This window comes from Dermacentor albipictus, chromosome 4 (assembly GCF_038994185.2).
Source record: "Dermacentor albipictus isolate Rhodes 1998 colony chromosome 4, USDA_Dalb.pri_finalv2, whole genome shotgun sequence".
In the NCBI taxonomy this organism is placed as follows: domain Eukaryota; kingdom Metazoa; phylum Arthropoda; class Arachnida; order Ixodida; family Ixodidae; genus Dermacentor; species Dermacentor albipictus.
In genome coordinates, this window is record NC_091824.1 from 132,035,025 (window position 1) to 132,107,113 (window position 72,089).

General features: G+C 45.7%; 1 protein-coding gene and 1 pseudogene across 4 annotated transcripts; both read left to right on the forward strand.

Annotated features, from left to right (window-relative positions):
* Nucleotides 1–702: 702 nt before the first annotated feature.
* LOC135898413 (beta-1,3-galactosyltransferase 1-like) lies at nt 703–42,608 on the forward strand. Of its 4 annotated transcripts, none has more exons than XM_065427333.1 (2): nt 703–842; nt 41,487–42,608. In XM_065427333.1, the coding sequence occupies exon 2, from the start codon at nt 41,491–41,493 to the stop codon at nt 42,535–42,537; it is 1,047 nt and encodes a 348-aa protein (XP_065283405.1). In that variant the 5' UTR covers nt 703–842; nt 41,487–41,490; the 3' UTR covers nt 42,538–42,608. The 4 variants fall into 4 exon arrangements, with proteins under 4 accessions (XP_065283405.1, XP_070393697.1, XP_065283406.1 ...); XM_070537596.1 differs by having other exon boundaries at nt 738–835; XM_065427334.2 differs by lacking the exon at nt 703–842 and adding an exon at nt 8,392–9,080.
* Nucleotides 42,609–60,032: 17,424 nt separating this feature from the next.
* On the forward strand, nt 60,033–61,385 carry LOC135898346 (uncharacterized; annotated as a pseudogene).
* The last annotated feature ends 10,704 nt before the right edge of the window (nt 61,386–72,089 follow it).

The following is a 72,089-nucleotide window of genomic DNA, read 5'->3' on the forward strand; positions in this document are numbered from 1 at the left end:
ACTCATCGCTACTAACGGCACCGAGGAAAATAACCGTATTTTCACTTAGGAGAAACATAAATGGTCAGACGTTGATTGTGCTGATGAATTTAGGCGCTTTATTACGAGCTGCGGACGCATCGGTATGGGCCCTCGGCCTCGGATAGACGGCCGGCGAGCTAGGCCTACACCGTCTCCCAGCGATCGCAATCTCGCCTGGCATGCTCGTTCGCTTCCGTCGGCGCCAATGAAATAAAATGTGCTACAATTTAAGCGTGAGATAACTGTGTACATGTTGTGGCGCTTCGTTATACGAGCTGCAAGCGATCGTGTCACAAGCGCCACCGGTGTCGGATTCGATGGCCGAGCGAGCTATGCCTGCCGGCTCCTATAGCCACCGGCGGCTGTCAACGAAGCCGTTACTGCTAACGCGGCCTTGCGGAAACACGTCTACAGTGCTTCCATAGGCGTGTTTATATTGTCATCGTTTGTTTCAAACAAGAGAGCGGTGCAAATACGTTTGCTTTCACTTTCTGTCCGAAGTTATGCAGCATTCCGAACTTCCACGCAGGGGCGCCGGTTCTGGGCGGAGCTATACGCCGCTCGCTCATTCGTACCATGTGTCCCGAATCGCCGCATGCGGCAAGTCGCACACGACGCGCCGTACGACAGATCGCACGGAAAATCGCACCATGTGTCTCCCGCATAAGACCCAGAAGAAACGTAACGCTCGGGTTTCGCATGCACGCAGCGGCAATGAGAGCATGCATCGCGGGAAGGCTCCGCAGTTGCCGTATCGGACCGAAACTTCGCCGAAACGTTCACGGTACTAATATCTGGGCGTCGCTTCAGTGAGGTGACCGGTGAGCCCCGCAAAACCTTTGCGAGTGTGTTGTTGAAAGTGTTGCTGCGATTTCTCAGCTGGTTTGTTTGGACTTTCAATGTGTGGTGTGGTTCTGTTGCCCGTGTGTCTGCTTACAAATGGCAAGTTGCCTACCGAGTACTTTCTTTCACTCTTTTTAAGCTGCTCCCTCAGTGTAACGTAGTAAATCGGGGTTTTTTCTGGCCAAGTCGTCTTCCTTTCTTCCTTCATCTTTTTCTCATTCGGGCCTTGGCGTAATGGTTCAGGGTGGCCTTGTGTTACAGTGAAAGCTCGTTAATTCGAACTTCAATAATTCGAATTTATGGATAATTCGAACTGTACGATTTGGTCCGGCCAAGCTCCACAGAAGTCTATGTATAAAAAAGTCCGTTAATTCGAACGCGAGAAGGTTCCCTCACGGATAATTCGAACTACGCTCACCTGGCACACGGCCTACTGCCTACACACAAGGCTGTATTGCCTCCGAAACGGAGAGAACGGCGAGAGAAGGCAAAATCGGAAAAAAATCTAACCGACGCGGGGTCAGCCAGAAGGCAACGGCGGCTGCCGCCTCTCCGTTCTACGTAACCTCCGAGACTTCTTGCCCGTTGCGAATCTCGGAGGTTTTGAAAATCTTGTACAGCTGCTAATGTTGTGCGGAGATGGCACGGCAAGCGCCAAAACACAGTGAATCAAGTACGTCGCGGCTGCGTTTGCAATCGAGAACCAACGAATCAGGGCCTTCGCCACCTTCACATGTTCACCGTCTTTGTCTCGGCAGTCTTCATCGGTTGTGCACCTCTGCTTTCAGCTTAGGAGGTATCGGCCGTCGATGTCCACCGAAACGTTCGTTTCGGTGGACATCGACAAATAGTAATAGACATAGACATCGTAATAGACACATAACAGTAATAGACATCGACGGTTTCGGTGGACATCGGTGGTGTGGCACAGTCGGACCCAGAGTTTCGACTTGAAGATGGCGTGTGCCCGCGGCACACGCCATCACGTTCTGACATGCCCTACTGCTTCCAAATCGCAGTGTACTGTTGCTCTCCTTCACTTTCGTTAGTTCGAACTTTCGTTAATTCGAACTGAAGCGGCTTCCCCTTGCGGTTCGAATTAACGAGCTTTTACTGTATATGGAAAGCAGCGACTGACCGATACGGTTGTTGGGCTCATATTACCGCATGTAACAAGTCTGGTCACGCGGCTTTGAAGCGTTTGAGAGAGACGGTGAATCACTTCCTATATATGCAAACCGCAGGTTCCACTGAAGAGAAATGCGCTAAATCGGTCGAGATTGATAAACTATTCTTGAGGAACTATACTTTCGTTGATTTTGCAGTGATAGGTTGATTAGTAGAAGAGGAGGTCAAAGTTTCATGTTGGAATTCCATTCCGCAACTTCAGGGCTGGTGCGCCTGCGTGACGTCACGAATTGCAAAGTAATTATTTGAATTTCGACTGTCGTGGGTTCAGCAAAAATTCTTGAAACTTCGTAAGTTCAGCCTTCGGCTCTTTTAGAGTGCAGTGTAGTCGATTTCTACCAATAACATTTTAACTAGGGCCAGGCAGATGGCGTCAAAATTGGTGACGTCATCACGTGGTGGTGCGAGAATTTCATGGCGGCGTCGCCACCAGTCTTTCGTTTTTGCATCTTCTCGCGAGTAAGAGTGACCTTTCTTGGTTTGTGGAATGGAAATTTATTAACAGAGCTCAAATATTTGTTCTCTTTGTGTCCCTTTATGATAGCGCAAATGGGAAGCATGTGTGAACGAATGGGGTATGATTTATTTGTTTCTGTTCGGAACGAAAACAAATGAACAGCACTCTTTGTAATTGGTTAGTTTAGTCATATCGCTCTGAATACACCCCTGTCGATTTTCATTGGAAGTGGGCTGAATAGAACTCGGCAAAACAGAACGGGGTGGCCGTCGTTTACTAGCTACGGAGTATGGGAAGTTTGGCCACTACAGGGCCGGCTATCCAGGAACATTTAGTAAAGAAATACTAATGTTTAAAGGACCCAAAAGACAGACAGACAGACAGACAGACAGACAGACAGACAGACAGACAGACAGACAGACAGACAGACAGACAGACAGACAGACAGACAGACAGACAGACTCACGCACGCACGCACGCACAAAGCTTGGCTGCGTCGGCTGCGGGGGCGAAATGCAAATAAAATTCGGCGGCACCCGTCTCACGATGAATGTGCACAGCGATGCGTTTCACATTTAATGAAAGTAGCGACACGACGTGTTTTCACCGTCGAAACGAGTTATGATGAGTCATGGTTTGTGTACTGCGGCGGGATTCCTCTTTCGCGCTTCCCTAAGAACACTCGGCGCCATCTAGCGCCGCCGCCGCGAAGCCTGCGCGTGGCGTCCGACATGCATGCATCGGCGGTGGGTGCGAATGCTGAGAAACGCGTCATGCGACCAACCGGCCTTCTTTCTCTCGCCATTTTCTGGACATGCTACGCCACGTAGTGGCACTGCCGAGAAGTCCGCTCGTGGCCTCCGAGACGAGAAGCGTGGCGCGCCCGTGCCTGCGAATGTTGGGAATTGTTCCCTCGTCGCCGCACCACAGAACACCTAAACAAACTTAGAGAAGGGAAACTGTACCTTCCACAGTGCTACGGAAATAAGCGTAGTGGTGGCGTCGTGAACTAAAGTATGTGACCACAGGTGGCGCTGTACAACAGGAAACGGGAACGGGGTTTTGCACACGCTTTACCAGGTGTTCTGTGGCTTTACTGGATTTCTGGCCGCTGCGCCTCGATCGTGCTCCAGCCAGTTTGGTTGCTGTGTGGCAAACGTATATGTAGACGCTACGTTTGCCACACACCAACCAAACTGGCGGGAGCACGATCGAGGCGCAGCAGAATGCATGTAGCGCTGAGTCATATCGAGTTAAGGCACACTCTGAACTGACTTTTAAGGGCATCCCGAGCGGGTTTTCGTTTATTACGCCGCCGTTACCCCGAGTTGTGCCGCCGCGCTCCAGCTGTTGCATTTCGTGTAGGGCTACTGGCAGAGTGCGGTTTCCAGGCGGCACGATGGCCTCGACTGGAGTAAACGCACACGACACCAAAGATTGAGTAAGCCTGAAAATATTTTATTTGCATTTTACAAGTACAACAAGAAGCACACGTCTAGGCATCCACACAAACGCGGTTACATAGTCAAGAACATAGTCAAGAAATGGCTCATTAATAAGGGTAGCACACGCGCACAAGAAAGAAGACCTAAGCTACAAAACGTACGGTCGGCTGCTAAGTATAATAATTTCCCTGTCACCGCGTGTCACTTTTATACAGCGTCTTTACAGCACTACCAGGCCGGGTAGTTTGGCCGAAAGAACGCAACAGCTTACGGCCGTCAGCTGCCTCTTCCTTACGGGTGTCATAATTATCCTAATCTCCGCATCAACGTCGTGCAAGTCCGCATACAGGCATCTGTATCTGAACCATATGTGCCAGCTTAATACATCTGTAGTGAAATTATGATAACCACTGCGTCTTATCAAACGTATTGGTTTTGCAAATGCGCATTACAGCTGACGGAACGACATACTGTAAGTGAAGCACAAGAGAACACGGACAAAAGGAGGGTACAACACTTGAAGAAATGAAGAATTAGTAGGCGTACAGCAAACAAGCGATGACGGAGAACACACAATGATGCATCGGGTGTTCTGTGACATCGGTTTGCGTACTTACGGTGTTATGGTGATCAACGGCATAAAAACGTACCTTCAAGCGTACTCACTCAACCTCCGCCGCATTCATTATGATAATCAACGCCTAAACAAAATGAGGCACTATTTTTTGCCAAGAGTAGACCTCTTTACAGCAAGTCTATGTAATGACTCGCAGACGAAACCAGCATGCTTTCGAAAATGTTTTACCGGTTTTGCCGCCGTAGTATTCGAACGCCAACGGCCAGGAAACACATCGATACCAATAGGCTGTCGGCTGTCGGTGGTTAATCAAGTACAAAAACCTTGACGCTATGAGTAAACCACGCGGAACTTACTTACCACGCGTGTACTTACCACGCGGAAAAAAAAGAAAAAAGAAAAATAGAATGCCGTGCAAAAGATAGCATGTCGCAAACAATTCAAATTGATGTCTTAGAAGTCGTTCTAACACCTAATGTTGACATAATTGCCGGAGATATACTAAGTAGTTTTTAAAATATGAACCATTGCACATGAATTACGAAGAACACAAAAAAATACGAGATGCTTCTTCAGGTGGCTGCCAACTACATGCGGTTGATATATATATATATATATATATATATATATATATATATATATATATATATATATATATATATATATATATATATATATATATATATATATATATATATATATATATATGAGAGATAAAATTATGGGGTTTTACGCGCCAAAACCACTTTCTGATTATGAGGCACGCCGTAGTGAAGGACTCCGGAAATTTCGACCACCTGGGATTCTTTAACGTGCACCTACATCTAAGTACGCGGGTGTTTTCACATTTCGCCCCCGTCGAAATGCGGCCGCCGTGGCCGCGATTCGATCCCGCGACCTCGTGCTCAGCAGCCCAGCACCATAGCCTCTGAGCAACCACGGCGGGTAGAGAGAGAGAGAGAGAGAGAGAGAGAGAGAGAGAGAGAGAGAGAGAGAGAGAGACTAAATACACTTGTTCTTAGGCTTGAACGTGTTCAAGAGTTCGGACAAAAAATCAATTAAAGAAAACCAGGAAACAGCATAGATCGAGGCACATTACGACATGTGCACCACCCTTGAGGTTGGGCCAGTGATGCATGACCATGCGGTGCCTATTTAACCTTCGGTTTCACCGATGCGCTTGGGAGTGTGTCGCGTTTTGGCATGAGTGTCACTGATGGAAGCCCTTGGCAACTGCTCTCTTCTGACTCTCGATCCCATGCCGCACGCACGCACGCACGCGCGTACACGTAACATCGTGTATACTAGCAACGGAAGGGGCGAATAATTGGGCAAGTTGAAGCATAAAAACATCGCAGAAATGTTTTACACGTGATATGTTGTAAGTTCGTACGCTTTCTCGCCTTCGATGGTGTCTGCGCATACGTGACAGACACCACTAGAGCAGGTTTCTCCACATTAAAAGGCCATATGGGGAGAAGTCCACTTCTGTAATTCTCCTTACTTAGAAACTTGAGGTAACGTCGGTCCAGCATATCTTTTTCTGGAGCGTACAAAGGAGCGGCTGCCGCGGGACTGCCACCGCTCTCCGTTGCCTTTGACAATCTGCATTGCTGAGAAAGCTATCGCTAGGCTGCCGAAAACAAGTTTAAAAGGACGCCTGCTTGTGTTTACCCTTTCATTTACAGACAGCAGCCAGTACGTTGGAAGTAGTTGTGTGTGCCGGTTCCTTTAACAAGAAACGTCAATATTACAAGAGCGGGAGTTGTTGAAACAAACAAGCTAGGACATATCAGCCGGTTTCGAAACCCAGAAATTTTTAGATTACATTTGTCGCTCAACCGATCACACCGCTTCAAGACATCAGGGTGCGAATTCTGAAAGCCTTTCTTTAGTGAGAATAGCTTGTCACTGATCGGGCACCCTCTCTAATTGAGCAACATTTGTTCGCTTAGTGTACGAAATGCTTTGTGCATGAGGTCCCAGTAAGTAGTGAGGGAGTTGAATGCCTCATGACTCTGCACGTGGTGCATGCTCCCAACTCGGACCACTGATGGACACACAAGGAAAATGAGTAGCAAGAAGCCACTCCGCGATCTCGCATAGCATTAGCGGTTTTTAAAAGCAGGAAGAAAGGAAAAGCGAAGCCGTGTGTCATAGGGGAGACGTGAACACGAAAGAAAAAGACAAAGAAAACAAGAAAGTTTTAGCAGCAAGGACGACGGGGCAGCGGTTAGATTGCGACGCTAACACAGCTAAGTCTCGTAGCATCGTGGCAGCCGAAAGAGAGACGGAAGCACTTCATATGTCAGTGGCAACTTGAAGTTTAGCACGCGATTCAGTATCTCTCAGATAAAGTTTGGTGGCCTACTGGTGATCTAGGATGGAAATGGCTCGCGTCGCACGGAAAATGCTCGAGTGTCGTCGATTTAAAGCATCCGGTAAAGGCTCCTTGCATGCATCCACACTCAACTAAGCGTGGAAGGAGGATTTCCACCAACAAACCAATAATGTACATGTGTCATTATGGCGTTATCCGGCAAACCCATTTTAAATTCTCCACAGAAAATACTGCAGAACTAGTAGAAAGTCTCGGTACTTTCAGAATACGGCAAATGGGAGAAGAATTTCTTTTTATGCGCTAAGCTCGCCAAAGATCAACGAAAATCACCTGGGTCGCTTGAAGGAGGACCGTCATTGAAGAAACGAGCATTCGATGCACATCAGGTGACCTGCGCACATTTATGTGACATTCAGGTGTCGCAAACCGAGTCAAAGGAGGAAAGAAAGACGTGACCGATACTCAGTGGCAACATGTTCATGATGTGAGACAACTTAATACCTTTCCTATGGACTCTGGGACGTGCAGATAATACGCTATCGACCTGCTCAGGTCAGCGATATCCCGGTAGAAAGAATGCTGGATGTCCAATCGAAAATGCACCGGAATGAATTCGGCCATTGTCGGCTATTTCATTTGAATGCGAGCTCTCTTATTTACCCACGAGGAGATAACGTGTTATCAAAAGGCCTGTGTCAACGATAGCGGTACCTTCTCAAAAAGACCTATCCTGAAGGCAAATAGCCGCCCACTTTGTGCGAGCTACTTACGTATTACCTTATCGCAACATAGCACTCTGCATATCTCTGCATTAACTTGTAAAGTTACTTATGCCTATGACGATCCCGTCTCAATCTCTTCCCTACTTTTTCTAAAAGGCTAAACCTTTTCTTTCTTTTTTACATGTAACATTGCTGACAGCAGTACATCACTTCGCCAATGATCTCAGCGCGCATCGGTGCAACTGTGTGCTGTTTACTGTCTCGCGGTCTTAATTTACGTTAGCAACACGTGTGCGATCGGTGAGAGGTCAACATGTATTCGCATCGGGTTTAGGTTCCTTCATTAATTTTTCACACAAAAAAGAAGAAAAAAGACTGGTAGGAGAGTTCCTGCGAAGATGAGCTTAATTCGACGAAAAAAATAAAAATAAAAAATATAGCAATAACGAAGGAAAATACTTTGGAATGAAAGCGACGATGCGAGAGTGATGGGTGGTCTTGGGACGACAGGAAACAACCAGACGCTAGGCGAGAGCACATGAAAAAAATAAGAGATAAAGAAAAGAGAAAAAGAAAGAAGAAAACGAAGGTGAAGAAAGAGGGGAATTCCTCGTTTCCGAAACAGGAAACGGCGGAGGGGGTTTGACAGAGAGCGCCTCCGTGTTCTGCCCCCCGAGCGCGAAGAGGGGCAGTGCCAGACACTTACCTCCTTGCCGTGCCAAAAAACACTCACGCACGCTCTTACAACAAAAAAGAAGCAGCAACGAGACAAATGGCTGGTAATGAAAAACAGCAGCAGGAACACCTCGCAGCTGTGGCGCGGCACCAAAACTGGTCTGCTCTACGCTGCCCGTTCGCGGCATGAATGTGCCCGTAGTGTTTAAAGTGGCTGGATGCGAGGAGGAGAGGAAGCGATGGATGGACGTGGGGCAGATAGGGAGCAACAGTACTTTTCGCCTCGCCGCCGCCGCCTATATATCTCGCGCTCTCGCTCTCTTTTTTGCCGTCTACGACGGCTGGGGGTCGTTCTCTCCGCCTGAACTGCCGCGCCGTCGGCCCGCCGGTCTGGCTGTACCCTCCTTCTTCGCTCTTCTGGGCGAGGGAGCGGAGATCGCCGGCTACGCGCTCACTTTCGCCGTGAGACAGCCATCAGCGTTACCGGCGCAGTGGGCAGCTGAAGCGACAGGTCGCCGTCGACTTCCCTCTCGAGTGCCTTCTTTCCCTCGTATGTCAACGCGCGGAGAGCTGTGTGTCGTCGCGGTCCGGCCATCGTCTCCCGTATCGTCACCCTCGAGCTTACCGCGGGTCTGATGATCGGAGACGTGCGTATCAAATCCGGTTACCTGCGGCCGTCGTCGGTTGTGGCACGCATCGTCGGAATCTCGGTCTCCGTCGGCGGTAGACGCGACGGAGGGAACACCGTGCTTCACCGGGCGAGTCGGAAGGCCAGGTGATGTCCCGTGTCATCACGAGGCGGAGGCCCCAGGTAGGCGCTGGAACCCGTTGAATGATTCAATGCATGAATGTGTTTATACTACAGTGAGTTGGGGTGAGAGTGTGGGAAAGGATAAATAAGCGAGCGCGTTCGGGAAAGATAATGCGTGGTGGGTGAGGGGATTTTTTTGGGTATGGAAAGCGAGGTGCAGAGACTTCGGAAGAGCTTGGAAGCCTGGAAAAAGGGGTTCGTAAGTAACAAGTTACTTGGGTACGGTGGATGAGTGTAGAAAGTGCGTGTCTCTGTATACGAGCGAAATTAGAATTCTGCACCTATATCGGGGCTTCTTTTTCTCCGTTACTCAATTTGTATAAATGGTGCACAGCGAGTGGGAATAAATGACGGAGATCGTAACTTTACGTACTCTGTAGAAATGCAGCAACGCTTGGGCTTGCGCGCGAAACAAACAAACAAACAAACAAACAAACAAACAAACAAACAAACAAACAAGAAGAAAACCAACAGGCAAAGAAATAAACAAAGAAACAAAAATAAATAAAACGAACTAACAAACGAACGAAAGAGTGAACGAAAACCTTTAGGTCATAGAAATGAAAATTACATAAGGATCCTGTTTACAGCCAGTTATATAAGTAGGAAAATGTTCCCAAAATTATAACGGCGAGGTATACACGCGAGTGCATTATACTTTTCCCTTTTTCCCTACTAGAGCTACGCGTATACATACGTACATTTAGCCCGCCGTACTATATCTGGAAATCAGCGCCACCGATAAGATTGCTACGTTTGTTATTTATTAAGGCGAAAGCCTTAATAAAGAACTTGAATCCACGATCTTCGGTGGATGTCTAACCCTCGAGCTTATGTGGAAGTCGAACCCATGACCTTTGGTGCTAATTAAGGCGAAGGTAATTAGGGCGCTGGCAATTAATGGATCGTCAATTAAGGCATTCGAACCCATGACTTTTGATGGGAGAAAACAAGTGATAAGAAGTAACAACGCATTTGAAAGAGAATGTCAAGTAATTTAATCAATGTCTTGCGCGCAGACTTTCGCCTTCACCCTCTTTGGCGTATGCTTATGTGATTGTCAATTTTTTTATGTTTAGAATATAGCCCGGACTTCAGCGAGTCCAAGTGGGAAATGGGGAAAAAAAAACATATAGGAAGCTATAATGAGTACTAACAGATAACGGTATTGAAAATAAAAAAAAAGAATTATTACAAGACAAAAATTAACGCTGGCGTAGAAATCACAGCTACGAAATAAAAAAAAAAGAAAAACAGTATTAAAATTGTGCGACTAATGCGCAAGTAAAAGTATGGGAGTATATGCTAATATTGAAATAAAAATGCAGATCTAACGACATGTTGAATCTGCATATTCAATGCAGATCCGGTATATGCATTAGTCTGCTCGCATTAAACAGACAAACAAGCTGAATTGGTAAGGGCATCGCACGCGTAATACGAAGACGTGGGTTCGTATCCCACCTGCGGCCAGTTGTTTTTTCTTCATCCACATCAGACACGCACCCAGGATGTCTACTCAGTTTGCGTGAATTAGCAGCGATGACACTACCCCTGTTGTAGTTGTCGGTGATTTCAATGTGGATGTGTCGGTACCGAAAAGGGAGGCGTTTACGCGTTCTGTGTTGCAGACAAATCCCTTGCGATGCTTACCGATCCGGCCCAACCGACCACCCAGTGGCGTACGTGCATCGATTTGACATCATCAAAGAATGTGATTGCAGTTGCGGGTGAAATAATGACCACCGATCAAGACAATAAATGAGTGTGCGTACCTTTCGTCACGATCAAGGCAATGAATGGGTTCGTACCTCTGTTCAAAATTATGTGTCCCTTCTTCTTGACTGGTTAACATCCCTGCCTTCCTTATATTCCTCTCTCCCTCTCTATGTGTCACCTCCGTGTCGTGTGCTAAACAGCTTCGCTGGTCAACCATCTTCACAGAGTGGAATGGCTCATGATTTTTAGGTTACATTTGACTGGAAACGGGAACCTGAAGTCAAATCACATAAGGGACGCGTCTTCGGGCCCTTATTTTTCAGATACTTTGAAGCCAGTTCCGGCATTTTATTACTATGCACGTCACTCCAGTTTGTATTAACAGTCAAGAAATTGTGCATTGAAGTCGAAATTACAACAAAACTTTGCGACGTTCTCTCAAATGCAAAAAAAAAAGTTTTCTTCCTAACGCAAAAATAAATTGTTTCGATAACATTCTGTAGATATACTTAATGTTATTCTTCATGGTGGCCGATATTTTCTGAATTTTTATAAGGATTGTACAGTGCTTTAATGGTGCACAAGCGTACTGCAAGATGCAGTGTTTTCCAACTTCTGCGTGCGTTTGTGGGGTTTATGCGCAAGATTGAGGAACAACTCAAATTTTGACAGAATCTTGTCTCATTGATCCCTAGTGACAGCTGTAGCTGTCACGAGGGAACAATGAGACAATGTCATGGAACAATGAGACAAAATTCTGTATAGTGCTTCGAGACGCTGTCATTGAGACGCTGCTGCGCCTCTGGTCGAAGACGATGCACGGGGTTCCCGACTGGTCCTTGAGGAAGTGACGTTCGAAGTACCCGTTGGCTTCCGCGTACGGGTGAGGCGCGGTGGTAAGGGCATTTCCAACCATACCACACATTGCGACATATAATGGCACATATAACCACCTACAAAAGCATGATAAACGCATTCTTGGATAGCAACCAGGGTTGGTTAATATCTTCTTTTTTTAAATTTAGGCATATCTTGTGAGCCGTGTAGGGTATAAACATAAAAATTACATTAAGTTGTCACTTTTATGGTAGACAAGCGTAAACACTGCATGCAAAGGATGAAATTAAACACAATGGTACGCATCACCGCTACTTGCGGAGCATTTAATTAGCCGCTTCGCTTCACATACATTCCATCATTTGTGTTGGATCTGCATATTTTTTTTGTGTTGTTATCCGCCTTCTTTTACGGTCTTTTCTCTCCTTCACTCATTATGTCTGCTCCTTCTTAATCTATCTCCTGTTCTTCGCTCACTATCATTTTTCTATGTACCTTTTCTCTTCTAGAGCCAGCCGGTGTTGTGCCCTTATTGGCAGCAGTTGTCATCTAGCTCTGTTTGCTATTTGTGATCGTTTTTATTTATACAACAACAACGACGACGACAACGACAACGACAACAACAACAACAGCCACAACAGTAATAATACTAAATATCCGGCTCTTCGATAGGCTTCTTTCCCCGGCCTTTTGCCGCTTAATAAACAACATCAACACTTCGGTGCATGGTTCACCGCACAGCGTCGGTGCCGCATGTCTCGCCGGTGCAGCGTGGCGGATCGCATTGCGGCCCCACTCGGGCACCGACCGGCGCTTGAGGGGAGGCGGGTGAAGGGCCTGGGCATCGATATGCGTGGGACGAGCAACGTCGACTCCGCCGAAGCCAGACTCCCAGGTTTTCCTTTCTTCGTTTCTTCCTTCGCCTATCGACCCCAACGCGATGAGAGAACGCGTCCTCTTCCACTCCATGCCTGTACTCGCCGTTTCACAATAATCCGCCAGTTGAGTGGAAGAGCGTCTAGATGAGATGTCTGGACGCTCAAAACTGCTGAGCATACGATGTGGTGTGACTTGACGCGGCGGGACATGGGACACAGGTGCGAACGAATTCGCGTGGATGCACTCCTGCCTGGCTTATTTTAAGCTGCAGTAGATGGATAATGATGTACTTAAATAACGGCACTGTGTCTATTTGTGGGAGCGAGTAAGGGTAAACGAGTAAGTGTGGTTCACTATGGATGCTTCACACTCGAGGCTACACAGTGTCTTTTTGACGTCAGCCCGTGGTCGGTCCCAGTCCTCAAACGAGGTCACCTTCTTAGGACGGTGCGTTTATCGGAATGCCTCGAGTCCTTCGCATTCCTACACGAGGTGAGGAACGCTTGGAATTACTTACCTTACGCATGCGCATAATTTCACTTGCGGAAGTGATTGCGGGCAGTCAGGGTCATTGCGTTGCCGTCTCCACCGCTATAAGGCGATGATGTCGCCTGTCGTGGTGCACCCTGCTTTTGCTTTGGTTATAAGGACTTGTGCCCTTCGAGCGGTGCATGATAGAGTTGATGATCGTCCACTCTCAGTGCTGACATTATTTAGCAGCGCAAGGTACAGCGCGCTTTTGTGAGATGGCACGAACCTGTATATGCCAGCATTGTTTATTCATAATTAAGATAACTTGTTCTCCGGTTGTTTGGTTGATATTTTGTGAAGGCATTACACCATAACTGAAGCGAACACCGATAACACAGGACCGGAGACCACGGGGGCTACGCACACAAATAATTTATTAGTTCCTTAGAAGACCCGAAGAAAACGTACAGTAGATATGGGCATTCACACAGCTTGATCCCGTCAAAGAAAAAGAGGTAAAAGAACCCACATTTCCGTACCATGAACCTTCGCGCATGCTAATTATTATTGTACGTTTTTTTCACATCTTCTAAGGCACTAATATATCAGTGGTGAGAGTAGTGCCCATTGTGTCCTGTCTTGTGTTCGTTTTATTTGCGCTATTGCAGCTTCACAATGTAAACATAATTATTTTACTATATTATGTAATTTTTATGACATTTTTCACAAAGAAGCGCTTTCTTGGAAGCATAAGTTTATAGTTCTCCTCAAATTGCGATTATATATATGCGATTATTTCCTGCATATCAAGTATGCACTAGTTCAAAATGCTGAACTAGCTGTTTGTTGTGAGCGATATGTGTTGCTACCTTGGAATCAAAGTGTATTACCGTGTTTAGTACCTGCAGTTTGTATTATCACCTAGGTTGAGCCCAGCGATGGCGCATGCACACAGGAAAAACCTTGACCCTTCAATTAATCCATCGTTGCGCTTGAGAACTGGAGGAAAAAAAAAGAAAGAAAGAAAGAAAGAAAGAAAGAAAGAAAGAAAGAAAGAAAGAAAGAAAGAAGAAAGCACAGTAGGAAGGAAGGACGGGAAACAATCGTAAGAGTTCATTGTCTTTGAATCGGTTTCACGGGGGGCCAGAATGAATCGACGCAATCACCATTAAGCGTTTCTCACGCATTTGTCCGAGAGGCAATCCATCAAACTTTGATTTGTCAGCCAGACATCCTTAGTCGGGGAGAACACTCTTACTCCGTGTCATTGAATCATTCTGTCTTACCCTTCGGCATTGATATGGAGTTGTATGACAGGCTATATTCTGCCAGAAGCTGGCTTTATCTCTCTCTTAATTTCTTTCTTTCTTTCCTTCTTTTCTGTGTAGGCTCAGATAGGTGGGCACTGATTGCAATAAAAGTAAACGGTCTTGTCATTGTTTGGCAAGCAGCAGGTGCGTCTTTCTTTGATTCTCGAGGTACGCTCTCGAATATGTGCTCGCGACAATGAAATAATTAGCCAGAGAGATAAAAAAATGCAGGGTCGATTGACTATTGTGAAGTTGACTATAGTGATCCAACATTTTTGTCATCGTCGCGTGTTACTTGTGGCCGAGCACGGCTCAGACAGATAAAATAAATAAACAAAGATGGGCCGACGCGAAAGTTGTGTTTTCGTTGGCAGTGCTTTTCCTGTAAAGCAACAATAACAAACAAAGGACAACTTTTGTTGCATATGCTGGTTGAAGGCCTATTGCTTTCCACCAGTTTATTAAACAAAATAAAGCCAATAAATACAGTAAAGTCACTTGGAATAAAAGCAAACTATTTTTCTTGAAACATTCTTACGCAACATTAGAAAACAGCAAATTACGCCTATGTTTGTTCAAAACCAGCTTTTCCTTGGCTCTGACAGCGTCGAAAGAAGGAAGGAGGGAGATTATAAATGAAAAGTTGAGAGGTCGGCCAGAACTATGATGTCCTAGCCAGTTACTAAACGTTGAGGTAAGAGGGAAGGGAAACACGGACAAGAAGGAAGTGACGACGACGACGATGGTGATGATGATGATGATGATGATGATGATATGTTCGCAGTAATAAAAATAACAAACGCAGACTAGAAGCCGTTATTACAATCGCATATCCTCTCCAGTTCACTTTCGTTCAAAAAAAACTACATTAGCCTTGATTGCGTGACGCGCAGATTATTTTTCATTCCCTGGAGCCACAAGAAGACTTTCAGAAAGGGGCCGGTTTTCGATTCGTGCCTATAAGAAGCAGTCGTCGGTTGCCTCTCTCGCAAGCACAGCGACGAGTTGCGCACAAAGCCCTTCCCGACAAGATCTCAAATTCTAGGCCATACTGGCAATCTACGGGGTGCGGTGCAATCGCGATGAACTCGGTCTCGGCGTGTTGCGGAGGAGATACGGAGTTGGCTCCTTCACCTAACGATGATGCTCCGATATCGGGGCTCTCACGCAGGCATGTTCAACTACCTTTATCGGTCTCCTCTTTAGATTGCGGCTTTTGGGAGCTTCGCATCGCGCTTGTCTAAGCGATTCATATTCTAAGTGACTATCACTCAACATTGCCGAGAGCGCCAGACTATAGCCCTACGCGAGCAATCGGACTAGGCAAGCACATATAACACCGCTGTAGATTCGTGGAAACATATGCCTTAAAGGCTACCAAGAAACATTGAGCGGTTATTCCCGCTGTACGTGTGCGTGAAGACACATATGAACAAAGCTGTGCCGACAATGTGATGACGGTTGGCACTTATTTGACGTTTGTCAGGCGACATTTATATGGCAGTGAGACAACACATAACCATCGAACACATCTTTTCTTCTCTTTTTGAAATGAAAATGAAAGAGATTTAGGCTGGTACAATGTAACAATTCTACTCCAAAGTAATTAATTCCTTTTCCTTGTTCGTCAGTGGACCGAGTGCGCTCCGCCGCCGTTATCGCCGGTACCTGACCATTATAAATGGCGGGAGATAAGAAATAGATTCAATTCTTACATTACATAGGCCTTAGACATTTATGCAGTGGTGACGGATATTCCTTTTCACGTAATAGTAATAATAATAAGAAAATATATTGCTAGGAGAAGCGCTACAGTTTCAGAGAACTTAGAGTAGAGTTAGATGAGAAAGCGAATGAAGTCCACATATAGTTCTACTCAAACTGTGACATACACAGACAAAAATCGAAGACAAATTGCACTACGCACTATACATGTAGTATCGGTGTATGCGAGACACGTACATCAGGCACAGCAAGTGCTGAATGTGATATTAGCACTTGCCGAGTTACACCCCACCGGGGTCCTAGCTTTACAGTCAAGGCCGGCTATCGCTCCGTATGCATTCGTGTCTTACAAGGTTATTAAGCTATGTTATCACGTGCCTGAAAGTCTGCAGTCACAAACAGATACAAGGGGAAAGCACGAGGTCATGTATTTTAATTGCGTAGGATGTCCCAGGTAATGTTAGCCAAGCTGTTGAACGAAAAAATGAAAAGCTTATAAAAACATGGTGTAAGATACAATTGTAAGACGTACGATTTTCTGTCTTCAGACCTCTGATCACCTAACACCGTAGGGCTTTATGAGTTGATCGCGCAACAAGTTTCCTCAACCTTTTTTTTTCTCGTTAAACAGCTGGGCTAACGTTAGCGGGGACACACGGTAAATTGCCAGAGCAAGCATACAGGCAAGCGACGCCCTCCCCCCTCCCCCCAACCCCCCTTCAAGCTTTGGGAAGATATAAAAGGAAACCACATTGCTATGAACACGCGGGGAAAGTATAGTGTTGTCGATTTTAACCACGGTGATTGAACTAGAAATGATTTTAACTGAGGCAAACATGCATAAACGTGTACACAACATTTCCTCGATCCTCAGAGGCCAATAAATCCTGCGAGCTACGCGCGTTACTCTTTTCTTCAGCGCGAAGAACTTGCTTTTACAAACGTAATAAATTCTTTTAAGTAGTTTCTTATGGCGATTAGCGACAATACTATCCAATAGCGCCTTCCAAAAGCGAAGCACCTCAAACAATGGAGCTTGTATAAATGTAGCCTAATACGAGCGCAATACTGTATCGAAAGAATTCCTGGAGAAATGCAGCTCAACTTCTCTGAATAAGCGCTTTACACATTATAAGTTATGCATAATATATGAATGCATAGGCATTCAAATGTGACTTAAATCATAAGAAAAATAAGCAAACAATGCAAAATGCTATGAAAAAGCTAAGCGGAACCTCCACGAACTGGAACTGGCCCAAGATATACATGAGTAGTATAATATGGCGGTCGGCGTGGTGCGAAATGTGTTATGCGTGGTAATGATGTGTGTGGGGGTTATTCGGACGTAGCGTGCGTTGTTTATATTTGTATGCGTGAAGAGTACGGGCAGAGAGACGCGCATATTTACATTGTTGAACACATACGTTACGCCCTACGCCGACCGCCATATAATGCGACGCATATCTTCGACGGTTCCATTTAGGGATGTTTCGCTTCATTTGGTCGCGCGATGCCCTGCGCAGCATAACCAATGCGTTAATGCTGCCATAGGCAGCGGAAGTGCTGTGTGTGCATGCATAATTAACACACGAGTGGAGCATTCTCTCTCCTCTCATTTTCGTTCCTCTTTACTAACCGCCCATCCTCACTGGTCGGGTGTTTACCAGGGCGTCCAACACTACCTAGCTATCCCCCTTTTAGTAAAGGCTTAGGCCTATGTCAACAAGCCTTTTAACGCCTCCTTTCTAAGTATGGCGTATGGGGAATGGAGAAAGCGGAGGAGAATGTTTTGTGCCTCGCGCGCCTGTTGTTGTGGCTGAGAATGGGTAGTTTGTCACTGTACTCGGGATGGTAGCTATGAAGTGCGCAAACGATGAGCTTAACTGCGTATTCTCGCTCTGTATTGGCAAAGGGGTTTTATGGCTTCACATCGAATGTTTCGAATGGCTAACCATATAATGCTGCACATTAAATAAATTAGGGGTGCGCGAATACTTGAAATTTCGACTACAAGTGCACCAATTCGTTGCAGTACTGCAGTACGATGCAGTACCCGCACCAAACAAGGCCGCACGCATTTGTTTGATTACTTTTTTTATTTTTTATACATATTTCTTGCGACAAGTCCCCAAACTAATAATAATAATAATAATAATAATAATAATAATAATAATAATAATAATAATAATAATAATAATAATAATAATAATAATAATAATAATAATAATAATAATAATAATAATAATCCGTGATATTTTATTCATATTCGACTCAAGAATTCCCTACTCGAAGTTGTCGAATATTTGTTTCTTCCAAATACATAAGAGTGAATTACGGATGTGAGGACTGTTCCAAATGATGTTGCTGCAGGAAAGCTGTGGCTGCTGCGCACCAGTTCCTGAGCGAATTCATGGGGCAGGTAACTTCTGCTCAATAATTTCCAGTCGTGCAATAAAAGTCGCTAGCGTTTAGGCAGCACACACACACACACACACACACACACACACACACACACACACACACACACACACACACACACACACACACACACACACACACACACACACACACACACACACACACACACACACACACATATATATATATATATATATATATATATATATATATATATATATATATATATATATATATATATATATATATATATATATACGAATTCGTTCGTATTTATTATTTGACCTATCTCATCTTGTTTGCATGCCTTTAAAACAATGCGCGTTGGTGTGGTATCATACTTCTCTCCGCCGGCGAACACAATACTGTACGTGCATCTGCTAACGTGCAATATTTCAGTGCTGTCATTGTAGTGATGCCCCTGATAACTCAAAACAACTGTTTATCATTTACAAACTCATCAGTTAATCGGTCGTCTAATTATAAACAGCATCAGATAAATGTATTGATGTATGTAAGCCTGATTTCTTCTTTTATCAACCGGACTTCCCGCAAGCTTCGTATTTAATGTCGCTTCAGAAATAAGAAAATATTCAATATTCATTTCGATATTCGAGCGTCGTTTTTATCGAATATTCGTATCTGAATCGATACAGAAATTTTACTATTCAGAAGCCTCTAAAAAGAAGGAAAAGTAAGGATGCGAGAACAGACTGATTTAGCTATTACGAGAGACTTGGCGGTAACAACAAAATCAAATCCTACTGTAATGCGCAGAGCTGATCACCCTTACTTTCAGGTTCACACTTACCGCGCAAATCTAATTAGCGCAACGTGACAGCTACTATTCACGCAACGGCAAACCCGTCGTCGCCAGATACTTTGCCTCATGGGACGTGCGACCCCAGCGAAACGATCCGTATACAGCCAACTCAGACAGTGAGCGATGTTGATTTCGTTCGCAGTACAACAGCAATCGCTTTTCCAGCGCGCGATAGCGCGTATCGCCTGGCCATTCGTGCCAGCGAAGGCTGTCACTGTAGTCTGCGCCCATCTTCGAGAACACCGCCGCCAACACCAAGAAAAAAAAAAAAGAAAGCTAATTTTGCTCTGACTATTAGGAGATTGATGGGTGGGAGAACCTCTCGACTCTGAGCCGCTGAACTGCTCTGTGGTCTCGACGAGGCCGGACCTGCGAGAAAGATCACGAATGGGGCATCAGCAGCCCGTCGGGGGAAACTCTAGCGAACGTCTGCGCCATCAGTTCGCGAGCGCCTATTTGCCCCCATCCCCAGCATGACGCCGCGATGCAATTACACCGGCATGCGGGCTCGCCTTTTCACTTCTGCGCACTTTCATTTAGCTTTCCCTCGCAAATGTTTGCCCCCCGCGAACGATTATTATTGGGACTGGAAGGTTCTTTCGCTCCATCTGGGCAGCCGTCTATAGTACGTGACGACTCGGCGCGCTGTCTTTCCCCTGGAATGCGGCGACTCCGTGAGAACGCTCGCTTCCAGATGGTGCTACGACGCGTGATGAACTATACGACGGCCTCAATGCCTGCGCCACTGCGCCCAGGCCGGAGGCATCGAGGCAACCAACGTTAATGTGACTGGTCCTTAGGCGAGTTGGCCCATGGAACGCGATGAAATTGGAGACAAGCGGGGAAATTTTTGAACCGGATAGTATGGAAATTACAGGATACCTGTTTCACAAGAACGAATTCTCTAGTCGAATAAAAATGGCTTGGCGCGCGTGTTGATATTCACTCTCAAGTCTTGAACGATGGCTTGCCATTATCCTATAAGGAGGAACTCTATTACAGCGAAGTTGTAGCCGTGTGTCCATTTTTCGTGCATTTTTCCTGCGCGAGTCCGTCAGCAAAAATGTGGACCGATCCCGGTGGCACTGCAGGGCCAGGAGCAGTGGCTCGTAGCCGCGTAAGGCAGAGGCTTCAAGCAGTCATCAAAGTGAAGCGAACAGTGCATACATTCTTTGGAATCAAGCATATAGGTGGCGCAGTCTGCGAGTGATTATCTATGGGGACAATTCCTTAAGAATCACAGTTAAACGCTGTACAACGCGCGATGTAACAGAAAAATGACAGAGGCAACGGTAATGGATAAGATTAAGGCAGCGTGCGATGAGAGAGCACTTGAGTAGCTCACCTTCTAGTTGAGGTTAAGCGGAAGTAGTGGAACTGGGCTACGAAGAATAACCGGTGGTCTGGTAAAGCAACAGAGTGGGGTGCCGAAAAATGAGGAATCGGCTCGGATGTGACAGATATTTTGACGGAGTGAAATGTTATAGCATTCACAAGATTTGGGTGGATTTGAGGTGAGTAAGCTGCACAAGGAAATCGCAGACTGCCTCTGTTTCGTAGTAGTTATGAGAGCGGCAATAATTTTGAGTGTGGTAGCACAACTGCAACTCCGGGAAAACTTGTGATAAAACGAATAAAGTTACACGTTGGACTTGTTGGTGCTTCATAATAAATGCGATTGGCATAGTGCATATAAGACGAGACGAAGAGGCACAGAACTTGTGGGAAGTTGTAAAGTTTACTACGTATCTTAAGAATCGGTAGCAAACCCACGTGCGTTGAGCGGACACACGTAAATTAATATTATTTCCTACATGTTGAGTGCATACTCCACCAAAGTGAACGAGTAGAGATAGAAAAAGAAAGGAGAAAGATAAAAAGTAAGAGTAAATATGTTGCACACGCGGTTTGAGTTTCTTCATTTAGACCAAATTAAAGAAAATGGTCCCTTGGTTCTGACTTCATGCTTTTAGACATTTAGGTTCTGGGAAGCTTTATAAAATTTTGTTCATACTGTTGCCTTCTTTAGAATTGATGGTTTAATATGTCACGCACGCACGCACACACACACACACACGCACACACACACACACACACACACACACACACACACACACACACACACACACACACACAAACACACACACACACACACACACACATCACTAACATACATCATTAACAGTTTTGAGAGTGAGAGAGAGAGCTAATTGTTCTTTCTCTCTCTCTTGCTGGACTCTTGGTGCATATCGAATGGTCCGGCAAGCATGATGTTACACAAGGGTGCTCCTGTTTCCTTTCTGTAGTCGTTTTGTAGAGCTATGCTGTGTGAACCATGCCTGTAGGCGTTGCTTCGTAGTGAGAGAGGGGGGCAGCATCGCCTTTCAGCGGCGAGTCCTCGTTTCGAATTCGTGCCGTCAGCACCAAAACCATCACGCCAATGGCCCCGAGCAGCGCGTCCTACCACTTAGCAGTGTCGTCCTCAGCGCCGGGCACTTGTACTCGACCAAAAGATAGAAAAAAAGAAAGAAGGAAAAAAGCTTGCTAGTCAGCCAGTCGCACGCTGGGATGGCAACTGAGGGATGCCGTGTAGCCCCGGGGTCAGCTCTTGACGCGCTTCGTCGCCGGCAAAGTCGTGCACACAGCACGCGCCTTTCTTTCGGGCCGTCGTTGGTTAAACTCAATGAGCGGAGGAGACTTCGTCGGCGGAGTCGTCCAATGCTCCTTCTTCTGGATATCGCTCGCGCTGTCGCGTCCGGTTGCCCCCCGGGCGCAGCTCGCCCGCATTGGGCATGCACGCAGCAGCTTGATTCGCTTACGCTCGGCCGCTCTAGCAGCGCCGGCGGCGAAGACTGACGAGAGCTGCGTTCTGTTTCTCTAGAAGAGCCGTGCAACGGGGGTGCAGACTGTCGTTCTCGCGTCAGCCAATCGGGCGTTGAGTTCACGATGCCGGTTGCAGGCAAAGGAGGCTCGCGATTGGACGACACCTTGGCTTTTATGACAGCAGGGGCCAGCTCACGCTGGCCCGTCGATTATGCGAAAAGCTTTCACATCCAGACAACTCCGGGAATTCGGCTGCCGATTGGCTAACGCTCGCAACAGCTTACACTCCACTGCACGGTTTTAGCGACGCGTTGTTTATATTTTCAGATGAAGGGTCCGTCTTCCATCGCTCCGGCTGTTCGTGATGAAAGTAGGCTGGATAACTGCGAAGTCGCTGCGCCTAAAGAGCCCGCATGATCTGTCTCTCGCTCCCTTCACTGCGCTCTCTGCATCTTTAACACGGCGGAGTAGTAGTGCGCAACCAAGGGAAAGCTGCAACATTAAACCGGCATCGCCGTCTTAGTTTAACATTGTATCGCTGCGCCCCAGGCGTCGTTATCCGTTTTCTCCGCGAGTTGCCTGCATGATGTCTGCTGTTACGAGCGGTGCTTTCGAGCAACGTCGCATCAGCTTTCACGCGGTCGTATTAACATTCGACAAAAAAAGAAGAAAGCATGCATAAACACCTTAGTCCGTGCCGACGCCATCAGGAACCGCTCTGCTTCTATGTAGTGCTGCACGAATTTAGGGATACATCACCGTCTCGTGCCGGTTCTCTCTGGGCGCGAACTCAACACGAATGTGCAGCGCAACACCCCTTGCACGCTACTCCCCCCATCTCCCAAAGCACATACACAGACGCATGCACGCACGCACATTTTATGGCCGGACGTCACTTGCCAGCTTTGCCCCTTCCGCTCTCGCTGCGCAGACGGCGCGAGGTGTAGAATACGCAAGTGTCTGCCCCGTCACGTGACTGACCGCGAGACGCACCCCTTGCTGTGCAATGTAATTTTTTTTTCTCGAGGAAGAAAAAAGGACGGAAGCGTACGCGGTGCTGGGAGTGCGAGGTTCGCTCGGCGGCGTCCGTAGCCATAATCTGCCAGCACGCGGAGCGTGAAAGTGCTCGTTCATGCGGCTAAGTGGCGAGCGCACTCTTAGCCAAAAAAAGTGGGTGAGAGGGAAAAAAAATAGGGAAGACAGCGCGACTTTGCACGTTCGTGCAAACCGAGGGGGGGGGGGGGGGTTCTGTCCTGTTGTTGCTTTGCTGTCCTTATACCCGAGGGAAGCGAAGCGTTAATGCGCCTGCTTTTTGCGGCTTTGTGCCCCGTGGATTAGGTCGACCGCGTGGTGAGAGCCGCTGGCAGGACGTCCCCCGTGGCTCTCTTCCTGTCTTGCGAACCGTGCATCGATTTACGTCCTCGCCGGGAACGTAATGACATGTAATATGAAAGAGAATAAGCGAGACTCCAGACCGCGGCCATGACACGTGTCGGAGTCGCCATGTTGCCGACTTGGTTCGGCTGCGAATTTCGCATCCTGGCGGTATAACCTGAATTAAAGGCGGAAATTTTCACGACTTCGTGCACGTAGAAAGTGGACATTGCGAACAGCAGGCGTAAAAAGTTTGACTAGGCAAACGTTGATACCGATAGATTCAAGCCACTGCAATGTAGCTTGCTTCCACAGTTGCCGCACAACTGTGCAAAAATGTGCGACTTCGTAAATAATTGAGGTATGCGCGCAGGCTTCGTAGTGAATGCACAGGCAGTGGTGATGCACCTAATTTTTTAAATGACTGGAGCTCGTCCGCAACTGTGCCCTGAAGCACCCACACGACATTCCTCTTCGTCGTATCGGAGTATCTGTTGACATGTACCGTGCCTTTCTAAAGCATAAGTAGGTAGTTCGTCGTAACAGATGCGGATCTTGTCAGAAAACGTAAAACCCTCTCGCTTTACACTTAAATACAAAGAATGGTGAAAAGAAAAAGCCCCGGAGATTACCGGTTTCGCCTTCTGCGAGAACCCGCGTACATTGGCGGTCAAGAAAAGGAACGGCAGGACACAGCAGCCGGTCATTAAGGTTCTGCTTTTCTGCACGGATAATCGCGGTTTCATGAAATGATTTTCCCATTAATCACCGAAGAAATAGTCCATACACGAGGTGCAGACATAATGCAGTTTTGAGATTTTGAAGGCATAAATAATAACGCACTCATTATAATTGAGTGCAGGAATGAAAATGGACTTCGTTTAACAAAATTGACTGTATTGAAACCTGGGTCCGAATTTACCAAGATTTACGTTCCTTAGTAATTTTTGCTATTGGCCGGCCGCTTTCGTTAATGTATGCACGTCCAGCATCAGCGATTAGGTGGAATTTGCTCTTGGAAGCGATTCCAGCGTAATAGGGTTTTTCTGAATGCGGGCACGAATATTTTTCTTCACAAGAACTGTGCGTGATTAGTCGGGCGCCTTTGTTAATAGTATGCTCGCGGTTGCGACTGGCTGGTACTTGTTCTCCCAATTCTCTAGTGTGTGAGCGTCTTTATTTATTTCTTTTCTTTTTCGTTTTGGAAGTCTGGCGTATGAAGTGCTTTGTGAATACAGACCCTGGGCTCATGTTCACAAAAGAATAATTACACCAGAACTGTTCGTAAGAGCAAATGTCAGGCAATCGTGATAGCGTATTGTAAGCGAAGGCGGCCGATCAATAGCAAACAACACTTACGGACGAAAACCATTGCAAATTTTGTCCCGAGCTATCCTGCAGACATGGCCGCCGCCTCACCATGGACAAAAATATCGTTCGTCGATAAAGGATCGTTCTCAGGGTCCACAGGTCCTTGGATCGATTCCCAGCTCGATCAGCTTTGTAGAGTTTTAATCAGTATTGTTTTTTTTTTTCGCCTAACATGACTAACCAATAAAGTCGTATCCACAAAATGATCTTACGCTATAACTTTTTATAAGAGCTGGGGTCGAATTCACGAAGATTTGCAATGCGTTCGTATGGGCTCTTTGCCATTGACCGGCCATCTTCGCTAATATTATCCAGCATCAGATTGGCTGGAATTAACTCTCACGAACAATTATCGTAGTAGCTTCTTGTGAATACGAGTTGAAGAGCTTTGTGAATTCGGCGCCAACTTCTCACGAGATTACGCGGCTGCCTATAATAGGACCCGTGAGGCATTGCGATAACCTTGCTAAGCTTGAATATTGCCTTCTGTAAAATTGAGTGGTTAGGAAAATGTGGGATGTAGATTTAATGTACGCGGAAACTTTTGTCTGTTTACAGCATACTATACAGTGTTCATCATGCGGAACACTATGCCTACGAATAGTCTTATACGAACAATAACAAATTAATAAACGAGAAAAACACTGCCAAAACAAGGTTCCCAGTGTTATAAAGGATGTGTCTTCCACTTAAAGGGACACTAAAGAAAAATATTAATTCGAGCTATATCGAGAGAAAATTCGTCTAAAAGTCTATCGCCGTTTTCTGTATGTCAATATGACAACTTTTGGCCTAGGAAGTTGCTGTCGGAGGGCCTGCTGCTGCTTCTCAATTTCAGTCGCCCGCGCCACAGCGGAGGACCTGACGTAATCTCCACGTGACCGCCCTCTATGCCGTTGTTGTGCATTTTGTAGACTTTTTACTTAACCCTATATACTGAGCGTACTGCTTGGCGGGTGTAGGCGTTCAGCTTGCGTGAGTCGCCATGTGGCCCTGCTTGGGTTCAGGTTACCAGTTATGGTCACTTGAGCCTCCCCTGCCGGAGCCGGCAGTGCTGCCTCGGCCGTTGTAAACAGAGAAAGGCGATGTCGTTCGCAGTGGTGGGTAGGGGTGGCTCCTGGTGAATCAGAGGTGCTACGCATAAGAGATACCATAGTCGACAATAGATGGCGCCACCCCAATTTTCTATTTTTGCCATTTCCTGGCTTACAAAGGCTCCGTTTTCATTACTAATGAAGGATTCGTTATTACACAAGCCTAATCTTTCAATATAGCCCGACTTAATATTTGCCTTTGGTGTTCCTTCAACTTCAAGGGTTACAGAGAAAAGGGAAACGGGGGAAAGAACACAGATATATTTTTTTTCACTTCGGATTCCGATGTGTCTTGGTCAGGGGTTCGTGATTTCAAATGGATGGATTAAGCATGCCCTGCGGAGTCGACTGTCGGGCGAAATTTTTCCCCCCTCTTCGTAATCTCCCGCTGTGTCTTTCAAGGCGAGCCCAATCGATCTGGTAGCGAATCTAATCCATTTGCTCCCAACGTGCCAGAGGCGAAAATAATAATACAAGAAAAAAAGCGAGAGAGAAAGAGAGAGGATCGCGGAAGTCGCGGCGCCAGAGATGAGGAAAGAAATGCATGTATACCATGACGAGGAAAGTGATTACTTGAACGTGAAGGACGCACCGGGCACAAACTACCAGGCTTGAGCAGATAGGTCTTACGGCGCACCGTAGTACTGCAACGCAGAAGGTGGGCGCGAACTGACACAACCGCCGCGGGTAACGCCATGCGTCGCGACTCGAGAACCCGAGGAGGCCTTGGTGACCGTCTCGGTAGAGAGGAGCCAGCGAACGAAAATAAAGAATGGCGAGAAGAAAGGAGGAAGCGGAAAGACAGAGGGAGGAAGGAGGTACGCAGGAGAAAGGAGGTTGCAATTCAGCGACTCTCCGTAGGAAGATGCACGACGCAGAAATCAGCGTCGGCACTCGAAAGCGGCTGCCGCTGCTCTGAATGCCGGCCGCGCTTGCCCCAGCGAGCGAGTGGGTTTCCTCGGCGGTGCAGTACTTGCCGTGGCCTATTGTGGCAGACGCTCTCGTGAGACGTGTTGTTGGGAGGTCATGCGGAGCAACGGCATAGTTGGAAGCGGCCGCAGCACGGGGCGACCGGAAGCGGTGGTCAGCGCAGCCCGCGAAGGGACCCACACGTGCGCCCGTCGCTGGTCCGCATTCAAGAATCGGCGGTGGCTGCGTTGCTCGTCTCCGGTGCCGGTGTCGTGATGGCTCGCGCGCGACGACGTCACAGTGCCAGAAGTGCGGCCGGCGCAGACGACGACGACGACGACTTAAAAAGAACCGAGTAAGAAATTGGCTCGCCCCATAGAGCTTCCTGCAAAAATTACTAGAGGCAACTCAGGCGCTGTAATCGCTCTGCTAGCATTGAATTGATGGCTAGTACACGGATTTGTCCGATCTTCGTGCTTGCATTTAAAGCATACTAAAATAGTTGATAGAATGTTTCTAGGGTGAGCAAGAGAATGTTGGCAGAATGTTACTAGGGCCGCTATTTTGTAGCAAGGCCTTATGCCTTATTCTATGCTATTCTTATCATCAACCACACACGGCCGCCTGATCCCGTTGATAATGTGGTCAGACCGTCGCTCTGACCACTGGCCAAGCGCGAAAAGCAGGAAAAAGCATAGCATCGGAAAAGGCATCGCTACAAAATACCGGCCTAGGATGTTTCTAGGTCGAAGAATAGAATGTTGCTAGGATGCTTCTAGGTTGAGGGACAGAAAGTTAGCTGAAGGTTACTAAAATATTTCTAGGTCAAGCAACAGAAAGTTGACAGATTGTTACTAAAATGTTTTTATATCGAGGAACAGAAAGTTAGCAGAATGTTACTAAAATGTTTCTAAGAACTATGAAGATGGTCCATAAATCCTTGTTTTAATGTCCAAAGCATGTTCATTCATCGTTTGAAGAAAGTTTGTAAAAAAGGCTTTAAATCAATTTCGGTGGATATAGTCGACATGATGTTGGTATGAAGTATTTAAGAAGTTTGAAAACGGTATGAAAAAGTAGACTGTTGGCAGGTTCTAGTAACATTTGTCTAAACAAATTTATTAGAAGTTACTAGAAACATTTGTAAGGGTGTGACTTAAGACACACTTGTGGCTTTATTTACTACGCTTTATCTACCTTTGTCGGCCTGAATTACGAGGCGATTCCATATCTTAAAACGTAGAAGACAATAAGTTTGTTGCGCCCACGCGGAAGGATTGCAAATTGTTGAAATTATAACGCAATATTTTGTTGACATAGAACCATTCGAAAAATAGCGAGGCCACCTGAAGTGAGAAGTACGAAGTTTACGTAAATTCACGCAATCACCCATCCCCTCGCTGGCTGAACTGCAATGCCTGCGGTTCCCATAGACACTAGTGCCAGTATTGCCCCTAGTAATCTTTGTAGGAAACTCTATTGCTCACCCATTCGCCTCTTGGGCGCCTGCTTGTAATAGGGTTACAACTTGCGCTTGGTATTTTCTTGAATATCCTGGCTACTTGACAGACATTAATTGTCCTTTGGGCCTTGTCCAAGTAGTTGAACTGAGCGCCATGGCGCCGCCGACTCATCACTTACGCGCATTCAGAAAAAAAAAAAGAAAGTGCCAGCCTTGACGAAAGCGACTTCGTTGCCGAAGCCAAGGGCTTGGAATTCGGGGCATGCATTCTTCGAGTCTTTTGCGATTCATGCTGCGCAAGTCGCTGTTTCATTTCGCTTTATTTTCCAGTCTTTGCCTTTCCCGTCCCTCTGTTTGAATCTGCCCCAGTCAAGGAGAAGTGTCACTTAGTCAAGCGAGAGTGGAATTCCCTTTCATGTTTTTCTGTCACAGTTCAGTGACTCTTCCTGTATGTATGTAGGTTACCTCGAACACACACACACACACACACACACACACACACACACACACACACACACACACACACACACACACACACACACACACACACACACACACACACACACACACACAAACACAAACACAAACACACACACACAAACACACAAACACACACACACACACGCGCGCGCGCGCGCACATACACACACACACGCACACACACACACACACACACACACGCACACACACACACACACAAAAAAAAGAAGGCCTACAAGGTTTACTCGTATTACGTCTCTAGAAATGAATTGTTTGCCCAGGTCGACATCATCTATAAGAAAACTTAACTTATTTACTAAATAAACTATTTACATTAATTACCTTCCTAGTTAAAAACTCTAGCGCACATGTTTATATTATAAAGTTGGAGGGAATGGTCGTAGTCTAGTTACATGCTTCTAAATTTCGGAATGGTCCTGTAGACCGGTATATAAGTGACGTCAAATTATTCGTCCAGTTTATCTGATTGCAGGATGCGGCACCCCTAAACGTGGCTCTCCGTCCAACGACTCCGTGACGTAGAAGTGTGACGTAAAGCCAAGGTGTCGTCGCACTTCCCTCTTCCCCTGAGCTTGTTCCGGCTGGCGCTTTGCGCAAATCCCAATTCTGCGTACAGTCCCTTTGGCAACAGGGCTGATGCGGACAGCTTTATCGTGCGGTGTGGAGAAGCTTCATTTTACGTCGCCTTACTACGTCACAGGGGGGGGGGGGAGGGTGCTGCACCACGAGCTGCACTTTGCGCGACCGCACGCGTAATGAAGTCAACTGAGCGAGCAATTTTTCGCCAGTTACGTCGGGATATACCGCCATTTTGGAGTGTAGAAACACGTAACTGTGACTTTTACGAGGGTTACCTTTGACTTTCTAATAATAAAACGTGCGCCGTAATGTTTGTAACTATGAAGTTAAATATCCTGATTACTTAATGTATTCAATGAATCGCTTTGATTTTTCTTCTACATGATGTAAGCCTGGGCAAATAATTTATCTGTAATGACGTAATTTGAGTTAATGTTGTAGGTTGTTTTATAACAAGAAGAGTGTTCGAATTAAAAAATAAAGGAAGAGAGAAACTGCATGTTGCAGCAAGGTGTCTTCCGCTGCTATGTAACATTCAAGCCATGTAACATGCAATATATCTTGACTTTGCACTGTGAAGAAGTGGACCCTGAGTTGTATGACTTCTAGAGCAAACCAGTCGTGCCATCTTGTATTTGTTTCCTGAAGAGGCCATCTGCGTCCTTTTGTGTTAGGCTTTACACCCTCGAACGCGCTTTTGATTTTATGGAAGTTAGGAGGAATTGATTTAATGTCAAAATTTCAGCCATGAAATAATTTTAGTGTTCCTATTGTACATGTGAATGATACGAGTATTTTTCATGGTGACATGGGACGAAACTTCCAGCGACTTGCAGTAGGATTCAGTTTCATTCGATTGGTTTGTAAGGCGTTTTTTATTTTGCATTTGTATCATACGAACAATTCGCACGAAAACATGAAGATTTCGACCAAATAGCCCAACTAAAAACAAGTAAGAAAAGAAAAGCACTGGTAACTATACGACCACAGGGGCATTCAGCAAATGTGTTGATGCGTCTAAGGGTTGCTCTGTAGCTAGCGCTGTTTTTGTAATGAACATTTTTATTAAACCGACGCCTAACTAACAAAATGCAGATTTAGTGCCGCTACACATGGTCGTTTTATGAAAGCTTGACTTCGAGCCTGTTATACCCGATCAAGCTTGGTACTTTCATCGCGTGCGAAACGGTGAACAAAGATCGGCTTCAGCTATCATCCATACTTCCCTCGTGCAAGTGGGATATTATTGTTATTCTTGAGCGCATCAATCAAATCTTGGCATTATGGCCCTATCGGATTAATGAAGTCACAAGATGCAATAGTAAATTTACGCCAGACACTCGGTAGCTGATTACTGATACCGTAAATTTGATTGTCCTAATCAACCGACGGTGTTCTATACGTTAGCGGGTACCTTTCTTTCTTTCTTTCTTTGCGTGCATTGCTTTCGGACGGATGCGACCGCCATGACCAGGAATCGAACCCATGTCCTCTTGCTGCCCCATAGACGCCGAGCCAAAGGGGCGGCTGAATAATTTCCTTCCTTGTTAATAAGGAAAGAAAATACAAAAAAGCTATAAAAACATACAAACTCCTCACAACATCGACAGAACAGCAGGCCATAAATTGTTCCGCGAAGTAGGCACCACCCCTTCCAACTGCAAGCCGTCTTTTAAAGATGTAACCTATCTTTCAAAATACCGCGATGACCGCGCACGTCTTATTTCCGAAGCTTTCCACATTCATGTTAGCGGCGAAGCATGTGTAAGCCTTGCCTCTATTTCGCTCCTTCCGAAGGAGATTGCCTTCCTGTCGCATTAATAGCATTTTTCTCCCCTGTGCATGCTGAACTTATGTTGATTCTGTGCTTTGGGATAGCGGCGCAGTATATGCTTGCTGACTGAAAGAATAAAGGCACTAGGTTGTTAGACAGCGCTGTTGTCTGCGTCCCTCTCCTTGTTCTGCTGTTTAGCGCTCTTTTACTGCTCGTAATCATGAACCAACCACCCCAAATGCGTACTCTTCTGCAAATATAAGCTGTTTAGTCACAGGTGCCTTGTTGCAGACATGACAGGTGTCGGTGCTCTTCCGCAGCAGTCACATGGGGAGAGGGTGGTAAGAGAAAAGAAGGTATATATTACATGGGCGATCCACCACAGGATTTAACCCTTCAGACGTCCCAAAGTTCTTGCGCAAAAAAGCTCAAAAAAGCTGTAATAAGTGTATTGTAGTTTCCGGACTGTGGTCCGCAGGGGTCCACAAGTGGCCACAGGGGTCAATTTGGGCTTGGAATAAAACATTTACTTAGAGAGTCCGCATCGGCTGTGTGGTCCGCTGGGAAGAACTTCAGCGGAAAGTGACTTTGGTAGCTTGTCTGTAAATACCGTACAGGCACGGCCACTGCTAGCGGGAACACGGGAGCTCGTGGCAGGGATCGGCGGAGCGCCACCACCGGCGCCTCGGGAAGCAGATGACATGCCGGGCTTTTCGCCAATCGCTTTGATTGCGCCTGCGCCGTAAGACTTCATGAGGCGCCGGTAGTGGGGCACTCCGCGGAACTACGCGACGGGCTCCGTGTTCTCGCTAGCAGTGGCCGCGCCTGTACATTAAGTAAGCGAAAATTTATGGTCAGGCGATAAAAGCTGGGTGCTTCATTAGACTGCACATAGAAGTAAATTCTAAAATCTTTCAAAATCACTCTAGTTGGGGCTGCCAGAACAAATGCCATGCATGTCAGATTTGACGAATGGCTCCTCACTATTTTCATCAGCTTCAGAATCTTTAGTTCTTACACACGCTCGACTAGACCGAGCTTGAACAATTCCGTGAAACCTGTTAGCATTTTCCGCGCCGTGACGACTAATCTTATGTGTTGCGCATATATGAGGTGACGTATAGATGCGTTGCGGGGTGCTATAAACCAGGTGCTAGCATGGACTGAAAACATTGCTCCTGCTCAGTGGCAATAATGTTGGAGCTTATCTCGCTGAGTGATTAAGCCCAGAAACATTTGCAGGCGCAGCCTGGCTTTGCCTTTGTCAAGCGCGCCTCCTGCCTGAAAAATAAAATCAAGTATAGTCCGCGCCCATTGACAGTCCGCAAGCCACGAAAGCACACGTCTTTTGCACTGGTTCTTTCGTGTTGGCAGTAAAAGTGCGACCACCATCGACAACCATGCAGACGAGCGAAAGGGCCGAAGAGAGCTACTGGCTTTAAAAGTCTGCGCAGGACATAATTCGGTGTTGAAATTTGGGCTTGTTGGTATATAATCTCGATGGTCTTTCATTGCATAACAACCAGTAGGAGGGTGCAGAGACGGAACAATATACAAACCGCACAGCGGTAACGTCCAACAACGGTCTTACTTCCCGAAAGAGAATAAAAAAAACGACCGATATTTTTACCTCCCCCTCCCCCCCTTTGTGTCACAGGCAGGTGTTAACTCACAGTGCTATCACGTTCTTTCAGCGTTCGTTTTGTGAGCACTTTGTGTGTACACGTGCTTGTGACGTAAAGTGCGAGAGGTAGAGGTTTCGTACTTTCCAGGAAGCTAACGCTGTATGTGTGTCTTGTTCCTTCTCTTGGACCTTGTACACACACATAAAAGAAAAAGCCCTTCAACTGGACATTGAGAACACTGCGATGGTTTAGAAAAGCGAGAATTTACGTGTCGTGGATGGGGTTTGGCGTCACGCCGCCTTATTGCTACGCGCAATACATGCATGAAAAGCATACATAAATTTCTGCACGAAGAAAGTGCACTCGGTGTTGACAACTCTGGCCCTCGGACAAGGCTCAAGCTTCGTGCACTAACGGCCAGTCATTTCAATATGCTACTCCATTCATTGCTGTTCTAGAGCCTTAATAAGAATTTTTTTCTCGTTCCTTTAGGCAAAGTTTGTGTGGCCCAGCAGCCTTTTCTCAAGATGCTTGGCAATTCCGAACGCAGTAGTTACATACTACTTCCGAAATGAACGTTTCTTCTGCTTGCGTAGCGGTTTCAGGCGCAGACGCACCCAAACTCAGCACTCAACTCAGCTTGCTGCGTTACTCTGCATTTTTGAAGCGCGGTCGCTGCTCAGAAAAGTTAAGAAATTGAATCGAGAACAACGTAGAAGTATAAATTAAAGCGGGAGTCGAAAAACTGAAAGAAAGGTACCTGTGGCTTCTTCGTTGTGCACGCTCAAATGCGAGGTGAAGGCGCGATTTTACGGAATGAGGAAGGGCTTTGCGAAAGAAAGGGAACCGGCACGGATGTCTCTTTGTGTGCTGAGGTCGCGGGCTCATAAAACACAGCATTGTGGCGGTTCCTTTTGAAGGTGGCCTCGAGCGTCTGCGGTCGTCCTTTATTTCATTTTTTTTTAAATTTCTTTCTCGTCATTGCTGCTGCTTTACTGACTGCTCGCTATGAGGACAATCTGGCTGGAAGCGCTATGTGCCTCTATGTGGGTTTCTGTGGGCGAGTGAACAGTCAAGCACTGGCAGCTGCAGCGACGGTTGAAGGAAAGAGCTGTTTTTTTTTATGACCGCGCACTTTATTGTAAATTTGGTTTTCTCTGCGCTTGAGCAAGGTCATTGAAGAAGCAAGGTAAGAAAGCCACGTCAGAGACAAAATCTTATGCACGGACTACAACGGTGCACATTTATCCGGTAAAAATGCAAACGAGTGAAATGGCTCAATCTAAAATTTTCATTTGACATTGTGGACACAGGCGTCAAGAGCATAGACAAAAAGCCGAGTATAATTGACTTGTCCGGGATCATGTCCCCCACCGGAGATGTGCATTGTTAAAGGAAGCCCATCTAACAGAATGGTCGGCTGCAGCAAACATGCAGTGAATGAAGGAAGGTATATCAGGAAATCAAAGGTGGCAGTTCTGCAGGCAATGAACATGAACGAAAAAAATGGCAATCGGTGTACAGCATAACAAAACAAATTATAATGGTAAAGAAAATATTCTCCCTTGCTCCTCACTACGCGATACACCACAAACAATAGCACAAACTAAAATACTAAATAAACAGTGTAGTAGTGCACAGGGAAAAACGGTAACGTAAATTTCTGCTGGTGAGCTCCGCATTAGGCGGAAAGACCTTATCGCACCCATCCCGTTCGACCCCGTTTCCGTCAGTACAGCCACGCAACTAATATTCCGTTGCGTTGATGCAACGGCTGCTCCACCTCCCGGAGGCGCTTGCGTGCTGTGGTCGTTTCCTGCTACGCGGGCAGAAAACGCGACTAAACAGAGCGATTACTCCGTGCGCGATAGATCTTGTTACCTTACTTGTTTGAGCCGCCATCGTGTAGACGTTTGTCTCGCAGAGGGCGCTGGAAACTGATGACGTAAGGCCAAGTGCGGAAGCATTTGCATTTGGCGGTTGTCTCGGGCCGTTTGCCTTATATTGACGGCGGAAATGTTATTGTCGGGAGACCGGATCACAAACTAATGGAACCAAGATAAGTCATAGCTGGCTGCATAGTTGTATCCACCCTCGCACGTAGAATGTGTCTGATCAGCAGCATTACAGAAGCTTTGGTATAATGAGAAAATTGCGCAGATTTGTTATGTATGCTGAAGTTGATATATTTCGACCAAATTATTTGACGGAAGTATAACCAGCGTACCGATTTGAGCACGTAATGGCTCTATGAATTGGCGCAATTGGGCCCGTTAGACGGGTAGATGAGTGCAGAGCCGAATAAATCGCCGAGTCTGGTGTCTTTTCCTTTTGTTTTGTTTTGTGTGTGTGACATTTATACACATCTATAGACGTCCCTTGAGCTTAAGAAACAAACACCTTTGCGTGACTGTTGTCTCCAGATCGACATTTTCAATAGGCATCGTATGTGTCTCGTCTATAGACAAAAATAAAAGTATATTAAAAGCCACACGCAGAGAGAGAGAGAGAGAGAGAGAGAGAGAGAGAGAGAGAGAGACCCGGGGGTTCTTTATTTAATACTGGTTTGCCTAGCTTGCTGTTCCAGATGGGTATGATGAAAAATGAAATTATATGTATACACTGCATGCCAAAGACACATAACACGCACAAAACACGTCACAACACTACAATATGTATATAGAGAGGTTGCAGACTGCTTCAAATGATTTTTAATGCTGAAGGCAGGCTTTCTCAGAGTGCCGCAACTCTAATAAAAGTTTGATAATCTCGCTGATCTCACGATTCATCGGTTCGCCGCAGACAGGTGATAACGATCATCAAACTACATTTGAAGCATCACCTAGGTATGTTCTCTACATAATTCACCACGTAAAGATTCTGCGCTCACTTTTGTTTATTCGCGCGTTTGCTCTCTTTCTCCACCCATTCTTTCCTTGTTTATTTCCAACCTTATCACTTTCCCAGCTTAGTGTAGCAAACTGGAAGCATCTTTTTAGGTTAGCTCCCTGCCTTTCCCATCAAATCTCTCTCTCTGTATCTCTGCACCTGTCTCTTTCTCTCTCTGCACTCCTGCTCGTACTGAGATTGAACCGCAGCACCCCCGGATCTCGTCATGTGCAGTCTAGCGACTAAGCTATGAGGAACCGTGTTCTGGACAGATCACCTTTGGGGACAATTTCACTCTTCTGTGACCTTATGGTCCGCGATACACGGTACTGAAACGACAGGTGCCTTTTCAAAACGCACGGAAACTATGAAACGGGAAAGTAATGTCCCGACACGTTGTCTGCCATTTATTTCCTCATATCTCATTCAGATGGCTTAGCCCACCAATGCGCACTCCCACTCCATTATCTTAAAACCACGACTCTCTTCGACAGTGATTTATGTAGGGGCCTGTGTAAGGCCACGCAGGTGCTATAGCACCTACGTAGCACCTATGGCACAAATGAAGCACAAATGAAGAGGCAAATATATTTACCTCTTCATTTAGTGCGTGCTAATACACTTCATATCTGTACAAGTTATGAAAAATCTCCCCAAGACGTGGTCTGCGGTGTTCTTGTGTGTAGTTTTCGCAGAATTGATGAATGCAGCGCTGCACGGACGAAAAATTCGTGATTTCGTGATTGTGTTTGCTCTCTTCGTTTAAATCGAAGCTTTTTTAGCGCCCCTCCCCAAGACTTTCCTGACCACGGCTGCTGTCTTGCCAAATAGACACGTGAGCCTCACGTGGCCTAGCACGTGCGTGACAGGCCACGCTCGCGGCAGAACATGTGTGCGCGCATCAGCTCCCATTAGGTCACGGACGCAGGAATGAAACGGCAAGAATAAGGGTCAGCCTCATACCGCCGTCTCTCGCGTCGAACTTCACTCAGCACATATCTGTCCTCACCATTCTGCCCCTCGACAAACATCCCTTTAGTCCTCGGGACGTCGACGCAGTGACGTCCCGACGTCACTGCGTCGACGTCTCAGTGTGTGCATTCGCACGAACTGCTGTTTGCATCTCGGTTTAGATTGCGAACGATGTCGCGCATAAGAGAAAGAGAGAGAGAGAAACAACTTTACTGGTCCATTATGAAATGAAACGCGTTACGCGTCTGATGGGGTGGCTCCCTCTTCGCGGGCTCCATATACTTCCAGGGCCACCTGGCCCCTGTGGATCAGTCGGAGCTGGTCTTCCAGGGCGGGGCTGGACAGCATGATCTCCCATCGCTCGTAAAGGGTGGGGATAGCAGGGGGTTAGTTATGAGTATAGGGGGGGGGGGTGTCTATGGAAAAATTGCACTCTCCTATGACGTGCCGAAGGATGCCTAATGCATTGCAGTGAGGACATGTGTTCTTGTATCTCTCTAGGTATATTTTGTTCTGGAGGCAGGGGTGGGGAAAGGATCCTGCCTGGATTTGCCTGTATGTTGTTTGTTCGGCTCTGGTCAAGGAGTGGTGGGGTTGCGGGAATGTCTTCCTGCGCATAAACATAAACATTGCGTCGCATTAAAATAGGGACCTGCACGATGTATAAACGTGAACATTTCATGAGAGCACACCTTGCATGGATGACAATATACACAATTGTACCCATCTCATTTAGTTTCACAGCTTTGTGTAACCGTTTCACAGAGCTTTGCTTCAGACAGATTCATGCATGTGTGTTGGATGTACATAATTTTTATTCTTCTTGCACTTCTTGCTCCATGTGAAATTCATACAGTGAACTAGCCCCGGTGCAGAATACGTGAATCTCCCCAGAGTAGGCGATATAAAGCTGACTAGGTGTAAATAAGGTATATGTTTCTGTTTCATATACCTTTGGCGTTATGCCTTTTTCTTTGTTTTTTTTTCTTTGAGTAAGTTACACCTATTTCTGACCGCACTTGCCAATGATTGGTTTTTACGAACATTGAGTGCATTTATATATGGGATGTTTCCACCCCTGTAACAGCCCTACACAGGGCTGTTTAATTAAACCTTTTCTTGTTGTACGTGTACAACAATAGTACGCGCACTGAGTGTGTTTATATATGTGATGTATTCGTTCCCGTAATATCCCAGCACGGGACTGGCAGTATTAAGGAAAGAATGAAAATAATTAGATCAACCCTATCTCTCGTACAACCGCCAGCAGCATTGTGGATGCCGACAAAGTGTAAAGTAAAGCTCGCCAGCCACAATCGGATATGATCGAGAAACCACGCAGTTACCTCGCTCAGCAGAGCAAAAAGTTCCTCGCCTACAAAGTTTTTCTTGCCACTTCAGTTCTCTCTAGCAGTTATCAAGAGAGCAAAACTGAGCATGCGAATGTATTTGCGGATTTACAAAGTCATATATTTGTGAGCGCCTTTTTATTCGTTTTATTGGGCTAATGCGCTGCTACTCTTGCTAAAGCAATATATAAAAAAAGCAAGGTGCATAGCATGGTCGAAACATGAAGTTTGTGCATTTCTTTTTTCATTTTGCTGTCACACGTAGCTCACGACTTTCGATGTCATGTTCTCACCGTCTTCACGAAAGCGGAACGCATTTTAGACCTTGCTAACGTTCGGGGTTTTGTGCTCGGCAAAGCGTCCGATTATAGCCTGTGGTGTATAAACTTCGTTCTTCCAAAACTTTTGTTTCTTCCCCAGGGTGAAGTTAATTTTCAAAAAAGCAGCTGTACTGTATACCATGCAGGAGGAAGCTTATTTTGCAAAGGCGAAGTCGCTTTTCCTTCTTTCTTTCTTTTTCATTTGTGGAACAGAGATACAGAGCAGAGAAAGGCTCTTGCATAACTCGCAGTTGGAAGCTTAACAGGAGTGTTGCCTCCTAGATTCTCAGCCCATCGCGGTGGTGCCGCGCGTACGCAGCCAGCTCGGCGAGGCGCGAGAAAGGCGGCTGGTGTTGATAGCGGCTCCGCAGGCATCCAACGTGCTCGCTCTTCCAAGACGAAATCCAGTCGCCGATAAGCCTTGCGTGGGAAGCGAACCGTTTCGATACGCTCGCCTCCTCCGTGCAGTTCGTTCCCTTGCTTTTTCTCTCTCGCTCTTTTCTTTTTCTTTTTGTACACTTTTCGGAAACTTTTCCACAGCAATGTATACGAGTACAGCGATCCCAGCGAAGGAGCTCGAATCGTACGAAGAAATAATGTTGTGGGCTGGGGGTGGGGGGCAGCGCAGGGTCAAAGGAGATAAGGAAGTCAGGGAGAAGAGTTTGCTCTCTTGTTTAAGGGCATGGGCCGAAGGCTCGCGATTTCTCAAAATTTTCATATAGTTATTTCGTAACCTTACTGAGAACCACCTGCTATGAAAAAGCACCTGGCGGAGTGAAAAAAAAAGAAAAGAAATGCGACGATTGGAAGGCGTTTTGGATCTGTGGTCTTGGCAGCTTGAGTCTTTTTATTCATTTCAATATACCTTACAGCCTCCATCGCTGCAGTTAGTAAGGGGGGCATCAGAAGAAAGAAAGACAATTGGAAAACAATCAAGGCAAAGTGTAATACAGCCGTACACCAAGAGACGGGAACCGCAAAAAGGCTTAAAAACATGATTGCAAAACAGGGTTAGAAGTGAAGGCATTAAAGAAATATATACTATGAATACTCAGAGTTTAAAATAAAGAAAAGAAGGTCGGGGTAACGCACAAACCATCACATAATTTAGCATACACGTTGCTCGCGCACATAATCAAACGTGGTATGCAAAAAAGCGTTGTCTGAAAAGCATGCCAACGCAGTTGCTGCACAAGTCTCAACTCGTGAAATTTGGAGCCACTCTATAACCAGAGTTTTAAAAGATTACTCCAAAGGCGGATGATTTTTACATCGTTGTATAGAACATATGTGAGTCAATGGTCATCTTTAACATCAGCTGTGGTGCATAAGGTCTGCCATGTCGCTGAAACGGTTATCTGATTTAATTAGTTAGCAGAGTATACTAGCACCGCAAAATAATTTGTGGTAAACCAGGAATTGAGTGTTTACAAAACTTTTAAGTGCAGTAGGCGGCATTATTCAAGATGACTTTCATTACAGAACTTAGCTGGAGTTCCTGCATGATACGAAATTGCATATAAGTACTGCCGTACAGGTCGACGATAAGAGCATCCCAAAGCAGTGAAACAGCTTCACTCGTTGGCGTGCCCATCATACTATTTCTGTGGCACCAAGGGACTCGGCCGATCAAAAGCCTCACTAGTACCTCGTATTCGCGTGCAGTCAGAGTGAACGCCGACGCAGCGACACGAGCTGCGACTGTCGCCCTCATCGACGTGTTCGTTCTGTCACGCTCATAGGGATATGAAGTGCCACTTGCGAAAGTGCCCAGGAGTAGCGGAACTGCGCGAGACCCTCCTTGATTGACTGAAGTGTAGAGCGGCTCCGTGCACTAAGGTAACGGACGCAATCTTCCTGCATAGACACTGGATTTTCATGAGAGAGCGGTTTCACCTCCTCATGAAGTTTATTAAAAATACTTATCTATTCAACGAGGGGTGACGCTAAGCGAGTAATGCTAAACGTCACAAATCGTTGATGCAGTATATAGTATGTTGCAGCAGGGGGTGAACTTGGTGGGGTGGTAGCATTAAACCTCTGTATGCTGCGAGAAACTGTTTTATCCCCGTACGTGTTAATCCCCGCACTCTAAACGAAGGCGCTCGGGCGGAGCAAATTGCTGGCATGCCTCTGCGAGGCTAGATCTGCTCATAGCTAGCACCCTCGTCCTCCTCCTGCTACACCTAGCTATATGTCTTTGTTTTATTGCTAGACCTTAAGGCAGCTCACCATGAATTAAATAAATAGTGCACTCCACGACTGACCGTCGCAAAATCGACGAAATGGTTATCGCATGCATCGCTACCATGACTGGCGTGCGTGCAAATGTACAACGTTTAGATGGGTTCTTGTGAAGGATAACCGAATATCATAAATCACTTACCTACAAGTGTGAAAGAAGTTATTAACTCGAAGCCTGGCGTTCTGTGGCCATTCCTCCGCCCTTTCCCTTACACCTTCGTCGGTAGGCCGCCTTCTAAGCTCATCATCTCATCGTCAGATTAACCTCCACCACATGGCAAAGAAAACCAAACTTAGGCTGGCACGACTACTGAGTATGGAACTTCTGAATACGTCAATGTGCATTCAGAAACTCGACGCTGACGTGTACCGACACTTTGAGACTCTTAGAGAACTAGCGTCACTGAATGTTTGTTGTTGTTCGAAATGGTGATTGGGGTGGGAGGGCTGCCGTTCATGAACAATCGTTTGTTTGCTGGGGCTACATTAGTTGATTAAGGAGAGGAAAGAACGCGACCAACACTGCAGATGAATGTTCTTTTACTTTAGGTCAAAAGTACAGGATGCTGGTTTCTTTGTTTGGTGTGGACAAAGAGGCTGCCATGGTTTCCGCTGATTCATAAACTGCAATTAGCGCATGTTTCAGCAAGTTACGGCAATTACAGCATGAACTGCAGATTCACGTAGCAACTAATGCTCTGGGATCTTCCCCGCGGTACATGGATAACGTTTTATATTGTGCTAATGGTATACACTCGAGAATGCACATGCGTAAAGATCTGATTTACTCTTTCACTTTAAAAAGCGGTCTGTTTTCGTTGTAAAATCATGATGACGGTGGTTGCTCTGTAGATTGAGCGTAGAGTGAAAAATGCTTGAAACATTGACTTGCAACCCTACTAATGTCTGGCTATTTTCCTCTGACTCCATTTTTGCAGAATTATGGCTTTTCGACGGCTACCGCGATGGCTCAGCAAGCTGCAGACTTACGCCATTCTCGCTGGCTGCCTGGCACTTCTCATCCTCTTCAGGTCATTCCGGACAGAGGACCAGGAGGGCGACAGAGAGATCGTTGACGAGGACCTTTTCATCGCACCTCAACATTTTAAAGACCTTGCTGAAAACGAGGTAGTCGTGCACGAAGAACTTGATGCGCTCCCGGAGGAAAGGGTGAGCAGCGAAAACCCCTACGTTCACCCGTACGTCATCGATGCGTCGCACCTATGTCGGAGCTTCGAAGATGTGCCGAGGCGCTTAATATTCGTGGCGAGCGCTCCGAGCCACCGGGAAGCTAGGAACGCCATACGCGATACTTGGGGACTCCACTCGTACGTGGCGAATCGAAACGGCAAGGTACTATTCTTGCTGGGACGCTCCGCATATGACATGGAAATCAAGGCCGAGTCTCAGGTCAACGGGGACATCGTACAGGGCAATTTCACGGACAGCTACAACAACCTGACGCTCAAGAGCGTCATGATGCTTCACTGGACGCGCTCCTTCTGCCCAAACGTCGAGCACGTGATGAAGACGGACGACGACGTGTACGTGAACCTGGACAACCTGGTTCACCACTTAGAGCAGGAGATGGCCGACCAGAGGCGCTGGATCCAGGGATGCGTCAAGAGGCACGCCGCTACGCCGCTTCGGTCTGCCGGTGCCGGTCAGCCTCTGAGCCCGGTGGACGTGGGGACACTGCCCAAGGCGCACCCAGACTTTGTGGCGGGAGCGGGGTACGTCATATCCGGTGACCTGGTGGAGGACCTGCTGGTGGCTTCGGCGAGGGTTAAGTGGGTGCCCGTAGAAGACGTGTTCGTGACGGGACGGTGCGCTGCCTTGGCCGGTGTGAAGCCAGAGACTGACGATAGGTTCAGCTGCGGCCGTCCGGTGAAGGAGCCTTGCGAAATGGCTCACGCGTTCACGGGGCACGGAATGACGCCTGAGCTGATGAGAAGGACATGGGATGCGATGCTCAGTGGCTGTTCGTGACACTTATACCGGTTGCAAAACTTTTCGTAACCTGAGCATTTAAAGCAGTAAAATGCAGATTCTCACGAGACTGGGGTGCACGTGATGATTGATTTGCCCATGCGCAGGATGAGAAATTCGTCAAAAGACGGATAACTTCCGCAGGTGCCGCCGAATGGTAAGGCTAGACAGTGAAGGCGTACGCATGCTGTTTGAAGTTTGACATGGGTTCCCATGACGAGTACTGTACCCGTCATCATATCACGACAGAGCTTTTGTATCTTATGCTGTCTCATTTCGGTTGTGGACCAATGTCAGGCAGCGAAGTTTGGTGCTGTGTGATCTAGCTTTTTTCTACACCGGGTGCCTTTGTGAAGCTCTCACTTGCCTTAATTTTTAGTGAACGCGAGGGAGCTATGTGCGGTGATGGTTCGTTTCGATGATGAATCATTGAACGGAGGACTTCAGCCTGCAGAGTATAAGGGTCAAGTCGGCTGGCACAATGCAGGGGTAATCGGAAATCGGGAGGGGGGGCAGTGGGCTTTGTCCTTTAGTAGACATAAGTAGGCTCATTATGATTGAACGGAAACAAGACTTGCTCTGCTGAGTGCCAAAACCGTTCACTTGCTCACTTCCAGGAAAAGCGTTGGAATAAGTTAAAATGCCGCCCTAAATCTGGCATTTACAATTACACCGAGATTAACTGACGCTGCTGTTAGCCTATTTACTTTGTAACGAGCGTCGGAAGTATATAAAAATTGTAAGGTGGGGTACAAATGTTCATACTATGTGACCAGCTAAAACACAAGAAGTTACTTTTGTGTTTTTTTTTACGGGAAGCAGGCTAGTGGAACATTTTCTGCATATTTCATGTTGAAAAATGGCATTTGCAGCTGAGTCTGCCTCTTTCATACAAGTGATAATAAATTACGGTGCTATTTGCAGCGTCTCAACAATGGCGGACGTAGCTACTTGGCGCCACCTTTAAATAAGTGCAGCTTGAGAAAAAGTTGCTGCATTAGTGGCACAAGTTCTAAGGGCGAATGCTGTTTGTGGTCGAAGGTGAACCGTTGCCAGTGCGGTGACTGACTGGCACTAAGCATACGTGTCTCTGCAAGTGATGGATGCCGCTCTATGCTTTGCGAAGAGGGTTGCTATGTGGGCTTGTTGGTAATGCATCTTCAAGGGGTGTACGGTAGCGCGATTAAAAGACCAGACAAAAGAAGACACACAGCGACACACTCAGCGCTGTGTGTGTCCCTGTGTGTTTTCTTTTGTCCCGTCTTTTAATCGCGCTACCGTACACCCCTTTGCGAAGAGGCTACGAGCACGGCCGCAAATGAGCAACCTGATAATGACAGCGCGCACTCTTCCTTGCATTACCAACTTAACAGCCCAAGATTGCTCCGTGACAGCTAGGGAAAAATTACCGTGTGTACCGTTATAAGTAGTATGCAAGAACAAACGGAAGGAAAAGCAAACAAGAAAACATCCGTCACAGCTGCACGATGCGTGGAACCCAGAAAAAAAGAGAAATTGTCGGTGCATTCATTCTGTAGAGCTGCTTGGCGGATTTAATGTTATTACCAGTCTGTCTTATGGCTGGTTTGTAAATGTGGATGATATATCTTATACGATGGTTATTATGAAAAGCGGCACATGCACAACGATACGTACCGAGTTGCACAAGTTGGCATCGAAACAGTTTAGCTGAAGAGCGGCACCTAGCCAGTGGCAAATAGCCTGGTATCCAAGTTGGCGTGAAAGAGGTTAAAGAGAAGGACATACCCAGTGGCACGCACCCAGTGAGCCAAGTTGGTTGAATGGTTGGTTTTGAACCCGGTTACCCCTGGAGAGTAGTCCAATGCTCTACTCATTTCACGCTGGACTACCTGGTGATCCATGTTGGCAGGAGAGTAGCTTAAGCGCGGATAAACACAGAGACACACCGCAAACTGTGTGAACTTCCCAAAAATGCTAATAGCATTAAGAAGTGGCACACACCCTCCATGCGTATACCACCTATACCCGTCCAAGCTGGTACGTTAATGCATCGCCTAATTAAACACGCATGCGTATACCATATATAAAATCATGCAGATATAACCCACATGTTGGAATATATGGAAAGAGAAGCTTAAATAAATCTTTAAATGCTTTGCATCTAATGATGATGCGCACAATTTGGTGTCGACAGGTGTGTGCACAAAAAAGTACGACAAGTACCTACTGTGTTACAGTGGGACAAACAAAATCTGGAGGATTGGCCAAAAAATGGGCACACCCCGAGTGGCACATACCGAATGGCTAAAGCTAAGAAAGTAAACTGAATCAAATAAGTCATTAAATATAATTGACCATTCTATTAAGAGGTTGGTGTGCGTTAGAAATACCTGTCCCCCTAAATTATATAGCGTCATGTTTTATGTAGGGATCGTACTTTGTGGGACATGCGCATTCTGGAGCATTCGCCAAGAACGCTGTGGCACATACTGAGGGGCGAAATCAAAGAAAATGAAGTAAATAAAGAAATCTATGGAACATTAATAATTTTATTAAGAGATTGGTGTGCCCTGTGTAGTACTAATTTTGTATACAATTCTTTGTAAAGCTGACCTCGTTGATGAATGAAACTTGAATAAAACTTTAGAAACGCCGGTGAGCCGACATTATATGTGCATATTTTTGTAGGAACTTATTTACTTGTTACGCAGAAAAGAGCTGGACATACGTGGTCAGCATACAAGTTTTATATGACGAACTTCGTAGGTACCTTCTTATAACCGTTGCACATACATATATATATATATATATATATATATATATATATATATATATATATATATATATATATATATATATATATATATATATATATATATATTCGGTCATACGTTCAGCAAAATTATGCCTCATACAAATTGTCGACCATAGGTTCGCTCGCCACCAACAAATACGTTTTGTTGGAAAAAAGCGCTTCGTTACTGGTAAACGTTCCCGCACCCTCAATCGCCGCACCGACGGTCAATCGTGGAAGGCACTGCGAGTTGGCACGTTAGAGAACTTCAATAAACACAAGCCCTGATCGGCAGCAACATTAGCTTTCGGTGACGCTGCAGAGAATCCCCGAGGCATGTCTACGGAAAGTTCGCGTTGTCTCCCTTGGCGGCTCGTGTTTATTCTATTCGTGTCGCGAGCGCCGATGAGCTTGGCTTCCTGAAATAGACCCTTGGCGGCTCCTTTCTGTGCCGCCGCCATGTTGCTAGTGCGGACAAGAGCGGAAGTGCGCGGAGAAAGAACGAGGGAAAGCATGGCTAAAGAAGGAAGCAAAATGGAAGTGTTTCATGAAATGCCGTCGTGTGACCACTCGATAAGTACGAACAATTCCTGAGTAATAGCAACGTGTTTTTCAAAAGTATGCTGTTTATATGCGCACGTTACAGGGAGTCGTCTTTTAGTGTTCCCGTCTATATATATATGATCATACAGTATGATCATAAAACAGTATGATGTTTGACACAGTATGCACATGTCTGTTTGACAACAGTATGTTTTATGATCATTTACAGTATGATCATAAAAGATCATACTGTAAAGCGAACTGACGCACCACTAATTGTCGGGAGACTTGCAATAACGTTTGCACGCACGCACGCGCGCACGCACGCACGCACGCACGCTACAAAACTGCCTTTTACCCAAGCGAAGAAGTTGTACGTTACCTTCTCATCAAGGTATCGCGGTTTTTTTCCTGCGTGCTTTCTGCTCCTAAAACGCTTTTTGAAATACACGTTTCAACAGATATCTTACCGTGGGTGTAGGCCAAGAGTCACGAGCTTGGGCGGTCCTGTTCCCTTGTAACATTTTTGTTCTGCTCTCTTTTAAATATAAAGCTACTTGTAGGTTGTGCAGAGACTTATAGCATCATCGACATACCCCATCAATGCGCACCGGGGTGCCCTGCGGTGAAGATAATTGGAATAAAAGGCGCATCAGGGCATGCCGGTGCGCGCTGTTGCGGATTGTCGAGGACGCCATTGCGAACCAAATACCTGATCCACTCCATTTCTCTTTGTCAACACGTTGTGTGTGAAGAGGGCTCACATTTTAAACTGCATGTTACACTCGTTCTTGCTAAATGGATTGACCACTACTCTTACGCCGTCCTGACGCTTAAAAAGAAACGACGTGATCTGAATGATTACCTTCTGTAAGTGAACGAATTATCCTTTTAATGCCCAAGAAGCTGCCGTCACTATTGTAGGTCGTGAGCGGCTATGAAAGCGTACAAAGTTTCTGCGTGCGTGAAGCGCTCGAGTTCCTTCTAGCCTTTGTTGTGCTTTCCAAGACAACATGCGCCTCTTCTATACCTATTAAAATCAAGCAACGAAGTTCCTGAGGTACGCAGTGCTTTGTTAAGTTTCAGTAGTTGCAATATATGTCGTATATCTATACAACATGTACAGATGAAATTATAAATTGTTTTGCTACATCTAGTGAAGTCTGTAGACAGTTTGTTTTAGCAGAAAGCGTGTTTGCAACAATGCATATAGCAAGATTTTGTAATGGCCGCACTGTTCAGTAACATGCATGGAGGGAGATATGAGTGAATCTGTTCAATAGCACTGAATTTATCCTCCATCTCACGTTTATCCCTTGGCTCTCGTAATGCACGAAACCGAATACAGATTTCCAAGTTTGCTTCCCTCCTTTTTATAGCCAAACGATGCATACCTATAAGTACAGAATTATGAAGAGAAAACGCACGTACACATTAAACAACTGGCAGCATTTTAAGATAAGCACGTTGGACCTACAATTATATGATTATACACACAAACGCACACATTCACGCACACGCGAGCACATCGACACACACGTTCGCACACACATAAACGTAATGAAAGAGTAACGGAAGCACTTGTATTTGCTGCACCGAAAGTTGGTGCCGGAAGCTTGGAAGTAGGGGATTAAAAACTTCTCCCGCGCTGGGCCGCTGATACGAGAACAGGAGCCTGACGGTCTCAGTTACGGCTCTCTCGTTCGTGCGAAGAGCGCAAGACGCTCTGGACATAAATCACTCGTGGAAGTAGAAAGATTACCGCGGCATCCTCGAAGACGTGGCCCCGCGCAGCGTTGAGCTCGGCTGAAGCGCAACTCGAGGTCGTAACTCGTTTAAGGTCAATTTGGCGCTTCCACTGAGAACCTTTGTAGAAGGCTGGCTGCGAAGCGGTCGCTGAACATGGTTCTTTTTATTTTTGCTCCTTATGTTTGAAATACGATGTCATACGAGCTCGACAAAGATGTGCTCGCGAAACTTAAGATTGCAGAAAAAAATTGTTGACCTGAGGGTCCCCGTGCTATATGCCTGACAAAATGAATCATAGCTCGCTTGCAGCGCTAAAACATAGATGGAGTGAAGGGGAGAGACTCGTCGGCGCTGTATTGGGCGATGTGCATAGAATGGGCGCCAGGGTTGCACAATTAGGCTTATTTTTTTATTCTCAGTTCTATTGCTCCATGGGAAAAGGCAAGGATGACTGTGTCGTCATTTAGCGCTGATGTGTACTTTCCTTTTATAATGAACACGGAAATAACAGCACACAATGAACTAGTAACATTTTATGTCAAAACTAAATTGAAAGTGCTACCTTAATTTTGCATTTGCTAACTTTTGCTTACTCATGACGCTTCAAGAAATCCGCGCCTAACTGGGTTATACCATTTCCGCGTTGATATTGCTGAACAAGTTCAGCAGCTAGTTCTCATTTGCGTCACCGAGGTTGCGACATGAGAATGGCAAGTTGAACCGCGGCAACTATGACTTAACCAAGAGCTGCCCTTTGCGCAGCCACGTCGCGATCGCTTTCTGTCTTCGCTCATTGGGTTTGGTAAACAAGCTGTGCACGTATTTCCCCCTTCGTCCCCTGAAACACCGTTCGGACAATTGTGGCATGACTCTAACAAGGGTATTCATGTGATGACCGTTCATTAAAAAAAGTGTTTTCACAGCAACATTATTGAAAGGAAAGTGCCAAATTTAAGCAATGCAAGTGCAGAAAAAGAAAAGCTTTTCAGTCCAATTGCAAGCTACGAGGAGAAACACAAAAAATTAATTTTTTTTTCAGAAACAAAAAGAAAGGGAAAATGTTCTGGTGATTGACCAAGTTAGAAGTTGATTGACTTTTCATTACTAATACTACTAATACGAGTTCCTTTATGTATAAACCAAAACGTCAGTTACCTTTTGGTTTTGTCAGTGGCCACGATTTCTTCCTTTTCTTTTTTTGGTTTGCTGCCTCCTAAAATGCTACCTTGCCAGACACCTTCTGTTCGTCGAACTCTTTACCGGGTGAAATTTATTTGACGTTTCGGGCAGTGAAAGTTTGCGCATGCAACTAATGCCTTTCTCCAGCCGTATTGCTCTATTTTCTTACCTATATCACGTTTCTCCAGTACGGGACAGCCGCCTGGACGTGCGCCTGGTCAACCTCCCTGGCTTTTCTTTCTCTTCTCTTTTTCTCGCGACTGCGTGAATCAGTTGTTATATTTGAGCCTAACTTTCTCACAAGCGAGGCCGTGCTCTTCATCTGTCCTCGACCATCCCGTCGTCCACGCGAATGTATATAAAAATTAAGGTGGATGAGTTCGTACCTTGATCAAAATTCTGTGTCACCTCCACCTCTATTTCATGTACAAAACAGCTTCGCTGGTCGTCCATCTTTAGAGAGTGGAATGACTCATAATTTTTTCTCTCTGTCTTTAGCACAAATGCTTTCAAACCAAATAATAAAGATAATTCACTTGGCAACAATCACAAGGCAACAATCTCAAAACAAACTGTCGAACAGGTGCTTGCTAGGCACATGTGTTTAGCAACGCGCTATGACTGTAAAGGCGCCATTTGCATAGAATGAAGGAATTACAGGTAAAATAAAAGACAAGCCCTGTCTCCTTTAAAAATAAAAATTTCTCTACATGACTAGATACAGAGACCGCCGGAAACGAAATTGCGTTCGTCTCTACGTCTCGCTGTTTCCGGCGCTACGCGTAATGAGTGAAATAGGAAGCAGCCAAGAAAACTAATTAGGAGGATTTCGTATTTTCGTGTGTATATATGTTTGTGTCTATATTACCGGTTGAGTTTACGGTGAGTAAGCAAGTTAAAAAAGCAGTGAACAATTCTTTCTGAATAACTAGACGACGAAAAAAAAAAAAAAGAAAACCCCACACATAAAACTCGCCCGCGGCAGTATTCTGACTACGGCAGTGGCAAATATATAGCCGTACATCAGGCTCCATCTTTACGGCGAGTTCTGCAAATTGCCAAGCCCGAGGGCCCGCCTAGGCCTTCTCTGTGCGAGCTGGTGGCTTGGAGAATTAATCTGTACGGCTGCCGAAACACGCTTTGCGAGCAGAACTTTCTATGAAAAAAAAAAAAGTCGGCTATTTGATTTCTGGACCAAACTAGGTGACCGCAGAAGCTGTGTTGGCGAGCCCAGCAGGAATGATGAAAGTAATCACAAAGAAGTGTGCGAGTAGAATGTACTTGACAGACAGCCTGCGTAGCTAACACGGCCACGGTGTTTCTTGCTAGTTCCGAAGGCCCCTTGCTAGTTTCTGGTGGCCTTACCTGACTCGGTCTGTTGGACTCTTTGTCGTTTATGCAGCGTTTTCAAATGACGAATTCATGGCTTGTCGTGAAACACCGCTAAACAAGGTGCCTCCTTGCGGCTTACAATTAAAAAAAATCACGCAAGAACTCCTCTGGGAGTTGTCTAAGTGTACGTGAGCATTGTGCCACTTGCTCGTCATCCACTTAGCCCGGTGTCATTATGAATGTTATGAAGCTTGATCCGACGATGATAAACGACAGCGCTGCGGCGACACGAACGGCTGCGGACGGCGCTGCAAGGTGAGTCGATGACGCAAGCAAACTGCTGCGTGCAGCTGGTGGCGCCAGATGCACTGATGACCTTCCGACCATTATAAGCTGTTATCACCTGTTAGCGTCTTAACCATAAGCGTCGAACCATTATGAACTGTTATCAACCGTCTACCGGCGACGGCTGCGTAGGCGCTGCAGCGCGGGCCCTATCTTGAAAGCGATCAGCGATGGGGGCACATAGCGCGGCGAATGCTGCCAGCTTCGTGAGTGCTGTGTTCTCGTCACTTAGCTCGCGTTGAAGCGAGAGGCAGCACGAAGGTGAATTCGCTCGCTGCAGCAGGCACTATCTGTAAAGCGATCGTCTTATGGTACGGACGGATGGGCGGACGGATGGACGGGTTTTCTTGTTGGGTAAGCATACACGTGCTTATGCATTTAAACCAGAAACTTGGTTTCTGAATTGCCGAGAGTGTGCTTATACTCCGTTTCAGAAATCATGTGCAATGCGGTGGCGGTCGGAAAGATTTTTTTGCTGTGGCTGCGGTTGATCTTGGAAATAGCTCGATGTTTTTTGACGGCAGTTGTGCGAAACTGTTCTTTATAGGCTCGGTATAGAATGTAAAAAGCGTTAATACTTACAAACGAACGGTGGTACACGGCTGCTAATGCGTTTTAAATAATTTTCCTTTTCATCGTTTGTTTTAGGATTTTTATTTGCAGCCAGTCGCGGGCAGCCTCAGGTGCATACAAGCGCGAGGAAACGCCGTTGGCGCGCAGCGAAGCATTGACGAAACGTGCGGAGTGATACATTTTCGTGACCGGATTACTTGCGTAGCTTCCACAGATTTGCACCTGATAGTCGAGAGATATGCATTCTTACGGGTTCCTGTGTTTGTGAAGGTGACCGTACGTTTCAGTCGCCTCGAGGCGCGAGCTTCCGCGAACAAGCGAAAGCCGAAAAGGTTAGAGTTGTTGAAGCGTTCCAGTCAGCCAAAAAAAAAAAAACTTTATTGAAAGGTCTTGCGAGTTTGTGGGAAGAGCGAAAGGTCCCGCCTAGGTGACGGCCAGGAGTTCTTGAGTCTGGTGGCTTCCTCGGCCCGCTGGACAGCCTCGAGTTGATCCTAAAGGGCAAAGCTGAGCAACACAATCTGCCAGCGCTCGCGAGGCGATTGCGAGAGGCTGCATCCCCATTATTGTTTGTCATGCCTCGACATTCCCATAGTATGTGTTCCAGAGTGGCTCTAGAACCTCAGTTCTTGCATTTATCTGTCTTGCATATGTCTCGGTAAACGAAGTGTGAGATCGCTGGGTTCGGATAAGTTCTGGCCTGTAACTGCGCTCTATGTCTACGTCTTTAAGGGTCTTGCAATAGTGTGTGGATTCGGTTAGTTAGTACATATGTATAGCGTACACAATGGCGCGAGATTATTTTGCACCTTCGCACTTATTAAAATTAAGTGTTTTAACGCTCTTGTGCAATTGTGTTCGTCAGGAGGAGGAGGAGGAATAAACTTTATTAGTAGGAATGAGCCGACGGTAAAATCGTCCGAGGTGGGCGGCTTCCCTAGTCCAGGATGCCGTGGGCCTGAGCTGATAACTTGGCCCTGCTCACCACGCGATGCTGGTCTTCAGGGCTCGAGCTTGTCAGCTGGGCCTCCCACTGCTCGACGGTTGGTCAGTGAGTATTTATATTGTTTCCCTGTGCGAGCTACCACGGACAAAGAGCGCATGCTGCCTAAAGCCACCAGTGACACGGTGAGCCGCCTGTGCTTTAACATTGTAATGTCAAGTTCTTGGGAGGATATCGTGCACGCAAGGCCAACCTCGGTGCGAATATTAGACAGAGCCGGTTGCGGAAGAAATGGGATCTTTTCTCACATAATGGGATCTATACTCTCATAAGATTGAATAAGCTATTTTTACATTACAAATTAAGGAATCGGAACGCAAATAGTATAAAGTACGTCGACCTTGTCTTTTGTCGCGTCTACTTTTATTGACACGCCTTTTATTTTCTGCACACTTCCCGTTATAAGGACTTTTGTGGTCTACGTACACTAACCTATGAAGACGGATTCTGTAGCATACAGGTGTTCCATTGTATACGTCGGGGACGTAGCCAGCGCGTTCGTCTCCCAATGTACCACTTAATGGAGCATCGACGAACTGCTATGGAGGTAGCAGCTGAAGATGCGGAGCGAACAGTATGCGTTGAGTCGCCTATCAAAACTCAGAGCACAGAGTATTCAATATTACTCTTAACACATAGTATCCAGTATTACAACACAATTCTATAAAGAATGTCGTGCTAGAAAACACACCCTTTAGTTTTGATGTGCCCGTGCATTTTGCTTACGCGTTATTTGAGGAGTGTCGCTGTATTAAGGAGAAGCTTTGTCTATCTCTGCTCTCCCCAAGGAAGAAAACGAAATTGGCGAGACGAGCTCAAGACATCAACTGAGTTTATTACATTATTTACAAGTATGCCCGCAGACGCGAACAGTGCACACGAGTGAGGGTAAAAAAGTGGGCTCCAATCCACGCCGGGAAGGGGACTGGCCAGCGAAGCTCTGGCATCACCTGGTCCTTATCCGATAGACCAATGCGCCGTAGCCTTGAACTGGGTCCTGAAGAGCTTGAGCCCTATGCCGTTGTGCATATTGACGTTGCTGTTCCTTTCGTCGCGTATCGTATTCGCGCTGCTCTTCAGGCATCCTAACTGTAGGTGGCTGGCTTTGGGCAGGAACCGCTGCGTCCTTCCTAGCCAGAGCATGACGCCGTTGTGCATATTGACGTTGCTGTTCCCGTCGTCGCTCATTGTGTTCACGCTGCTCTCCGGGGGTCCTTACTACTATGTGTGACCTTTCCATAGCGCTGTCACAACACAAATGAAATCAGTTGCAAGGCGGGTTCTTCTATACATGCAAGTGTAGTGACGTGACTCCCTATTTTGTACACTACTGTTGTCGCTTCCAGGCAACTGCAGCTCATGCAACCGTAATACTTAACTGAGCAACGCTTGTGGCGAACTCTATGTACGAAGGTAAGTTTTCCGGTTCTTTTGTTTTCTCCCCCTCCCCCTCCCTCACGGAGATGCCGCAGATGGATGAATGGATGGATGTTATGAGCGTCCCCTTTGGAACGGGCGGTGGGTTGCGTCACCAAGCTCTTGCTATTATATTGCCTAATGCCTTACCTATCTTAAAAAAAAAGAAAGAAAAGAAAGAGAAGAAAAACACATGAAGAATTCCCGTCACCAAACTTTGTGAACTTCTACTGTGAATGCTATTTTTGTACATCTCCTTTGTTTGTCGTTTGCTTACTTTTCTTCCACCTACCTTCCAATAGCCGCTTACTAATCTCTACTGCGGTCTTATTTACTTTGACCCTGCTCTCGCTGAACCCAAGGGTTTCAAGGAGGCCAGAGGTGCCTAAATCGAACGCTGGGCAGATATTGTGACATTCTAATAAAATGCTCCATCGTTTTCTTAGCTTTAGCGCAGCAAGCACATGCTTCTTCTTCGTTGTTGAATATCGCTTTATAAGCGAGTGTTCTAAGGCATCCTGATCTTGCTTCGAAAAGTAATGAGCTTCCCTTTGAGTCACCATAAATTATTTCCTGATTTATTTCTTTCCCTCTTAAGTATTTACTCATAACCGATGCGCGGAGGCCAGCGCCATCTGGTGGTGCTGCGAAAAACCTAGCGCCGCCCGCGACGCGCGCCTTCCACTGGGATTGGTTGATATTTTGGCTACGGAGACGAAGAAATCCCGGGAACCTAGCCTCATACAGCCTTGCTGCAAAACGCCCCCATTGCTCACTATCCAGTTTAAGAGATACCAACTTCCTTAAAGAAGACCTCTAAAAAACAAAGCAATATGAAAAATTTACAGGGTATCTTAAGATCTCGCTTAAGAGGTGAACGGCGAAAGCCTACTCTTCCTCCTCTTATCATTCGCCTCTTTCCACTTTCCTCTTCTCCTTCTCTTCTTTCTTTTTGTCATTACTGCTCACTACTAAGCATTTTTAGTCATTTGTAATCAAATGTGGTCATTACAAGTCGTCGTTAGACGTGTTGCTCATATCGTAGTCATTAGTAGTCACTACAAGTCATTTCAGTCATTGTTAGTCATTACTCGTCAGCCTTAAGCATCTTTAGTAATCTTTAATGAATTGTAGTTGCTACAAGTCGTGTGTCTTCCCAGTACTCACCTACGGGGCAGAAACCTGGAGGCTTACGAAAAGGGTTCTACTCAAATTGAGGACGACGCAACGAGCTATGGAAAGAAGAATGATAGGTGTAACGTTAAGGGATAAGAAAAGAGCAGATTGGGTGAGGGAACACACGCGAGTTAATGACATCTTAGTTGAAATCAAGAAAAAGAAATGGGCATGGGCAGGACATGTAATGAGGAGGGAAGATAACCGATGGTCATTAAGGGTTACGGACTGGATTCCAAGGGAAGGGAAACGTAGCAGGGGACGGCAGAAAGTTAGGTGGGCGGATGAGATTAAGAAATTTGCAGGGACGGCATGGCCACAATTAGTACATGACCGGGGTTGTTGGAGAAATATGGGAGAGGCCTTTGCCCTGCAGTGGGCGTAACCAGGCTGCTGCTGCTGATGATGATGAATGAATTGTAGTTGCTACAAGTCGTCATTAGACATATTGGTCATATTGTGGTCATTACTAGACATTACAAGTAATTTCAGTCACTATTAGTCATTAATGCTGAATACTAAGCATTTTGAGTCATTTGTAATCAATTGTGGTCATTACAAGCTGTCGTCAAACACGTTGTTCATATCATAGTCATCAGTAGTCATTACAAGTCATTTCGGTCATTATTAGTCACTACTGGTCATTAATACGCATTTTAGTCATTTCTAATCAATTGTAGTCGTTACAATTCGTCGTTAGACATATTGGTAATTTCGCAGTGATTAGTAGTCATTATTAGTCATTACTAGTCATTATTAACCTCTACCAATCTCTGTTATAAGGTTATCATTCACTAAATGTCACTATCAATCATTTTTAGTTCTTTAATCTGTCTTCATATGGCGTGATGACGCTTCGGCGGACACTCCGGCGGTCAGGTCTGCTGACACAAACTTCGCCATGAAGCTGGAAAGGCTTTCGCCTTAATAAACAAAACAGAAAAAAAACCTATTAACACTGCACGTGTACAAGTACTGTACTCTCTCTGTGACTCACGGAGCACTTGCACATTTGTTTAGGTTGTTGCTGGTAACTAGATCTTCGGAAATCCTTCTGGTTGCCTGGCCTTTGCCCCTGTGCACTACACACGCATGGCGGCGAATGCCACGCTGAAACATCGCTTGATCTTAATGTCTTACCTTCCCATAATCGCGTTTTTGTTCGAAGGGTAAGGCCTGGTCTTAGGTTCACTTAAGGGGGAGAGTAGCCTATAGTGCTGCTTCTGAAAGTGTCCGCCTTGGAAAGTATGAACGCCAGGCGAAATGGTGCCGAGGCAACGGAAGCTGCGAATGCTGACTCATTAAAACAAGGATTACAAGCGTACAGCCGCACCAATATACGTAGTGGTCTTCTTTTGTTACTGTATCTTTGCCGATTTCGCATGACCACTTCAGTAAGGTTTTTTAACGCTATGCGCAGTACGCCAACTTCGTTGAGCCTGGTGAAAATAGGAAAAGCTTGCCCACATAGCTAGGTTGCAATGCGAGAAAGCTTGAGAAAATTTTTGAGCGATGGACTCGGGTATTTTGTACTCATACGGACAAGTTTGGCGTAGTGATGACTAAACTGGTAATACCATGACTGGTTGGTAACACAGATAACGAAAACAGGAATGTATAGCATACATGCGACCTGTGGCATTACGTTAAGCGTGGAAATTAAAAATTTTGAAATAAATATTTTACATTTCTTCCCGAAGTCTGCCGCGCTCTCAACATCACCAATGAAATATGCTATCAACGGACTTCGTGAGCCGAAGCCTTCCTGCTACTGGAATACGTGACTTTTTGTCTTGCACCCAGTGGCGATTATCGAATTTGCATTCCCGTTTGTGCACTATCCCCAGCTTCTTTTTACTTTTCTATGACGTTACACGGCGACGGCAGGAATGAAATTGGCTTCGTCTTGACGTCTGTTTTTGACACAATGCGTAATGAGAGAGCACGGAACACTCCAAGTTAATTGGTGTTTCGTTTTCTCGTTTTGCATATACAGTATTGTGTCTGCATATTTTTCGACATTAAACTGCCATAGTAGGTACGGAAACGCGGGGATCTGTTTCGTCTCCTTATTGAACACGAACTATAACAGAAAGTTGAAAAGTTGAGCAGGAAGTGTGGCTGAAAGTAACGTGGCAGATTAATTTTAGGCAAATGAAAAAAAACAGAACAAGAAACTAGTGCGCGTCACATTCAGGTTTGAGAATTCGCGTGCCTGTCTACGCATAATGCCTGCTTGCTGTTGCTAGGAAAACATTTTTCTCTTTGCGCTTTATCCCCACTGCAGCCTGCTGCATAACCTCCCCGCCTTCTTCATTTATTGCGATAGCAACTATATGGAGACTCCAGGCGCATTTATGCCGTCGCCGTCGCCGTGACGCTCCGCATAGAGTCTAAAGGCGATAAGATTGTGAAAGCGTGTGAGGGTGAGCCGGCGATCGCGGCTTAATCTTGTGCACTCAACAGCGGAAAGCGGGGAGGAAGCGCGCCGCCTTCTGTCGTGTGCAAGGTTTCAGGCGGACAGTACGGAAAGGGGGGGGCAAGAGGCACGTTCTAATCCGGATGGCGGCGCGCGGAGGTTAGAACGTCACGTCGCTGCGGTGTGCTTTCGCGACTTAGTTGGCTTGGATGAAAGTGGCTCACGAAGGTAAATTCTCTCGCTACTGCTGCCGCGTTTCCTCACTGCGGCAATTTGGCAGCGAGTTTCCATGGCCATCGAGTAAGATGAGTTCCCTTTTGCTTGTGCACGTGCGACACCACGCTTGGTAATTTAGTTGGTATGCCTATGTTTACAAGTTTATACGCTCAATAAAACTATTATCGTTGCTTCGCGTAGCTGTCCACTAATTTGCTATCGTAATCGATGCTTTGCTTTTCGGGCGAAACTGCGTTTTTTCTTTTATACATGTTGTCCAAGGTTTGTTTGCTGTAGTAAGCACTAATTTCTTGAAGGTACTTGTTCTTAGAGTGAAAACACGAAAACCAGCTAAATGCTCTTTTATGGCGTGTGCATCTGAAAAATAGCAGTGGCGTCGGCGCGGTGCCATTACAGGTCCTACAACACGTCCTTAAGCTCTCAAAGTGCTAGAAGTTTGGTGCTTCAACTATTTGTGAACAGAAATTGGCATATAAAAACTCACTGAATAGGCCTGACGAGATTAACCACTGAATTATTTTAGTGTGGTGACAACTATTATGGTCGCTCGAAACGCATTCACGCCATCGCCGCCATTGTCGTGCTGCCCCTATGGACGACGCATGTGGGGATTGTGCGTGGATGATTAGAGGGTCGTTAGATAAACCGAGTGCATTTGACTGAAAAAAAGAAAAAAACCATCCGGCCGAACGATTCGTATGGTGGCGGTTTAGACAGCGAAGCTGTATATCCCAGACCAAGCAACTATGGCCAAACTTCGTGTCCACAAGCATTCTCCTGAATTTGGAATTCGCCCCTGTGAAACTCGAAGGAAGGGGGAAACTCACGCTTCTACCGTTTGGACGCAAACTCGAACAACTTAGCTTGACGCTTACGAGCAGCCTTCAGTACGCGATCTTCACCGTTAGCTTGCGCTGGACGCCGACGATTAGACTCTCGCATCTGCTCTCGCTGACGTTCTTCGCAGGCAAAGTAACTGGCCGCATTCTCCGCTTTCGCACGGGCACGTTGTCGGTGATTATATTCGCATCTCTGCTGTCGAAGCCTCTTCTCGTACTCGGCTTGTTGTTCTGCCGTGGGCACAATGCGTCGTCTTCCCACATTTCCAATTTTTTGTGGAAGCTGCAACTGTTGAAACTGACTACCTCTGGAATGCGCAATCCGGTTCTTACACACCGCAGCAGCTACCGCGGCGTACGTCCCCGTGTTCTGCCGCCGCAATTGACGCGACGTTCTATTGAGGGCAGACGACAGCAGATGCAGCCGGCCGCAACGGCGCCCAGCGCGGGTGCGCTCCCCCACCGCGCACGTGCGGCGCGTGGTGAAATCACGTGTCCTTTCTTATGCGCCGTACTATAGTTCGTTATGTTTTTTGTTCACTTTACGGACATTAGCCAGCCCAGATACCTCCCCTACAAAAATGCGCATATGCCTCATTCATACAGGTCCGTCAGGTAAACAGCTTCGCTGTAAAAATAGCTAGGGGAAGCCGACCCACTGTCAACGCTACTCTCAATTACCTTTGTGGGGAAGCAAAATGGCAGTGTTCTGTCTCCCGTTGTCAGAACAAGTGTTGTGAACACGCACAGTGCAAACACACTAGCGTTACTGCTGAAGTGCTGTGTGTATACTCTGGTCTACGCAGTTAGCATCAAGCTAGAATTATCTACTATTTCACTGGGCGCTGTCTATCGCTGGCGGTTTTCCGTAGGTCTAAATATCGCGCCCGGTCACGGTGCGGCACGTGCAATGCCATCGGCGTGACGGCCGGCCCAGGCGGCGCTGTGAAAATTACCTCCACGCCAGCTTATCGGTTTCGGGTAGTAGAAAACGCGAGGCCCTGGTGGTGAATGCAAGGCGCCGCGCTATATCTGCTCGTCTGAGCTGCGCTGCGGTGGAAATTTCGAAGAGTTTTATATTCGTTCGCCTTATACATCACTCCCCTCGCACGTGCTTACCCTGATTTACGCGATATATAAAGGAATGAGCTCAGATTAATTTTCTACAAAAAAATGAAAAAACGGTAAGCCTATAGCCCGAGAACATATTGCCTCAGCCAGGGGGAATAACTTCTCTCGAAAGTACTGGTTAGTCCTAGACATCACTCCACTCTCAAGTGCTTACCCATATTTACGCTATAAATAAACTAATGAGATGAGAATAATTTTCAAAAAAAAAAGTTGAAAAACGGTACGCCTATAGCCTGAGAAAATATTGTATAAGCCAGGTCAAATGAGATCTCTTGAAAGTACTATTTTGCTCTATACATCACTCCCCTCCCATGTGCTTACCCCAATTTACGCGATAAGTAAATATGTGAATGAGATCAGATTAATTTTCCAGATAAAAATTGAAAAACGGCAAGAAGATATTCTATAACCCAGGTAGAATAATTTCTTGGTATAGCGTGACGTCGCACACTCACTGCTCAACCAGTGCGCGCATTCCTTTTGTACGGATCACGTGATCCATTGTTTATATAAAAAGTGCCCTGTCAAGTAAACGGTCATCCATTTGCTTGTTGGAATGCTGTCTGTCGGCTTTATTGCACTGGCGACAAGGTTGGGACGGGTCTGCTTCCACTAGCTCAGTACGGAAGCAGTATCATAGACGATCGGTGGTCGACAGCCACGGAAAGTAAAGCGGTGGCAGCCATGGCCCGGAACGGACGAAATCGTCAGTACCACAGCAACGAGTCAACGCAGTCATCGGGAGAGTGAACCGCTAAGTATGCAGTCACTTCACTGGCAATGGGGCGACTGGGGAAGTTAGACGAGTACGACGAGAAGGATCAGAATTTTGAATCCTATTTAGAACGGTTTGAGCATTTCGTGACAGCAAGCGATATCAAAGAGGAAAAGAAGCTGGCCGTATTCTTGAGCGTGATAGGACCACGAACGTACGAGGTGCTCAAAAGTTTGGTAGTACCCGCTGTTCGTGGGTACACATCCTTTGAAGAGATGACAGTGCTGTTGAAGAAGCACTATAGCCCAATCAGCTCGGTCATCGCCGAACGTTGCAAATTTAACAGGCGAGCACAAGAGGAACAAGAAAGCGTCGAGAACTTCATAGTGGCTTTAAAGCATTTAGCAAGGAAGGGCGATTTCGGTCTGTTCTTGCAAGACTCGCTGCGGGACAGATTAGTGGCAGGCATAAGACGCGAAGAAACCAACTCGCCTTGTTTGCTGAAGAAAATTTAACCTTTGAAAAGGCGTGCAAGATAGCCTTGGACAGGGAGCAGGCTGCGCGATAAACAGCGTTACTGCATGCAGAAGGCAACGTTTTTGTAACGACCGGAAACCAGTCTTTGCGACTGCCAGTTATTGTCAAAGATCACGGCAAACAGCTCCCACTGCTGATGGGGCGAAATTGGCTCGAGAGGCTAGGGCTTGACTGGAAAGGTGTGTTGTCTGTAAATGTAAGCGACCCTAGCAAAGTGGAAGCAGCGAAACAAAAGTTCCCAGGGGTGTTTTCTAAGCAACCCGGAATAGTAAAGATCTACCAAGCAAGGATAGTTCTAAATCAGACCTGTACGCCAGCCTTTGGCAAGGCCAGAGACGTTCCATATGCGCTACGAGATAACGTAGAAAAGGAGCTGGAAAAGCTGCAATAAATCGGAGTTATACGCCGCGTTAATCGAAGCGATTGGGCAACGCCAGTGGTTGTTATTCAGAAGAAAGATGGCTCGCTGAGATTGTGCGGTGACTACAAAGTGACAATTAATCTCGTGCTAGAGACCGACCACTACCCATTGCCTCGACCGGAAGACTTGTACTCTGCAATAGCGGGTTGCAAGGTGTTTAGTGCGTTGAACCTTTCAGCCGCATATCAGCAGATTCCACTTACTACCGAGTCCTGACCACTGCTAACCATGAATACGCACATGAGACTTCGAGTTCCAGCGTTTGGTGTAGCCAGTGCGCCAGCCATTTTTCAGTCATTAATGGATGAGGTGCTCAAGGGCATACCGAACGTGGGATATTGCATAGATGACGTCATTGTGTCGAGAGAAGAAAACTTTACCGACTGCCAGAAGACGTTGGGAATAATCCTGCGGTGGCTTAATGATTACAACGTGACTCAGAAAGAAAAGTGTCGTTTTTTTTTTTCAGAACACCATGACTTATCTAGGTCACACTGTTACGGTATCGACCCCACGGAAGAAAAGATAAAGGCGGTCACGGAAGCGCCAGAGCCCATTTGCCAAACGGAGCTAAAGGCTTATCTAGGCATGTCAAACTTTTACGCAAAGCTTTTAGCAAAATTGCCTGCGTGGCAGAACCATTGTATTAGAGAGTTTTAGCCCAGCGGGTTTACGGCCAGCGGAGCGGAGCGGGCGAGCGGAGACACGACTGCGCATGCGCACAACGCTGAGGCGGCCAGCGGTTTTACGGAGCAGCGTTTACGGCCGCTGGAAAGCACTCCCCAGCGGAGGGTATACGCAGCGCGCGAGCGTGCGTAAGCGCGCGCGGGCGTGTATGGCAAATGCAAGACGGCAGCCGCGAACATGAACGCCGGCAGTTCTGCATCGACGACGGTGACTGCGGCGCTGACCCGTACATTAGTACTCAGTATATTATTAACAAATAATGTACTGAGAACATGTAATATATCTTTATTCAACATTTCTTGCATTATAAAAGCAAGCGTAATTCAAATTCGTTTCTCAGTAACTCCTATTCGGACCACTAGGTGGGGAAGCAGAGCGCCCCGCTCGAGCGGGTGAGTGATCCGCCGGGCTAAAATTCTTTTTTTTTTTTCGCGAGCCGCTCCGCTGGCGCAACGGTGGAGACCGCGAGCGGAGCGAAACGTACACCCGCGGAGCTAAAAGTCTCTAATGTCTGTTGCGCAAGGCGAGAAGTGGTCGTGGACACGGGAGTGTAGCGAAACTTTTGCTTCTGAAGCAGTTGCCCGTCAAGAGTACTGTGCTCACTTTTTGTGACGTAGCGAAACCGATTGCTGTATCGTGTGATGCTTCGTAGTATGGGTTGGGTGCTGTCCTTTTTCATAAGAATGCAGAGGGACAAGAGAGGGCAGTGGCGTTTTCGTCTAGAACATTTACATCAGCTGAGAACTATGCTCAGGGTGAGCGGGAAGCATTGGCACTAATGTTTGGGTTAAAAAAAAAACATTTCACCGCTACTTGTATGGAAGAGAGTTTGCTCTTTACACAGACCATCAGCCACTGCTCGGAATATTAGGCCAATACAAATCTGTGCCTACACTTGCTGCAGCTCGAATGCGAAGATGGGCAATTACGTTGGTAGCGTACATGTATAAGCTAAGATATCGGAAAGGAAGAAACGTTGAAGTGGCTGATCCTCGGTCCAGGCTACCACGGCCTGTTGTAGCGGCCGACTCGAATCCCGAGTGTCTCTTGCTTTTTGACAGCATGCTACTAAAATCGGATGACGTGGCTAGAGCTACCAGACGTGATTCCACCTTGTCTCGCGTGACGCACTTCATTCTAAATGGTTGGCCTTCGCATAGCTCCGAAGAGTTGAGACCATTTGATTCACGTCGCGATGAGCTATCAGGAGAGCAAGAATGCATGACCTGGGGATCAAGGGTGATCATACCTGATAGGCTTCGGCTAATGGTCTTGCATCAATTGCATAAAGACCACCCAGGAATAGCCGCATGAAGGCGCTAGCAAGAAGCTTCGTGTGGTGGCCGGGTTTCGACCTTTCGTTTGAGAGTTACGTTCGACAGTGTCGGGTGTCAGGCTGTTCAGAACGCGGTTTCACCGGTTCCCTTGTAGCCATGGAATTATCCCACAAAATCCCGGCAACGCGTGCACGTCGACTATGCTGTAAAAAGGCTGCCAGGCGTTGTTAGTCCTCGTCGACATGTTCTCCAGATGGATCGTGGTCTGGCCTGTGTCATTCACTACTGCTAACAAAACTATTGAAAAATGACTTTGTGTGTTTGCCGCTTACGGTATACCAGAGGTACTGGTGAGTGATAATGGATCACAATTCACTTCTGAAGAGTTCTCAACGTTCTTGAGTATGATCGGTGTAAGGTAGGTTAAGATGCCGCCGTGTCATGCGGCTTCTAATCTAACGGAGCGGCCGAACGTTTAGTGCATACAACCAAACAAGCCCTGTTGAAGCAGGTTTTCCTGGAGTGTGTGGACAGCTATATTATGACTTGTCGGAATGCTCCACAGAGTACCGCTGGTCAGACCCCGGCAGAATTGTTTTTGAAAAGACAGATACAGGTAAAGCTCTTTGCTAAAACCAGGTTTTACGCGCTCCATGCGGGAGCAGCAAAAGCGCATCAAAGGACACAATGATGTGTCACGTGGGGTTCCTCGATATCTTGCTGTGGGGGACGCTGTGCGGGTGAAAACTGGGCGAGGGGAAAGAGTGTCGTGATGCAGGTTGTTAGTCCCGTTACCTATCTGGTGAAAGCGTCGCAGGTGGTGTGATTCACGCATGCGGACCACATCGGAGTCCGCTACGCAAGCTCGGGTTCCTCAAGCTTCCCGCCAGTACAAACTGCTCCTACAGCCTCGGAAGACCCAGCTCATCCATCTATTTGGTAGTCTAGTTGGCAAGTCGCCGTGCCACATCTCGCGGTTCCAGGCGCGACGGAGTCTGCCAATCATCAGCTTCCGGTACCTGAATCGCCCACGGCCGGAACAGCTGCCCCTGGCTCTTCCAACCAGCCAAACCCTGCATCTACAGCCGAGCTGAAAATTCTTCGACGTGGGCGACATGCCCCGAAAAGCTACCAACCCAGTGACTTTCGGAATTAATCTAAAGGGGAAGAAGTGTTATTGCGTGACGTAACATATCACTGCGCAGCCAGTGCGCACATTCCTTTTGTACGAATCACGTGATCCCTTGTCTATATATATATATATATATATATATACACACACACACACATATGCACTGTCAAATAAATGGTCATCCATTTGCTTCTTGGAATGCTGCCTGTCCGCTTTATTGCAGTTCTCTCGAAAGTTCTGGTTCGCCACATACATCACTCCCCTCGCACGTGCTTAACCCGATTTACACGATAAATAAACGAATAAGTTCAGATTATTTTCCAGGAAAACAGTAGAAACAGTAAGCCTAGAGCCCAAGAAAATATTGCCAGAGCCAGGTCGAATCCGTTCTTTCGAAAGTACTGGTTCGCCTTATATGTCACTCCCCTCGCATGTGCTGAGCCCTATTTACACAATAAATAAACGAATAAGCTCAAATTTATTTTCTAGAAAAACTGTAAAAACGGTAAGCCTCTAGCCCAAGAAAATATTGCCTCGGTCAGGTCGCATAAATTCTCTCGAAAGTACTGGTTCGCCCTATAGATCATTTCCCTTGCATGTTCTGACTCCGATTTACACGATAAATGAACGAATAAGCTCAGATTAATTTTCCAGAAAAAATGTAAAAATGGTGAGCCTATAGCCCAAGAAAATATTGCCTCAGTCAGGTCGAATCAATTCTATCGAAAGTACTGGTTCGCCCTACAGATCACTTCCCTTGCATATTCTGACCCCGATTTACGCGATAAATGAACGAATAAGCTCAGATTATTTTCCAGAAAAAATGTAAAAACGGTAAGCCTATAGCCCATGAAAATATTGCCTCAGTCAGGTCGCATCAATTCTCTCGAAAGTACTGGTTCGCCCTATAGATCATTTCCCTTGCATGTTCTGACCCCGATTTACACGATAAATGAACGAATAAGCTATGATTAATTTTCCAGAAAAAATGTAAAAACGGTAAGCCTATAGCCCATGAAAATATTGCCTCAGTCAGGTCGAATTAATTCTCTCGAAAGTACTGGTTCGCCCTACAGATCACTTCCCTTGCATGTTCTGGCACCGATATACACGATAAATGAACGAATGAGCTCAGATTAATTTTCCAGAAAAAATGTAAAAACGGTAAGCCTATAGCCCAAGAAAATATTGCCTCAGTCAGGTCGAATCAATTCTCTCGAAAGTACTGGTTCGCCCTATAGATCATTTCCCTTGCATGTTCTGACCCCGATTTACACGATAAATGAACGAATAAGCTCAGATTAATTTTCCAGAAAAAATGTAAAAACGGTAAGCTTATAGCCCAAGAAAATATTGCCTCAGTCAGGTCGAAATAATTCTCTCGAAAGTACTGGTTCGCCCTACAGATCACTTCCCTTGCATGTTCTGGCACCGATTTACACGATAAATGAACGAATAAGCTCAGATTAATTTTCCAGAAAAAATGTAAAAACGGTAAGCCTATAGCCCATGAAAATATTGCCTCAGTCAGGTCGCATCAATTCTCTCGAAAGTACTGGTTCGCCCTATAGATCATTTCCCTTGCATGTTCTGACCCCGATTTACACGATAAATGAACGAATAAGCTCAGATTAATTTTCCAGAAAAAATGTAAAAACGGTAAGCCTATAGCCCATGAAAATATTGCCTCAGTCAGGTCGAATCACTTCTATGGAAAGTACTGGTTCGCCCTACAGATCACTTCCCTTGCATGTTCTGGCACCGATTTAGACGATAAATGAACGAATATGCTCAGATTAATTTTCCAGAAAAAATGTAAAAACGGTAAGCCTATAGCCCATGAAAATATTGCCTCAGTAAGGTCGCATCAATTCTCTCGAAAGTACTGGTTCGCCCTATAGATCATTTCCCTTCCATGTTCTGACCCCGATTTACACGATAAATGAACGAATAAGCTCAGATTAATTTTCCAGAAAAAATGTAAAAACGGTAAACCTCTAGCCCAAGAAAATATTGCCTCAGTCAGGTCGAATCACTTCTATCGAAAGTACTGGTTCGCCCTACAGATCACTTCCCTTGCATGTTCTGGCACCGATTTACACGATAAATGAACGAATAAGCTCAGATTAATTTTCCAGAAAAAATGTAAAAACGGTAAGCCTATAGCCCATGAAAATATTGCCTAAGTCAGGTCGAATTAATTCTCTCGAAAGTACTGGTTCGCCCTATAGATCATTTCCCTTGCATGTTCTGACCCCGATTTACACGATAAATGAACGAATAAGCTCAGATTAATTTTTGAGAAAAACTGTGAAAACGGTAAGCCTATAGCCCATGAAAATATTGCCTCAGTCAGGTCGAATCAATTCTATCGAATGTACTGGTTCGCCCTACTGATCACTTCCCTTGCATGTTCTGGCACCGATTTAGACGATAAATGAACGAATAAGCTAAGATTAATTTTCCAGAAAAAATGTAAAAACGGTAAGCCTATAGCCCATGAAAATATTGCCTCAGTCAGGTCGAATTAATTCTCTCGAAAGTACTGGTTCGCCCTACAGATCACTTCCCTTGCATGTTCTGGCACCGATTTACATGATAAATGAACGAATAAGCTCAGAGTAATTTTCCAGAAAAAATGTAAAAACGGTAAGCCTATAGCCCATGAAAATATTGCCTCAGTCAGGTCGCATCAATTCTCTCGAAAGTACTGGTTCGCCCTATAGATCAGTTCCCTTGCATGTTCTGACCCCTATTTACACGATAAATGAACGAATAAGCTCAGAATAATTTTCCAGAAAAAATGTAAAAACGGTAAGCCTATAGCCCATGAAAATATTGCCTCAGTCATGTCGAATTAATTCTCTCGAAAGTACTGGTTCGCCCTACAGATCACTTCCCTTGCATGTTCTGGCACGGATTTACACGATAAATGAACGAATAAGCTCAGATTAATTTTCCAGAAAAAATGTAAAAACGGTAAGCCTATAGCCCAAGAAAATATTGCCTCAGTCAGGTCGAATCAATTCTCTCGAAAGTACTGGTTCGCCCTACAGATCACTTCCCTTGCATGTTCTGGCACCGATTTACACGATAAATGAACGAATAAGCTCAGATTAATTTTCCAGAAAAAATGTAAAAACAGTAAGCCTATAGCCCAAGAAAATATTGCCTCAGTCAGGTCGAATTAATTCTCTCGAAAGTACTGGTTCGCCCTACAGATCACTTCCCTTGCATGTTCTGGCACCGATTTAGACGATGAATGAACGAATAAGCTCAGATTAATTTTCCAGAAAAAATGTAAAAACGGTAAGCCTATAGCCCATGAAAATATTGCCTCAGTCAGGTCGAATCAATTCTATCGAAAGTACTGGTTCGCCCTACAGATCACTTCCCTTGCATGTTCTGGCACCGATTTAGACGATGAATGAACGAATAAGCTCAGATTAATTTTCCAGAAAAAGTGTAAAAACGGTAAGCCTATAGCCCATGAAAATATTGCCTCAGTCACGTCGCATCAATTCTCTCGAAAGTACTGGTTCGCGCTATAGATCATTTCCCTTGCATGTTCTGACCCCGATTTACACGATAAATGAACGAATAGGCTCAGATTAATGTTTGAGAAAAACTGTGAAAACGGTAAGCCTATAGCCCATGAAAATATTGCCTCAGTCAGGTCGAATCAATTCTATCGAATGTACTGGTTCGCCCTACAGATCACTTCCCTTGCATGTTCTGGCACCGATTTAGACGATAAATGAACGAATAAGCTAAGATTAATTTTCCAGAAAAAATGTAAAAACGGTAAGCCTATAGCCCATGAAAATATTGCCTCAGTCAGGTCGAATTAATTCTCTCGAAAGTACTGGTTCGCCCTACAGATCACTTCCCTTGCATGTTCTGGCACCGATTTACATGATAAATGAACGAATAAGCTCAGATTAATTTTCCAGAAAAAATGTAAAAACGGTAAGCCTATAGCCCATGAAAATATTGCCTCAGTCAGGTCGCATCAATTCTCTCGAAAGTACTGGTTCGCCCTATAGATCAGTTCCCTTGCATGTTCTGACCCCTATTTACACGATAAATGAACGAATAAGCTCAGAATAATTTTCCAGAAAAAATGTAAAAACGGTAAGCCTATAGCCCATGAAAATATTGCCTCAGTCATGTCGAATTAATTCTCTCGAAAGTACTGGTTCGCCCTACAGATCACTTCCCTTGCATGTTCTGGCACGGATTTACACGATAAATGAACGAATAAGCTCAGATTAATTTTCCAGAAAAATGTAAAAACGGTAAGCCTATAGCCCAAGAAAATATTGCCTCAGTCAGGTCGAATCAATTCTCTCGAAAGTACTGGTTCGCCCTACAGATCACTTCCCTTGCATGTTCTGGCACCGATTTACACGATAAATGAACGAATAAGCTCAGATTAATTTTCCAGAAAAAATGTAAAAACAGTAAGCCTATAGCCCATGAAAATATTGCCTCATTCAGGTCGAATCAATTCTCTCGAAAGTACTGGTTCGCCCTATAGATCATTTCCCTTGCATGTTCTGACCCCGATTTACACGATAAATGAACGAATAAGCTCAGATTAATTTTCCAGAAAAAATGTAAAAACGGTAAGCCTATAGCCCATGAAAATATTGCCTCAGTCAGGTCGAATCAATTCTATCGAAAGTACTGGTTCGCCCTACAGATCACTTCCCTTGCATGTTCTGGCACCGTTTTAGACGATGAATGAACGAATAAGCTCAGATTAATTTTCCAGAAAAAATGTAGAAACGGTAAGCCTATAGCCCATGAAAATATTGCCTCAGTCAGGTCGAATCAATTCTATCGAAAGTACTGGTTCGCCCTACAGATCACTTCCCTTGCATGTTCTGGCACCGATTTAGACGATGAATGAACGAATAAGCTCAGATTAATTTTCCAGAAAAAGTGTAAAAACGGTAAGCCTATAGCCCATGAAAATATTGCCTCAGTCACGTCGCATCAATTCTCTCGAAAGTACTGGTTCGCCCTATAGATCATTTCCCTTGCATGTTCTGACCCCGATTTACACGATAAATGAACGAATAAGCTCAGATTAATTTTTGAGAAAAACTGTGAAAACGGTAAGCCTATAGCCCATGAAAATATTGCCTCAGTCAGGTCGAATCAATTCTATCGAATGTACTGGTTCGCCCTACAGATCACTTCCCTTGCATGTTCTGGCACCGATTTAGACGATAAATGAACGAATAAGCTAAGATTAATTTTCCAGAAAAAATGTAAAAACGGTAAGCCTATAGCCCATGAAAATATTGCCTCAGTCAGGTCGAATTAATTCTCTCGAAAGTACTGGTTCGCCCTACAGATCACTTCCCTTGCATGTTCTGGCACCGATTTACATGATAAATGAACGAATAAGCTCAGATTAATTTTCCAGAAAAAATGTAAAAACGGTAAGCCTATAGCCCATGAAAATATTGCCTCAGTCAGGTCGCATCAATTCTCTCGAAAGTACTGGTTCGCCCTATAGATCAGTTCCCTTGCATGTTCTGACCCCTATTTACACGATAAATGAACGAATAAGCTCAGAATAATTTTCCAGAAAAAATGTAAAAACGGTAAGCCTATAGCCCATGAAAATATTGCCTCAGTCATGTCGAATTAATTCTCTCGAAAGTACTGGTTCGCCCTACAGATCACTTCCCTTGCATGTTCTGGCACGGATTTACACGATAAATGAACGAATAAGCTCAGATTAATTTTCCAGAAAAATGTAAAAACGGTAAGCCTATAGCCCAAGAAAATATTGCCTCAGTCAGGTCGAATCAATTCTCTCGAAAGTACTGGTTCGCCCTACAGATCACTTCCCTTGCATGTTCTGGCACCGATTTACACGATAAATGAACGAATAAGCTCAGATTAATTTTCCAGAAAAAATGTAAAAACAGTAAGCCTATAGCCCAAGAAAATATTGCCTCAGTCAGGTCGAATTAATTCTCTCGAAAGTACTGGTTCGCCCTACAGATCACTTCCCTTGCATGTTCGGGCACCGATTTACATGATAAATGAACGAATAAGCTCAGATTTATTTTTGAGAAAAAATGTGAAAACAGTAAGCCTATAGCCCATGAAAATATTGCCTCATTCAGGTCGAATCAATTCTCTCGAAAATACTGGTTCGCCCTATAGATCATTTCCCTTGCATGTGCTGACCCCGATTTACACGATAAATGAACGAATAAGCTCAGATTAATTTTCCAGAACAAATGTAAAAACGGTATGCCTAAGCCCATGAAAATATTGCCTCAGTCAGGTCGAATTAATTCTCTCGAAAGTACTGGTTCGCCCTATAGATCACTTCCCTTGCATGTTCTGGCACCGATTTACACGATAAATGAACGAATAAGCTCAGATTAATTTTCCAGAAAAAAATGTAAAAACGGTAAGCCTATAGCCCATAAAAATATTGCCTAAGTCAGGTCGAATTAATTCTCTCGAAAGTACTGGTTCGCCCTATAGATCATTTCCCTTGCATGTTCTGACCCCGATTTACACGATAAATGAACGAATAAGCTCAGATTAATTTTCCAGAAAAAATGTAAAAACGGTAAGCCTATAGCCCATGAAAATATTGCCTCAGTCAGGTCGAATCAATTCTATCGAAAGTACTGGTTCGCCCTACAGATCACTTCCCTTGCATGTTCTGGCACCGATTTAGACGATGAATGAACGAATAAGCTCAGATTAATTTTCCAGAAAAAGTGTAAAAACGGTAAGCCTATAGCCCATGAAAATATTGCCTCAGTCAGGTCGCATCAATTCTCTCGAAAGTACTGGTTCGCCCTATAGATCATTTCCCTTGCATGTTCTGACCCTATTTACACGATAAATGAACGAATAAGCTCAGATTAATTTTTGAGAAAAACTGTGAAAACGGTAAGCCTATAGCCCATGAAAATATTGCCTCAGTCAGGTCGAATTAATTCTCTCGAAAGTACTGGTTCGCCCTACAGATCACTTCCCTTGCATGTTCTGGCACGGATTTACACGATAAATGAACGAATAAGCTCAGATTAATTTTCCAGAAAAAATGTAAAAACGGTAAGCCTATAGCCCAAGAAAATATTGCCTCAGTCAGGTCGAATAAATTCTCTCGAAAGTACTGGTTCGCCCTACAGATCACTTCCCTTGCATGTTCTGGCACCGATTTACACGATAAATGAACGAATAAGCTCAGATTAATTTTCCAGAAAAAATGTAAAAACAGTAAGCCTATAGCCCAAGAAAATATTGCCTCAGTCAGGTCGAATTAATTCTCTCGAAAGTACTGGTTCGCCCTACAGATCACTTCCCTTGCATGTTCGGGCACCGATTTACATGATAAATGAATGAATAAGCTCAGATTAATTTTTGAGAAAAAATTTGAAAACGGTAAGCCTATAGCCCATGAAAATATTGCCTCATTCAGGTCGAATCAATTCTCTCGAAAGTACTGGTTCGCCCTATAGATCATTTCCCTTGCATGTGCTGACCCCGATTTACACGATAAATGAACGAATAAGCTCAGATTAATTTTCCAGAACAAATGTAAAAACGGTAAGCCTAAGCCCATGAAAATATTGCCTCAGTCAGGTCGAATCAATTCTATCGAAAGTACTGGTTCGCCCTACAGATCACTTCCCTTGCATGTTCTGGCACCGATTTAGACGATGAATGAACGAATAAGCTCAGATTAATTTTCCAGAAAAAATGTAAAAACGCTAAGCCTATAGCCCATGAAAATATTGCCTCAGTCAGGTCGTATCAATTCTCTCGAAAGTACTGGTTCGCCCTACAGATCATTTCCCTTGCATGTTCTGACCCCGATTTACACGATAAATGAACGAATAAGCTCAGATTAATTTTTGAGAAAAAATGTGAAAACGGTAAGCCTATAGCCCATGAAAATATTGCCTCAGTCAGGTCGAATCAATTCTAACGAAAGTACTGGTTCGCCCTACAGATCACTTCCCTTGCATGTTCTGGCACCGATTTACATGATAAATGAACGAATGAGCTCAGATTAAAT

Coding starts and splice junctions, on each gene's coding strand:
- LOC135898413 (XM_065427332.2), top strand. CDS start 27,109: ATGGCTCGCGCGCGACGACGTCACAGTGCCAGAAGTGCGGCCGGCGCA. Junction 27,189..41,486: donor GACGACTTAAAAAGAACCGA/GTAAGAAATTGG, acceptor CCATTTTTGCAG/AATTATGGCTTTTCGACGGC.